Source organism: Xenopus laevis, chromosome 2L (genome assembly GCF_017654675.1).
Source record: "Xenopus laevis strain J_2021 chromosome 2L, Xenopus_laevis_v10.1, whole genome shotgun sequence".
Lineage (NCBI taxonomy): Eukaryota > Metazoa > Chordata > Amphibia > Anura > Pipidae > Xenopus > Xenopus laevis.
The window spans coordinates 84583814-84648301 of NC_054373.1; the positions used below are offsets into that span (position 1 = coordinate 84583814).

At 38.3% G+C, this 64488-nt stretch overlaps 1 protein-coding gene across 2 annotated transcripts; it reads right to left on the minus strand.

The window, feature by feature from the left end:
* Window positions 1–10036: 10036 nt before the first annotated feature.
* On the minus strand, window positions 10037–60643 carry LOC108708211 (protein argonaute-3). 2 transcript variants are annotated; one of them, XM_018246682.2, is made up of 19 exons: window positions 58962–60643; window positions 42866–43037; window positions 41848–41968; window positions 40902–41110; window positions 39696–39832; window positions 31107–31241; window positions 30291–30378; window positions 25984–26131; window positions 24126–24245; window positions 23150–23272; window positions 22648–22781; window positions 21516–21700; window positions 20780–20939; window positions 16890–16980; window positions 16226–16420; window positions 14569–14706; window positions 13727–13828; window positions 12533–12732; window positions 10037–10949 (listed from the first exon to the last, which is right to left on the minus strand). In XM_018246682.2, the coding sequence occupies exons 1-19, from the start codon at window positions 58978–58980 to the stop codon at window positions 10841–10843; spliced, it is 2586 nt and encodes an 861-aa protein (XP_018102171.1). In that variant the 5' UTR covers window positions 58981–60643; the 3' UTR covers window positions 10037–10840. The 2 variants fall into 2 exon arrangements, with proteins under 2 accessions (XP_018102171.1, XP_018102172.1); XM_018246683.2 differs by having other exon boundaries at window positions 10038–10949; window positions 14569–14703; window positions 58962–60641.
* Window positions 60644–64488: the final 3845 nt, after the last annotated feature.

The window sequence follows — 64488 nt, forward strand, 5'->3', positions numbered from 1 at the left end:
GAAATGAAGCAATAAATGTACAGCTAAAATGTCCAAATTTGGGCATATGGTCACTTATACATGTGCCCATACAGTAGCAAAAATATTCGCCTTATATATCTGAAGAGCCTTCTCTTTAGTTTCTTCTGAATTACATTGTTTACTCCCTGCCCAGGCATGTTAATCTCAACATTAATAACAGTACACAGTAACCAAGCTGCTTTACTCCTAATGTTGAAAATACTCTCTGCTACAGCACCATATCTGGAAAGGCACTTCACTGTTTTATGTACATTGCTATAAATAACCTTTTAGGATACTCCTTTGGGCAATCTGAAATTGTGCAGTTAGCAACCCAGTACTCACATTAGCACCAATTTTAGCAGGATTATTTATTTTGGTTATGTTATGCAGTACTGTTAAATTCAGTTATGCTGTTTGTCTTTTACCTCAGTTATTAAAGGAAAACTATACCCACAAAAGAATGCTTAAGCAACAGATCTTACTCATGTATTTCTCTACTTGCACTGCATTGTGTAAAATCTAATAAAATATTTTAACAACAAAAAAATCTTACTAAACTGCTATATACACTTGAGTAAATATTGCCCTTTCACATCTCTTGCCTTGAACCACAGTTTTGTGATGGTCTACGCGCTGTTTCAGAAATCATCTGACCAGAAATTCCACAACTCTAACAGGAAGAAGCGTGGAAGCAAAATACATATTTCTGTCTGTTAATTAGCTCATGTGACCTACATGTGAGCTACTGGGGCATCTTCAGAAACACCAATCTTTACTGCTAAAGGGCTGTGGTTGCCTTGGGCTGGTATACAAATCCAAAACATAATGTACAACATTTCTGCCATATTGCTTATGTTACTCTTTAGTTTTCTTTTAAGCAGTAACCATCATTACCTCGCAAAAGAAAAAAGCGATAGTAAATCTTCCCTTAGTGTTACTGTCCAAAACCAATTTGTAATACATTTGCAAACGCCATGCAATCTTAGGTCATTAAAAGTGGATCAGGGCTGTTACTTTCTAGTTAATGACAAAGAAAAAAAAACTCCAAGGTTTCCTTAAGTGCACAAATATAATAAAATCTTAACATTAATTATGAAATATGCTGATGCCTGGTAAAATTATTAAGGTGTTATAGTCTGTTAATAAAGGGCAAGTCAAGCCAAAAATATAAGAAACTTTCACAAATACATTTATTACACATTTTCAGTGCTTTTAAAGTTATTTGTAAACACAATAGGTATTGAAAGCAGTGTTTGGGTATCTCCTGGTTGTTACTTTTTAAACAATGTTGCAAAAGTCTTCATTCCCCACCAAATACAGGTCTGTTAATCAGCTGCCTTGCCTTACATTGTATCAACAGTCTGACCTATCAGGGCAGGGAATAGAAAGGGACAGACAAACACTGCTTTCAATAACAATACATACACAAATAACTTAATAACCATAGAAATGTGTAATAAATGTATGTTTGCAAAGTTGCTTAGGCAAAAATAACCAAACCCCAAATTATTAAAACTTATATTTAATCTGAAGCCTCTTGGCACCTAACAGACCCAGATCCTAGCCTATATGCCAGCTGATTTACCCAAAGAATTACAGCACATTTAAACCTCAATAACATGCACATACTTTTACATTTTTTTATTCAACACAGTCCACAGTACTGTACAAAGGAATAGAATAAATCAGACTTGGTCTTATGGGGTATAAAATATACTTTAATGAATAATGCCCTTGTATATTAGCTAATTGTGTATGTTTCTGCAGAGAGCAGCATGGTGTTAAATAATACAAATATATATATTTACTCTGCTGTTTTATGTTTAAAAATAGATTATGTCTCAATATTCATTTTCTATTACAGCACTAGAATTTGCCAATACACCTTAAAGGCCATACTATAAAAATAAAACTTGCTCCTTAAGTTGAATGAATGAATGAAACTATGAAGGAACTAACTGTACCTTTAGTTAATACTTACTTAATATTTATGCAATGGAGGTAGCAACAAAAAAAAAATTCTGCTTTATGATTCCCCACAGCGAGTACACCCATATATATATATATATATATATATATATATATATATATATATATATATATATATATATATATATATATATATATATATATATATATATATGATGTTTAACCTTTCTAAAGTGACAGTGACACATTTGAATTAATAATGTCAAGTAGATGTACAAGAGCCAATGGGGCAAATTCACTAAACGACGAAGCGCCTAACGCTAGCGTTAATTCGCTAGCGTAGCGCATTTTCGTTAATTCGCCGATTCACTAACGGACGCTGGCGTAAATTCGCTAGTGTTACTTCGCACCCTTACGCCTGCCAAATTTGTGCAACGGACGTAACTACGCAAATTCACTGACGCGGAAATTATTTTGAACGCTACCTTTTACGCCAGACTTCCTTTGCCACCTCAGACCAGGTGAAGTGCAATAGAGTAGATAGGGATTGCTTCAAAAAAAGTTAAAAAATTTTAAGTCCCAAAAAACGCTGGTGTTTTTTCTTTTTTTATGGGTGATAGGCTGAAAAAGATCGAAAATTTTTGGGGCTACCCTCCTTCCCCCCTACATTTCCTAACTCATGGCACCTTAACTATACAGTGGGCACATGTGTAGGGGAAAATAAAAATCTTAATTGCTGTTTTTAAGGTTTCCCAGGCTTGTGTAGTGCTGCTACATAAACCTCCATTGTAACTTCAATTTGGCGCCGTATGCAAATTAAGCCTAACTTTGCTTTGCTTGGCGAATTAATGCTAGCGCAACTTCGCAACCTTACGCTTCCCCTGAGCGCAACTTCGGATTTTAGTGAATTTGCGCAGCGCTGGCGAAAATATGCCTGGCGAAGTGTGGCAAATCGGACGCTGGCGCAACTACGAAGCTTAGTGGATTTGCCCCAATGTGCGTTGGGGCACATTTTTGTGTAGATATTGAAGTTGCACCTACAGAACCAAGGCACAATATACAGAGGGACAACAAATTCTTTAAAAGAAAGTGCCACTCCTACCCAAGCCCATGTGTTACAGAAATATGTGATAACTATATATATTCATATCAGAAGACCATTAAGTTTCCAGAAGTCTCCAGTAGATAAAATGGAAAGAAATATACTCTGATTTAATTGAAATGCTATGTTCCTGTAGCGTGTATTTGGCAAGTAATTTACCTTTATAAAGGTGCTATAGTCAGCCATTATGGAGTCAGAATATATGTTGTCCTTCTATATAAAAATAGTACAGCTTAGCAAGTATTCCACCATTTTCATAGGGGCTGTTGTTTTGGAGGTCATAGTTTGTAAGGCAGCTTTCACCCTAATGAAACAGACATAAGCAAATAAATAAGGCTCCCTAAGCCATGCACTTCTATGGTTATAATGGACATTTCCAAAAAAAAGAAAAAGAAAACAAAATTTCAACATGATGTGCATTGAAAAAGAGAAAAAGGGAAAAAGAACACACAAGCATTTTGAATGTGTGTTAATGGGCAATGCTGTGGCAGAAATGGCTACAAATAACTTACTTTTTGGAAATATGAAAAAAAATGTGTGATTAACATGCCACAACAGCCTCAAATCAGTTTCTTATGAAAATTAGATTATTACTTATTTAATAAAGTATATGATATATCCTGATATTAGGATAAGTGAAAGGAAGAGATTGCTTGTATCAACATCTGAAATTAGGAAATGTTGGAGTGTTATGGTCATAATTAATAGCAAATGGAGGGCACACCATTTGGAGGGCACACCAAAATCCCTTTGACAAAGGCCTTGGTGCCGAAATGTTGGGGCCATTCTCATTTTGCTGGTAGGTGTATCCACTCCTTGTTGATGTCTTGCTTGCTATGTATAATTAATGGGTGGTAGACATTGTATATTGTTTTTGATGTTATACAAATTATGCCATTTTGTTCTATGGCGTTGTTTATGTGAATTTTTTCTGCATAAAAGTAAAACAAAACTTTTTTAAACCCACTCGTGTTCTCTAAATTGTGTTTTTTTGAGTGTGCGAACATATGGACAAATTGTGGAGTGTTATGGTCAGCTAAGATCTATCAACCACCACTATGTGTTTGGGACCGACTGCAAACTTTTCTGACCCACATGGTCTAATCCAAATCAGACGTATTTCTGTTGGGAAACCATCAGCCAAAATTACGTAAGCAGTCACCAGTATTGCCATATTATACATGATTGGACTAAACAGGCCTCATTCACTCTAGCACCAGCTTTAGTCTTCAGGACCAATGGAACCACTAGATTTTCGTACTTGTGTATATAATAACATGCTATAACAAACAACAGAACATCTTGTAAGCAGTAGGGATGGGCGATTTTTTTCACCTTGTTTCGCCGTGGAAATGAGGACCATAGACTCAATTTTTTTGATGCCCATAGACTTTAATGGACGTTGGCGACATTTCGCCGGCTGATATTTTTTGGCAAAACGTAACGGGTCAAATTCGCCCAAGCCTAGTAAGCAGCAAACCAACAACTGCAGAACATCATTTACCCACTTCCATTCTTCCACATGCAATGTCCAAAATGTTAGCACCCATCTTTTTTTGTAAATGATTTCCTTCTCCACTAATGCACTGTGATGCCGTGTATGCTTAGTGATGCTTTGCTAACTAGAAGACCGTTACCAAAAAACAACTGTAATAAAAAATAAAATGGAATAAATGTGATAATGAAGGTTTAATGCTGTTTTAACAAGCTAATTTCGTACACTAAATGCTATGAGGTGCAACACTTGAGGCTCCTCGTGGAATACGAAATCAAAGGGAAGTTTTTTACTGTAGTTCCATTAAAGAAACTATCAATAAAAGCTCCTCTCTCTCTCTCCTGTGTAGGCTCTCTATATATGCTAAACAGCAAATATACTATAGTGGGTCTTACAGATTGCCCCCCTTATCTGGAATGCTAAAGATCTTTGGCCCGCCTCTACTCAACCATTGATTTACAGGACCACATAAACAGCGCCGGATTTCTTTTCCGGCCGCCCCTAGGCCACGCGGTCTGACCAGCAGCCGCGCGGTCCTAGCGCCCGCCTTCCCAGCGCGCCGGCGAAAAAACGCCGGCGCAGCTGGTGTAGTTGAATGGGGACGCGAACGTCCCCATAATGCGGCTGGGCGGCATGCCGCCCCTATTTTTTGCCGCCCTAGGCCCGGGCCTATGCGGCCTTGCCGCAAATCCGGGCCTGCACATAAATAAAGACCACCTTCAATTGTACCTCCTACAACCTTTCCTGGCTGTCCCATGTGTGTGGATTTATTATGTATGTGTATTTATTGCGTGTGTGAATTTATTATGTGTGTTTATAATAATGTACCCCCTGTTGAAATAATATATATAATATGTGGCCATATTAATGCACAAGGCCATAGGACAAAAGCTTTTAAACAGGTCATAGAATTTCAAGTAATTTCTAATCCTACATATTTTGCAACAGATGGTACAGGTACATGTGTTTTCACACTGCTCTGGTCTGGTCCCTTTTAAGTAAGCATGGAAAGGCATGATATCCAACTGTCATTTCTCAAACCTAAAAATGCGCACTTGCATGTTTTTGGAACAAAATCTACCATCATGTGAACACAATATACATTGTGCCCACTGGCCCCCATCATTTTAAAGGAGGAGTTGAATACACTGGAATTATTAAGAAAGAAAAAATGTGAATGTTGTGTAAACTACATGACAAGACCTTTGGTTAAGGCAACTGGTTTAATGTAGGGGAGCTGCTACTAAATCTAATAATACTTTGTGCATAAAATAAAATCCCAATAAAATTTTTTTATTTGATTAGAGCCATCACTAAATCAGGTTCAGCAATTCAAAAACTCTCTAGAAAGGTCAACAATTGCAATGCAGTTGGTGGATTTGAGTTTCTAATTAGGATTGTTTTTACTATAGAAAAGGCACTTTGAAAACACTATGATTAGTTATACCAATATAAAGGAGGTACCAGTATACAGAAGTCTCTTTTATCCATGCAAGAGATTCTTTGCGACTGGAGGAAAGGCCATATAATTATCATAAGATGAAAAGATTCTTTATAGTACAGGTATAGGGTCCGTTATCTGGAAGCAGATTATCCAGAAATCTCCAAATTAATGGAAGATCATCTCTAATAGACTTGATTATATATCCAGAAATCTCCAAATTAATGGAAGATCATCTCTAATAGACTTGATTATAATCAAATATTTCACATTTTTAAAAATGATTTCCTTATTCTCTGTAATAATAAAACAGTACCTTGTACTTGATCTAAACTAAGATATAGTTAACCCATATTGGAGGCAAAACAATCCTATTTGGTTTATTTAATGTTAAATCATTTTTAGTACACACAGGGGCACATTTACTAAGGGTCAAAGTGAATTTTCGAATTTCAAAAACGTCGACTTTTTGGATACTTTGACCATCGAATAGGCCAAATTCGACTTTGACTTCAATTCGAAGTGAAAAACTTTGAAAATCGAAGTACTGTCAAATTAAAAAAGTTCGACTTAAACCTGCCGAATTGCTGTTTAGCCTATGGGGGACCTCCTATGACCTATCTTGAGTGTTTGGGCAAGTTTTCAAATATCGAAGGATTTTTGGTAAAATCGTACAATAGTTCGATTCGAAGGATTTCATCGTACGATTTTAAAAATCCTTCGACTTCGAATGCCGAACTACCCTATTCGATGGTCGAATTTCGAAGTTTTTTGCACTTTGAAATTCAACCCTTGATAAATCTGCCCCTTAAGGTATAGTGATCTAAATTACAGAAAGATCCCTCATCCAGAAAGCACCATTCTCAATGACAGGTCCAATACCTGTGTCAGCAAATCTGTAAATTCACAAACTTCCATTGATCCAATCTGGCTGATATTTATGGCTAAACGCCAACGTGCTCTGGCCCAAGGCACATGTGCAGTCTCTGTATTATAAAGGGGAGTATAAAGAATGCCAGAAAGCAGGAATTTATCTTGCAATGGGTGGTTGACAGAAACATGTAATGGCAAACGTTTCTGCTTTCTGGCATTGTTTCCATATTTCCATGTATAATACTGAGTACTAGAAAATCAAGGTATATTGGCCTAGCAGGCTGTAATGCCTGATTTGAAATGCAAATATAAGAAGGATTTATTGAATGTTATGGACTAGTAGTGTTCAGCAATTAATCCATCTTGAAATCTGATTTAGGGTTCAGATTATAAACCATGAAAATAATTTTTTTTCTTAAAACTGAAGAGAGCAATAACATTTTAACCTTTTTTAGTTCTGGCTGTTTGCTCTTTGCAACATAGGCATTGTTAGGGCACAGATTCTATGTCTCTAAATTAAAATACTGTTATCAGGAGGCTCTAATACACTTTGCCAAATACATCTGAAGTAGTGTACAAATAAACTGCACTGTATAGCCTACACTAAAATAGACCACAAGACAATTCATATTTTTTTTTTATTGCTGACTTGTGTCATATGTTGTCACGGTACTAATTCTGCAGGCTGATACATGGCATTACAGTGAGTCAAGATGTACGTATATACATTTTGGGGGTTATTTACTAAACTCGGTCGGGCTTTTTGGGACAAAATTCGAATTTTTCGAGATTTATTAAAGCCTGATGCAACAAAATGCCTGAATCCGAAAATACACCCTCTCATACCTGCAGAGGTTGTGTATAAGCCAATGGCAGAGGTCCCTATACTACTTTGACGTTTCTGTGGTCTGCGTTGGAATTTCTGACTTTAGGCGAAAAAGCCCTAAAATCGTGAGAATCGGGAAAAAATACTCAGAAAAAATTGTACAATAAGGGTTTTCGCTCAATTTTATTGAATTTTTATACAGAACGGATTAAATAGAGCTTTTTTAATAATAAATACTATAAAACTGGGTATGGTAGTGTTTTTTTTTATCTAACTAATGAGAGAAATTTGGATTTTAGTAATAATCCTCTGTGTCATTTTCACGTGGCAACATTTAAGCTCTGCTTTAAAACATATTTCAGTTAATAAAAACATTAATATAATTTACAAAGTAGAACCTTTTTTATACCGATTTTTTTTTTCTCAATTGCTACTGCCATTACTGTGAAATGAAAGACAGACGCAGGCTCTAACAAAACCTGTTCCATTTTATTGAGGCTCTCTCTCCCCAACATCTTTACAAGTTCCATACATATACAGTCAAAAGTGCACTGCAGAGATGACTGTATTTTAATGGACTGTAAAAAATTGATTCATTTCAGTTTTTTCATCCAATTAATCAGACATTCATTAGACTAAAGTACAATCTAGTAGCTGCATTGGTCCTGGAAACAGAAATAAACTTGATGAGAAAGCATTAAAATGAGGCAATGTCATAATTCAGATGGCGAGTCTCCCACATCTCACTTTACGGTCATTAAATTATGTAAATCTGATAATGTTTATGGTTTTCAGAAAACTATAATGTACATGCGTTGGTCTGTGAAAAAACAAAAATTGTGCACAAGTATGTAAAGCAAAAGTACCAAACATTGAACAACTGACACACACTGGGAAACAGTATTTTTCTACTACAGGATTCTACTGAGTGTGGACAGGACATCTTGACAAAACAGGTCACATGTATATTGAATACTATGATATACTGCCAGGACGTTTGACACTTCCTTTTTTATAATTAAGGCTTTGATTCATATTGATTCATATTTAACCCCTCAAGCATCCTGGGAGGATTGCAAAGACACTAAATGCAATGCTCCCCTTCCCCTAAAGAAGTTTAAGGGTTAAAATTATTTTTGCTTATTGCACTAAAAAAAATAAGAGCAGAATAAAACAGTAAGCAGTCAGTTACAGACATTTCACCAATGAAGCAACAATACTTATACATGGGCTGCTAATAATATGTTCTGAAATAATTAAATTAAGTGTTATTCATCTAATAAATATTAAAAATGTAAAAGGCTACACATTGATGCCCAGCCATTTAAATGGATGAAAATACATTAGCAACTGTAACAAACAATATAAAATGGGTAAGGATAGTCATAAAAACACTTATTTGTTTTGTAGGGACCTCCCAAACTGCATTCTTTTCAGGATGATTTTTCCTTCACCAGCTGGTGGAATGTTAAAGAGGATCCCATAAAGGGGTAGTGGAGACCTATCTCAGTACTTTAATGGATTCCTTTACAATGCAACAGGGTTTTTGGTCTGATCTTAGCAAATGATGTGGAGGAGGGAACACAAAGAGATGTGAGGAAGTGACAAAAAAAGTACTAAACAGCAACAATGTGGCTTGCAGGGAAATAAGGCCATTTCCAACGAACAGACCATTCCACATCTTGTGTTAAACAACAGACAACCCTATTCCAGGTATAAGGATTCCACTGCTTAAAAGCGGTAAAGAGTTAATAGCAGCACAGGGAACAGGCTTAGATGAATACTAAAGGCCCTATGCCCTGCTTTGTTCATTCCTTCCTGAGAAGGTTTGAGATGATCCCAATTGGCAGCACGCTTCATTGCTGGCCACATGTAGTGCGTTTGCTTGAGTCTTGCAAACAGTAGTATCTTACAGTTGGACAGAATGAAGGGAAGAGGACTGCGAAAGTGCATGTGGCTATTACAAACCCTAGAGTTTCAAAAAGATTAAAAAAAAAAAGAGAGAGAGAAAACAATATTTGTATGGACAAGAGTGCCTCAAAATGCATAGAGGAAACCCCTTTTAAAACTTTGATTCTCTCATATTTCTGACAAACACATTTATATATCATTTAAAAACACACATATAAATATATGTATGTATGTATATATAAATATATATATAAGTATATAATTGTTCTATAAGTACCTGCACTCTTTCTTTCACAATCCAAGATGGGTGCTCTGGTCAAACGTAGTATGTAGTTTTCAAAATGGACCAGCACTCCAGAAGCTTTTATCAAAATTTTTTATTCAAACATCACTCTTGTGTCCAAAGTTTCGGCCCATATTGGGACCTTTAGATAAAGGCCCCAATGTGGGCCGAAACGTTGGACACAAGAGTGATGTTTGAATAAAAAAATTTGATAAAGCTTCTGGAGTGCTGGTCCATTTTGAAAACTATATAAGTATATATATATATACATACATTCATATTTAAAGACATATGTATGAGTATTCATACAGACACAAATAAATGACTGCTTCTGGTCCCCTTCCCTGTTGGAGTGTTGATATTAATTCTATGCCAGCAAATAAAGATCAATGGTAGGTGTGGCCAACCCCTTTACATTACCACTGTAAACAATCCTTATTTACTTGCTGCGGCCTGCAATATACTAACTGCATTTTATAAGGATTACAGCAGATGGGCCAAAACACTTATTACAATGTAGGTATTACACCCAATGCTCGTTAAAGGCTGTCCTGGTGTGTACACGCTAGCACATGTACTCGCCCCTCTAAATATCACTATTTTTTTTGTTGTTGTTTTGTTTGTTGCAAAGACAGCTAATGCTGCAGAGCAATTTGAGGTAAAGGCATACAGGGTTAAAATATTTAAAGTAAGATAAAAAAGACAAAATATAAGCAGTGCATCCAAGTGGAGGCTCCATTGCAGTTGGCTGGTTTCATATTGCATAATAGTGCTGTGTTCCTCAATGATCTTCTATTCCCAGGACTAGCTCTCCCCTCAATCACTGTGCCTGGGCGTCAGTGCAAGCAGAAGGGAGTGTGGGGAAGGGATGGTAGGGGATGCCAGTTATAGAACAATCCCCTTTTGCCCTGGAAACCCACACAGCAGATTCTTTTCTGTAAGTCAAACCTGTGTGTATTTGGGGGCTGCAGTTGTTCTCACGCAAAATACATGGTGCGTAAGGTGTCCTGGTGAATCTGCACAGCCTTGGCAAGGGCTTGTGGGTCACGACCATTGCTTTGCCCAGATACATGGCTTCCTTCAGCACTGTAACACAGAAGGGACATTTGATATAGGCATTTGTAATTCACAAAAGGCAAATATTGCTTGTTGACTAAAGAACCAACATTAAGGGACAGATTTATTAAGGGTCAAAGTGAAAATGTTTTTTTGGTCAAAACTCTCAAATTGAAATTGTGAATTATCTAAACTCGATTCGAGTTTTAATTTGAATTTTGAGATTTATCATACTCTGGCCGTTTAAGAACTCAGATTTGACTATTTGCCACCTAAAACATGCAGAACTGCTTTTAAAAGTCAATAGGAGAGGTCCAGGGATCAATTTTGAGTTGTTTGTAGCCTTCCTGACATTTGAGTTTTTTTCAGAGAAAAAAAACTCGAATTGAGGTTTTTTAAATTTGATTCAAGTTTTTCGAACTCAAATCGAATTCGATTCGAGTTTTCGGGTCGATTCAATTCATCCGAGCTGAGAAAATTTGATTTTAATAATAAATTTCGATTGAAGTTCCACCCTTTATAAATGTGCCTCCCAGACTGAGAGTATTAACTTTTAAAGGATATAAATAATGTTATGTGAAACAAATATAATTCAAATTTGCCACCTAAAGTATACATGACTGCAAGCCAGACACATAATAACAATGCATACCTTGAAACAAATATTTAGCAGGTTTTCTTTGTGGATTAAATTGTACATTAGTGGGGATGATGCACTCAATGGGGCAAATTTACTAACAGGCGGAGTGGCTAACCCTAGCGAAAATTCTCCAGTGTGACGTAATTTTGCCACTTCGTCGATTTACTAACGGGTGCTGGCGTAAATTCTCTAGCGAAGTAAACCAACTCTAGCGCTACTTTGCACCCTTACGCCAGACGAAGTTGTGCTCTGGCAAAGGGTCGTAACTACGCTTATTCACTAAGTTGCGGACAGAGTAGATAGGGATTGGTCCAAAAAAAGTTTACATTTTTTCTAAGTCCCAAAAAAAGATTGGCGTCTTTTACTTTTTATAGGCTGAAAAAGATCGAATTTTTTTTAGGGTACCCTCCTTCCCCCCTACATTTGATAACATATGGCACCTAAACTATTCTGTTGGCACATGTGTAGGGCATTAGAACACATTTATTAAGGTTCCCTGGCCTTGTGTAGTGTAATGTGTTTGCTGCTGCATATACGGCCTTTGTACTTTAACTGCACGCCGTATGCAAATTTGCCATCGCTAGCGAACCGATGATCGTAATATCGCTAGCACAATTTCGCAAACGATCGATAACTTGTGCGCAACTTCGGATCTTCGTGAATTTGCGAAGCCCTGGCGAAGGTAAGTAAATTTGCCCCAATGACTCATCCCCAAAACCTCTACATGACGTGGCAAGTGGCATGATGTTCATACTGATAACCACTAGATGGTGCTGTTTTTTTGCACTTTGGCAAAATGTACATGTTTACATCAGTGAAGTTGTGTAATTAAACAACTATCATTCCAACGTATTGTATATATATGTGTGTCAAGAAGGTAAAGTCTGTTCAGACACTGCTTATATTTTCCTTAGACGGATGCAAGACTAATAAGGACAGTGTAAATGTTGATTACTTGTGACAATATAATTACCTGTCATGTTCTTTGTCCACAAGATGATACCGAGCTCTAAATGCCACAAGGTGGGCATAATAAGCAGGTGCAGGAATGGAGACTGAACGTGTGCAGCGCACATACGTGTGGCACAGCTGGTAAGTCAGCAGCTGGAGTTCATCAGCAGTAAAGCAGTTATCATCCCACAAGACATGATAGTGAGAGGGCCTGCTGGTACCCTAAGAAAGAGAAAGCACAGCATACATTGTGGGATTTTCTATGCTCAGCACAGCAGCATGCCTTTTAACATACAGGAAATTGTTGTTTTTTTATGAGTATTTGACTTGATTTTCCCACTAATAAAGGGGAATAAAGCAACCAGCTGTATATTTGGTGATGTCTAGTATTGTTCTAAATGGCCTTGGTGAAAAAGGAGCACTTATTTCCTATTTAGAAGTAGTAGTAAGATACTAAGAAAGGTTGCTTCACAAAATTGGCCATAATTTAGGGTGGATCTGCACAAACAGACCAACTCCTTAGGGGAGATTCTCTTTGTAAGTATTTGCCTTGATTTTCTCACTAATAAAGGGGAATAAAGCAACCAGCTGTATATTTGGTGATGTCTAGTATTGTTCTAAATGTTTATCCCACTGGCCTTGGTGAAAAAGGAGCATTTATTTCCTATTTAGAATTGGTAGTAAGATAATAAAGAGAGGTTGCTTCACAGAATTGGCCATAATTTAGAGTGGATCTGCACAAACAGACCTACTCCTTACGGGAGATTCTCTTTGTAAGTAACGATGCCTCTGGCTCTATTTTCCATATTTAATTGCTTTTGTTTTTAATTATTGAGGTCCACTAGGTCAAAATGGCAAGCACTCTGTTGTTTTATGGAAAATAACACACCAGCTGGTGTCAAGGATTTACTTAAGAGGTGCCATCCCCCTACCCGAGTAAGGGGTAGAAGTAGCATACAGCTGGGCTGTTACTATAACTGTCTTCATATATACAGTTATATGTCATTTAGAATGCACTAGAAGTGATGCATAGCAGCAATATTTTACACCAAAATAGAAAATGAGGAAGGTGCATTATTAATTTGGATTTCCAACGGACTATGAAATTCACACAAACATTTACCAGGTATCTGTGTTTGGTTGTCACCCAGAAGTCAGTAAGACATTTGCATTTTCAGTATAAGAAGGCCAGTGTGTATTTTGTAGATCTCTTTACCTGTATTCCAGCGTGGCTGCAGAGGTAAAAATCAAACTCATATGGGTGTGTGATATCTGTATCCACGGTCGTCCCAGCTGGGATATTTCCACTTCTACCGACCTGAAGCAAAGATACAATGTAATCCACTGCCATGGATACATGCAAAGCAAGTGACTACATTGATTCTGTATATAGGAAGATTCATTATGGTAAGGGTAATACGTTCAAGTTAACGGAGTAAACTATTTATTTCCATTCCCTTTAGCGAGTAATGCACTTTCACATACCTATTAACCAATAACATAGCAATAGTAAATAAATTAGTAAATAATTGCCATTTTCAATAAAATGATTTATTACATGGCTGCCCAACTGGAGGCTAAGAGGTCAGATAAGGGACAATAGACTTTAATGGTTCAAACTTAGAGGCACATTTATCAAGGGTCAAATTTCGAATTCATGTTATGTAAAACTCCCATAAACTCCCATAAATTCGAAATTCAACCAATCAAATTTACTAATAAAAAACTTGTATGTCAGAAAGGCTGCAAACATCACCAAATCCCTGGACATCTCCCATTGACGTATACAGTAATTTGGCAGGTTTTAGGTGGCAAATAGTCGAATTAGAGTTCTTAAAGGGCCAGAGTGTGATAAATCTCGAAATTCGAATTTGAATTAAAACTTGAACTTGAATCGAGTTTAGATAATTCACAATTCGAATTTGAGAGTGTTGACTAAAAAACTTTGACCCTTGATAAATCTGCCCCTTACTGTCCAATGTCTTCCTAATGTAGTTTTGTAAATATTTAACACAACACACACACAATAGTTAGAGATGATTTATAACACATATTTACCCGTTCTGTTCGGTCTGCACAGAAAAGCCGTGTATGGTGGCGCTTCTGTACCACAATGTAAGTAATCCCAGGCTGGTAATCCTTCTCCAGACTAATACAGGCTTCTCGGATGGCTAGCAGCTCATAATATAAAACCTGCTTAAAACACAGATTCATGAAAATGAATGTAAAAGCCACAAGCAACCAATAACTTTTAATTTGGAAGCACGTGTATAAAAGAAACATCTACAACCCAATCACAATTTTTTTTTTTAAATAAAACTTGTCTTTCCATACCCTATCTTGTAAACTCTGCAATGGAAAAGTACACAAACTTCCTTCTCACTTGAAAGGTGGTGCTCAAACATCCCCCAGTCAATTTAACGCCTGTTAAAGGGGTAGTACACCTATACATTAACTTTTAGTATGATGCAGACAGTGATATTCTATGACAATATGCAAATTGTCTTAATTTTGTATTTGCTTTTCAATTATTTAGTTTTTGGTTCAGCAGCTACCTCGTTGCAAGGGTCCAATTTACTGTAGCAACCAGACAGTGGTGTGAATTAGAGACTGGAATTTGAATAAGAGAGGCCTGAATAGAAAGGCGAGTGATAAATATTAACAATATCAGTAACATTGTAGGCTCACAGAGCAAAGGTTTTTTGAATACCGGGTCAGTGACCCACATTTGAAAGCTTAAAATAATTAAAAACTTATAACAAATGAAGCAACAATGAAAACGTAGACCAACTGAAATGTTGCTAAGAACGGATTTTGCTATACCATGCTAAAAATTAACCTGAAGATGAACTACTCATTTAAAGCCTGGATACTGCCTTTAGAAAATTGAATTTTGGAATTTCACCAGGTAAGCCATACCCCAAACCTGAACAGAATGCAATCACTGTATTGCTCTGCTGGATTGAGGAACATACCTGAACCTGCTTAGGACACTGGTGTACATGAAAATTAAAGTTAAAGAGTGTGTAGCAAGCAAAATTAATGTTTATGCCAGCTTTCAGAACCAGCTTTCAGAACCAGATATATGTAGTTTTCTAGAACTAGTTTGACAGTACCTTATTAAACCTATAACTGGATAACCTTTAACCCTTGCCCTGCTAGAATGCAACAATGTATATTCTACATTGTATGCAGGTTTACCCCTTTGCTAACAGTGCAGAATTTAAATCATTGAAAGGGAAAGGGTTAACGCAACAGTTTTATTACATTTTGCACCGCCCACCATGGAACCTCACAATACATGATGTTATGTGGTGCAAAAGTCAATGTTTGCCTTTGTTCTGCTACCATTAGCAACAATATTTAGCTTTTGCTGGTCTTGTGATGTTATAAAAAGAACTGGCTTGGAGCAATTTTTTACTTCGTTACTACATAGCACTTTTTCTTCTAAACTGTGCTATCTCCAGCCAACTATCCAAGAAGACCAATTAATTAAAATGGTGTTTTCCTCAAATCTAGGTATTTTTGTATTTACTAAATCTCAGTCAGATCTTAATTTCAACAAGACATATAAGTAGGTTAAGGCCTGTTTTTTTTTTGTTTTTTTTTAAATCATTCAAAAATTATTGATCACAACAGGTAATTTAAGACATGGTTCCCATTAGAAGAAACCCTTTTCGATTTCTACTGGCAGAAGAAAAGCTCTGAAACTGACCTGTCTAAACTGACCCTCGGAGACTCCATCTCGGTAGAAGAGAATCCGTGTGGGTTTGAAGCGTGTGGACTTGTAGAACTGTATCAGAAGCTCCCTTACCATGGATGCCAAATCGTGAATGATCTCCTGCCGAGGGCGCTGTACTCTCACAGTGGCACAGTAACGGCTTGGGTGGGCATCCATGCTGCCTACAACCTAGATACAGGCAAAGAGCTAATAAATTATGGTGATATTCAATGTTGGGCACACAAGTTATTACATATTGTGCCACCAGATGGTTGACAGTATATGGGCAAATTAACTACACTGACTGAAGGCAAGACTGCAATGATCCAATTGATTGGCATGTGAGCATTTAATGACACAGATATTGTCAGCCAATAGGGTCAGATGTGCTAGTTTTTGTTTTTTCTTTTCTACCGGTACAAAATGTTTACCAAAGCAAAATTCCCCTTTTTTCCTACCGGATCTGCTATGATCAGCCATCTTTTATCTCATCTAAGAAATAAATAACACTCTGGGAAGCTCCAACATACCATACTAGTGTCATTTCTTGAAAAGGTGCACAGCTTTTATATATACATAAAGGCATTTTCCTTGCTTCGTATTACTAGCAAATACGTGGATAAACAGTAATGTATTTTGCAGTTTGATAAGTACGTACAGCAGCAATTGAAGGCTTTTTGCCATCCCCGGCTGGTGGGTGAGTGACATCTGCTCCCAAGAAAATCACAGGCTGTTGGAAAATAGATGGTCTGGAAGGAACGAAATAGAAAATAAGAAAAAAGAATGAAAGGACATACCAAGAGTTAAATTTCTGCAAGTAAGAGCTTTAAATTAATAGAGGACCCTCTGGGAAAGTGTAGTGAGCTTCCGAGATATTTGACATCCAGTTTACATTGCATTCGTTTTTGAGCAGAAGATCAGCTACAGTTTCCTACTGTTCAGAACATAGATATACAATCCAAACTTAATTAACTAATGCCTGGGTGCTCAGTAATACAGATACATAGCTCATAATTCTATATTATATAGTGTTGGTGGTTGCTAAGGCTTTACATATATATATATATATATATATATATGTAGAGCTTTTTATAGATAAAAATGCCTTAATTAGAACATTAGCAGGACCTGGATAAGCGACGTTTCAGGCTACACAGAGCCTTTTTTCAAGCTTACTAGACACTTCAACAACACAGCTTTTTATAGAAAAACATATTGCGCCATCTACTGGCTAAATTAGTTAAAATTTTCAACAGGTTTGCTAAAATGTCACCAGTAGATATCCAGTTAACTCTTAAATGGATGAATTATCCCAAGTTTGCCCAAGTTTTAAACATCTGTAAGACATAAATTTTAAAAACATTTTTAAAAACAATTATACCCGGAAAATAGCTTGTAGATCGTATTCCCTGTTTAGTCCCTGGGGCGTGAGGGTTTCTAATCTCCGAATCCACATGGCTTCTTTCTTGAGTAGCCTTTTGGTCCGGTCCCCCCCTCGTCACCTTTTAGGTACATGATCAATGACTTGATATTTTAACTGCTGCACTCCATGGCCCTTCTCTAGAAAGTGTGAAGCCACTGCCTGCTCTACTTTCTTAGTGCGTATAGCTAACTTATGTTCCCTAATACGTTCCCTCACTGTGCGGCTAGTCTGCCCTACATACATAAGTCCGCATGGGCATTTTATCACATAAATAGCAAACATGGTTTCACAAGTATAATATCCCCGAATTTTTATGGGGGGTGCCCATGCGTGGATGGTAAATTGTATCACCTTTCTGGCAATTCGAGCAGCAATTGCAGCTCAAACACGGGAAGGTACCACATTTAACCGGACCCAAAAATCTCTGTTTTGGCTTACCTTCTCCCAAATCCGACTTGGTTAACATAGTTCCAATTGTTCTACTCTTTTTATATGACATCATTGGTGGCAGCTCAAACCAAGTAACCCCAGGGATGCCATCCCTCAAAACACCCCAATGTCTCCTTATGATGTTGGCCACCTGGTGGCTCAATACATTGTATTTTGAGACAAAGGGAATACGATCAGTGTGTCCCTGCTGTCAGCCTTTCCTTGCATTATTTCTCTCTAAATGCTCTATCTCCTCCTGTTGCTTTAGTAAAAGGTTACTGGGGTAACCTCTCTCCCTAAACTTTTCTTGCATTTCGTCCAATCTATCATCCAGCAGTTTTTCATCGCTCACAATTCATTTGACTCTACTAAATTGGGATTTAGGTAGCGAATTTTTAACCTGCAATGGGTGGAAGGAATCGAAATGCAATAAAGTGTTCCTGTCTGTGGGTTTCACATACAGGTCAGTTAACAACACCTTACCACGTTTAGAAACCCTGGTGTCCAGGGAGGAGATATCTTCCTGACTATCATGAGCCGTAAATTTTATACAAGCCAATGTGGAGTTCATATCATGTACAAACTCCTCAAGGGTCCAATGTGGCCCCGTCCACAAGGCGAACACGTCATCGATGAAACGGAACCATCTTAAACAATATTGCATAAACCACCTGTTGGTGTAGACATACTGTTCCTCGAATCAATTCATAAAGACGTTTGCGTAGGACGGGGCCACATTCGACCCCATGGCTGTACCACGCAATTGTAGGTACCACTTATCCTGAAAGACAAAATGATTATTATAGAGGACCATTTCCAAACATTGTATAACAAAATTTTTTTGGCCACCATCTAATGACGGATCCCGGTCCAGCTCGATGCGGACCACCTCCACACCCCCATCATGTGGGATGGACGTGTAGAGGCTCTCCACATCAAGCGTGACCAAAATCAGCTCCTGTGATAGTTCTCCCAGCTCCTGTATTTTAGATAAAAAATAACTACTATCTTTTATATAAGACTTATGTAAAGAACATAGGTGTTAATAATCCGATCAACAAAAATCGAAAGAGGTGTTAATGCTGAACCCATACAGGAGACGATTGGTCGCCCAGGGGGTTTTTCCAAATTTTTATGTATTTTAGGCAAAACATAAAAAACAGGCATTACTGGATGCTCAACACGCAGATAGTTTGCCAAAACTACATCAATTACTAATTCAATTCAAATGCGACGAGGGGGGGACCGGACCAAAAGGCTACTCAAGAAAGAAGCCATGTGGATTCGGAAATTAGAAACCCTCACGCCCCAGGGACTAAACAGGGAATACGATCTACAAGCTATTTTCCGGGTGTAATTGTTTTTAAAAATGTTTTTAAAATGTATGTCTTACAGATGTTTAAAACTTGGGCAAACTTGGGATGATTCATCCATTTAAGAGTTAACTGGATATCTACTAGTGACATTGCAACAAACCTGTTGAAAATTGTAACTAATTTAGCCAGTAGATTATGTTTTTCTATAAAAAGCTGTGTTGTTGAAGTGTCTGGTAAGCTTGAAAAAAGGCTCTGTGTAGCCTGAAACGTCACTTATCCAGGTCCTGCTAATGTTCTAATATAGGCATTTTTAGCTATAAAAATCTTTTTGTGGTGCTGTACTTCAATCAATACTTGTGAAAAGGATTGGAAGGTGGCCAGTCAGGGTACGTGCACCAGGACCTACAAATTGACAAAGTTTGGGAGCTGATTCGACTACACAAGCAAATATATATAAGAGCAACAAGCAGGGATCCCCACTCACAGGACTTGAGTATAATACAGCAAGTTCTATAAAGAAAGGTCCCAAAAGGAAACCAAACGTCATGTCGGTTGTACGTGCACCTTTAATATACAGATTAAAAGCAAAGTCCACGTGTTGCTGGTCTTTCTTCTATATATCGCTACTATAGCCTTGCACCTGGGCACAAAGTCCACGTGTTGCTGGTCTTTCTTCTATATATCGCTACTATAACCTTGCACCTGGGCATTAACGAAAGATGGTGTGCTGTCCGTTGGAACATCAGATATATGTATGTGTATGTTTATATCTATATAAACTCACTGCAGAACATCTCTATATGATAAAATAAGTCACTAAAGTAATAGCACGTCTGAAGTTTACCAAAAACCTGAGGGCAACCCAGTTGGGATGTGGACAATAAAGAACTGAGTAGGCATCATACACCAGGCTGTTTATCAGCAAGAAACTGACATGTAAGAAGAAATAATGGATGACGCAAAATACAGGGAAATACTGCAAAAGAACCTGTTTCAGTTAGCTAAAAACAGAATCTTTGGGGTTCATAATTGAATGGGACAATGACACTAGTAACATTAGTGACTCAAGTCATTTGACTAACCTAAATAACTGGGAAAATGATGCCTAGAAGTGTGCAAAACTGCTACATACTTACCCCAAAAATGTTGTTATTGCTGAATAGTTTCAGTGCAAGCTACTGTATATATGGGCAATATATTTTTATTTACAACAGATCAAGCTATGGACAACCATGTGTACATATATGAATACTATTAGTTCATTTGGCATTGAACAAACCCACTGTGTTCTTTGTTACTGAAACTAAGCCCTCACACATGCAGGTTTATTCAAGTGACCCTTCATATAAAATGAGTAAAGATGAAAAATTCCTTACTTACCGTTGGTGGGGGACTAAAATATTGTTAATCCCTCCAAGTTTGACATTAATCTTTAGGCACAGATTGGAGAGGGTCTGAGGAGATGTTTTTATTACATTCTTGACTTGGACACACTGTGTGGCCATACCCAGCAAAGTGTCCCCAACTCTCTTGACCTCAGCTGAAAAAAAGAGAAACACTTAAAGGATTGCTTAAATCACCCATGCATATCTGAATTACAAACAAGAATTCCCCATAAAAAAATTGCTAAAGCACAGTTTTTCTCCTTCAGACTTTTAAAGGAGTCAAAATGACCTAAGCTTAACTGATGCCGGTCAACTATATGTTCAACTTTTATTGGAAGAAATTTTTAGCAAATAAAATATACATACAGTCACATATAAAACCCATGGTTCAATTATTGCTAAATGAAAAGTGAAGTTGGGAGAAATTTAGAGAACTTGTAAAAGAACGTGTATGAGCATATAGTGTATTGTAGATGACACATTTCTAAATATTAGCATATGGAAATGATTTAGAGAATAAATATATATTATGGTGTGAAAATCTTGCTCATTCCTGCTGTTTAGCACACCTGGGGAACAATTGGTATTAATAGTTCTCACATTTGGTATCATTTCAACTATGTCAGCCCAGTATCAAAGTTGAGCAATGTAGATTTTCAATAAACTAGTTCTCGGAACAGAGATGTAGTAACATTTTATAGTAACATGTATACGTGGCACTGTTTGCATACCATATACAGGTGTTTTTCCTGGCAGGATAACTATGATGAGCTGGAGGCCAGAATACGTGTTTTTCAGGTGTCTAAACATGGGTTCCACACTGTCTGCTCCCTGCGCATATTTACAGAAGCATGGCTGGCCCTGGATTGGCATTCCTGCATCTTTAGAGATCTTTCGTAGCTGGTCTGTGAATCCCCTGTATGATACAAAGAAGACTTATTAGGAGGTGAAAATAACAAGGAAGAAATGCTTCCTCAGCCTGCAGAAACACAACTTACACAGTACCCCATACTCTTTTCTTTAACCGAATACAGGTATGGGATCCCATATTGGGAAACAGGATATCCAGAAAGCTCTGAATTACAGGATGGCCCATAGAATCTATTATAAGCCAGAAATTCTAATTTAAAAAAAAACTATTTCAATTTTCCCTGTACTAATAAAACATTACCTTGTACTTGATGATAACTTGGCAAAAAAATAACTCTATTGGGCTTTATTTAATGTTTTAATGACTGATGTAAAGTATGGTGATCCACATTACAAAAAGGTCCCTTTTCAAAAAACCCAGGTCCTGAGAATTCTGGATAATAGAACCAAATACATGTACTACTTACAGGTTTTGTTGTTTTTCTGTTGCTTTTAACAATACATTTGAAGAGCAATATCAAAATTACTTCGTAACTAATTTTAAAGGGTTCTTCAAACAAAAGACTGTTTTCTTTTTTTTTTTTTTAAATAATGAAAAAAAAAATCAATTCTATGTAAAGTCATTTGTACATGTAATTGCAGTATCACTTTCTGTTCTCCGGGTCTGACCCGTAAAACGGGTATCCGGTCTGGTACCAGGTCTGTTAATCAGCTTCAATCAGCTTGCAACATACTCTCAGGGGTGAGACCTGGGAGAGCATAGAATGCAAACAACCAGATAATGCTTTTAGCAATTACATTTACAAATAACATTAACAGAATGGAAAGTCTGTACTTAATGTATATTTAAAGGTTCATTGAATTACATCTTTCCAAAAAAAAAAAAAATATAAAACTATTGGGTGAAAGACGCCTTTATTATAAATATACACCCACACGTTCAATTTTTAAAAGGCTGCTACTGATTCTGCCCTTAACGAATAACTGACTTACTTTAAAATCTCTTCTCTGCACTGCCTTTGTGTTGCAAAGCATGCAATCGCCCACATCTTGATTTCCACACCAGTATGGAACTGCTTTCCACGCATGTCCCAAACCCCGTGACTTGGAGTTGCCACTGTCCGATTCTGTTTGAGAGAGGAAAAATAACAAAAATATTAAAAGCAATAATCACATGTGACGAATTATATAATAAAAAGCCAAACTCGTTTAAGTAAAACAAATCGTAAAATTATAGTTTTATTATTTGTGACAAAGATATACCCAGTGTGCTAGGCATATGATTAAAGGGGTAGTTCACATTTGAAATTAATTTTTAGTATAATTCATTATTTCGCATTTTGTTTAACAGTTCTCCAGTTTGGCATTAGAGACACAGGAGGAAGGCAAAAACTATGATAAATGAAATCCAATAGAAAAGTTTAACCTAAAAGATGAACACCTCTTTAAGAGAAAACACTCAGTGTACATGGAAAATAATGCAAGTGCCACATACTCTTCCTCCATACTGTAACATTGGTGCAGGAAGCACTCTCCCAGTCACGTGGGCCATCTCATCACGAACTTTAAACTGAAATTCTTGAACGAAGGGGTCTGCATCATAATTTGCACTTCTAACCTGGAAGGACGATGGTTGAAAGGATACAAGAAATAACTGGTTAGACCCTGAAACCTTAAAGGGATACTGTCATAGGAAAAACATTTTTTTTTAAAATGCATCAGTTAATAGTGCTGCTCCAGCAGACTTCTGCACAGAAATCCATTTCTCAAAAGAGCAAACAGATTTTTTTTATTTAATTTGAAATCTGACATGGGGCTAATCATATTGTCAGTTTCTCAGCTACCCCAAGTCTTGTGACTTGTGCTCTGATAAACTTCAGTCCCTCCCCCCCCCCCTCAGCAGCCTATCAACAAAACAATGGGAAGTTAATGAAATAGCAGCTCCCTAACACAAGATAACAGCTGCCTGGTAGATCTTATGGTGGCCATACATGGGCCAATAAAAGCTGCCGACAGACCGAGTCGGCAGCTTATTGGCCCCTGTAAGGGGCCTTCCGACAGGCATCCCCCATCGATATCTGGCCGAAAGTCGGATCGCGGCCGCATCTGTCCGTTGATGTGGTCAGTCGTTCCGACCGCCCGTTACCCATCTTTAGGGCCCACGATCGGATCAGCCCGATATTGCCCACCTCAAGGTGGGCATATCGGGTAGAGATCCACTCGTTTGGCCAAACGAGCGAATCTCTCCGTGTATGGCCACCTTTAGAATTGCACTCAATGTCACATTCAGTTATATTGAATGAAATTGTATATTGTGTGTGAGTGCGTTATTTGCAGTGTAAACAGAGTAATAAAAAATACATCATAAAAATCATAACAGAATCCCTTTAAATGTCACTTAAAAAGGGGCATTTATATTTGAGCTGAACTTTTAAAAAGAAACAACATTGTAGTCACAGATTCCAACTTACAAGCCTGCTGATCTCCTCCTGTCTGTCTGGAGCAGACCTTGCTGTGGCTTTGATCATAGTGGAGGTCTGATTGTCCGTCAGCTTCTTGATGCATCGCTGGCCGGCAACAATGTTACAAACCTGTTATTTAAAAGTAAAATCATTATACAGTTCAATTTAAGACTGTATTACTGTAAGATTACAAATACACGCATTCACCTGCCATTTGAAATATCCCCTCAGAATACCTAAACAGGTCAAGCAGTTGGACTTCTGTATGCAGGCTTCAGTTTGTGAAAAACCCAGACTGCACCCTAAACGCATAACAACAGCAGTCTCATTCATAAAAACAAGAAGATTAATTGCGGATTTAGATACAGTTCATTAAAGTAGTGATATGTCAACATTAATAATCAACACTACAATACAATAACTGACAATATTACCTGCAACCCTCTTGAAAAGCTTTCAAAGTTACTCCAAAGCATAAGCTGCATGTGGGGCTTAGCTCTGGCAGACAGGAGACACTGCTTAAAGAAGAACTAAACCCCAATAATGTGAAAAGCCACTCCCACTACCCTCCATAGTGCACCCTCCCGGTTTCTGCCCTGCATAGTTCATTAGTGAAAAATGTGCCCCTAATTGAGAAACACACGTATCTTCCGCATCTTGGTTTTCTTCTGAAAGGGAGCACCGACTCGAGGAAGAGGATCCGAAGAAAACCAAAGATGTGGAAGATTGTACCCTTGAGCTCTGCTGCGCTACCTGCACAGATATGCAAGATTCACATTTAGGGGCACTATTCGGGACAGAAGCAGGAAGGGGACACTATGAAGGGTAGTGGAAGGGGCTTTTCACATGAGGGGGGATTTAGTTCTCCTTTAATTGCCCATAAAAGGTGAGAATCGCTTATAAGATCTGTGGAGGACGCACATTTAAAAGGAGCAGTAATACAAACTATAGTCACTCACTCATGTCCTTCTATCCAACTACTAGGTTCTGAAGAGAGGCGCTGCTGCCTTGTATTAGACATTCTAAGGCAGGGCAGCCATCGGGGAGGACAGGGGGGAGAGTTGTAGGGGGCCCGAGGGTAAAGGGGGCCCGGCCACGACACACTTACTTGATTTGCCGGGCCCCCCATCTTTCTGAGAGCTGCTGACTTCGGGAAGGCATGGACGTTTAAGGGGCCCTGGCCACCAATTTTCTCATAATGTGGGAGAGGGCCTGGCCACCAATTTTTTTTTCTCATGTGGGGTCCTAGCCACCAATATTTTTTAATGGGGGGGGCCCTGGCCACAAATGTTTTTTTATGGGGGGCCCTGACCACCAATATCTTTTTATTTTTTATTCACATGTGGGAAGCCTAACCACCAATATTTTTTTTTTGTTTTTTTTTACTGTGTGGTGGGGGGTGGACCTGTGGGGTGGGCGGTCCTGTAGGTGGGGCTTGCGGTGGGTGCAGCCCAGGGGGCCCAGGGAATTTTGTCGTATGGGGCCCTGCGATTTCTGATGGCGGTCCTGTTCTAAGGCACCTGAAGCGTGAACCAAGTTTAAAAGAAAAAAATAAATAAATAAAAGAGTTTATCCAATTCTCACCACACAAACACACTTTTAAAAAATCTGCAAAACACAGGAGCAATGATCCTGTTAGTTTAAAAAAACCATGCATGCATCAATAGTGATAAGATTGTTTTCCACTATGGTGAGATTTAATTAAAATTTGTTGATAACTAAATGTTAATGGCCACAATAACCACATATGGACTTACTTCTAGAGGCAGGTATGTGTGTTTCTGCTCCTGTCCAACTTGCAGACAGGGGAATTAAAATTTGTTGATAACTAAATGTTAATGGCCACAGTAACCACATATGGACTTACTTCTAGAGGCAGGTATGTGTGTTTCTGCTCCTGTCCAACTTGCAGACAGGGGAGATGAGGGTACTTCAGCTGGAGGTTATACTTTTCCCTAAAGTATTGAGCTACTGTCCTTTCTACAGTCTGCCCATTTTCCAACTGTAAAGGAAACCTGGGAAAAGTAAATAGATTACAAGTTACTGTCACGGGAATAGTGCTGTTCCAGCAGAATTCTGCACTGAAATTCGTTTTTTAAAAGAGCAAACAGATTTTTTTTTATATTTAATTTTGAAATCTGACATGTGGCTAGACATATTGTCAGTTTCCCAGGGGCCTTCAGGTCATGTGACTTTTGCCCTGATAAACTTCAGTCACTCTTTAATGCTACACAAAAAAAAGAGAAAATTTGCCAGTGCTCGGTTTTAAAAAATAATTACAAAAAATATTGTGTTAGTACCACACTTTGGCCAAAATATGCTCACGTGCCACGTCAAGACCACTCATTGTACATGAGTCCTACACTGTTTGTGAGCATTATAAATTTGTAGCGCATTTAAAATAAAGTCCCCCAGCAACCAGTGTGACCAGAGTAGTAAGACCATTGTGCACTTAAAGGGCATGTGAAGGCAAAAAAATAAAATCCCTTTTTTACTTTCTTTAATGAAAAAGAAACCTATCTCCAATATACGTTATTTAAAAAATGTGTACCGTTTTTATAAGGAACCTGATGGTATGCAGTGAAATTCTCCCTTCATTTACTGCTGTGGATAGGAATTGTCAGATGGTCCCTAACTGCTGAGCAGGGAAACAATCATACTTATGAACAGCAGGGGGAGCCCTCGCCTCACTTCCCAGCCATGCAGAACTCAAGCAGCTTTGTTTATGACAACCCCTAAGCAGCCCAGACCACACTGAGCATGTGCACAGTCTTAGTCTTGCAAAGATGTTTAACAAAGTTACAAGATGGTGACCCCCTGTAGCCAACTTTGAAAGCATAAATAATTTGTTTGATTAGGCTTGAGGTGCAGTAAGTTCATATTTATATTTAGGATACAAAATACAGTATTTCTAGCCGTATTCTATTTTAGACTTTACATGCCCTTTAAGATGGCCATACACGGGCAGATAAAGATGCAGATATCGGTTCTTTAGACCAATTCGGCAATTATCTGCCTGTGTTTGGGGGCTTCAGACGGGACTTCTCGGTCGATATCTGGCCACGATGTCGATCGGGAAGGTTTAATTTTTCCGCCGACCGACCCGTTGCCCCTAGGGTTGAATGTTTGGATTACACCGATATAGCCCTGCCGTTGGTGGGCATATCGGTGAAAGTTCCACTCATTTGGCAATGTCGCCAGACGAGCGGATCTCTTCATGTATGGCCAGCTTTACCTTTAGCTCAAGAGCTCTAGTGGGAAAGCTGGGAGCTTTTTAGCCCAAGCCAACAAACAAACACCTGTGAATAATGTCCAGTGCATTTAAAATCAAGTCCCCCAGTAAACATGTGACTGAGTAATAAGAGCATGGTGCACTTCCCCTTAACTTTGGGGCTATAGTGAAAAAGCAAGGAGCTTTCTAGCCCCAGCCAATTAACATACATCTATAAGTGATTTCCTGTTTAAACGAGAATTCAACCTGTGGGGAAAAAAACCCGTACCCCCCCCCCCCCGCCACCATAGGTAGAACCCCCTCCCCCCAGGCTAACTACCCCCCGGGGAAATGCCCCATACTCCACTTACTTACCCCTCGCCGCAGATTCTTCCAGTGGAGTTTCACGCATCCATCTTCTGCGTCCTCTGTAAACTGACTGGGAGATCGGTATTTATGCGCATGAGCAGGTATGAGACAACTGCGCATGCGTGGAATTACATGGAAATTGACGATCTCTCAGTCAGCTTCAGAGAACGCAGAAGATGGATGCATGCAACTCCACTGGAAGAGTCTGTAGTGAGGGGTAAGTATGGAGTATGAGGCATTTTTCCGGGGGGAGGGGGGTCTACCTGGGGTGGGGGGTACGTGTTTTTTTCTCCACAGGTTGAATTCTCCTTTAAAGTCTAAATGACAGCCATAGGCAATATTTGGCTACAATTTGTACACAAAACACAGAAAGAACCAGAGCGATGGGACAACGGTGTCTACGGCAGCTGGTCAACGCCACAGCGTGAGTTAGACTGAGCACGGATGATTTCTTTCTGTGTTTCGTGTACTCTTTGATTAGGGTTGCCACCTTTTAAAAAAAGAATTACCGGCCAGTAGTGGGGGCGGAAAATAAAGGGGCGGGACGTGACACAAAAAGGGGCAGGATCGACGGGGGCATCACAAAAAGGGGCGGAGCCACATGTTTGCACCACAAAAGGGGCGGGGCCACCGCCCGAAGCAACTGTAAATTTTCATCGGTGGGCAAGGGATTAAGTAAATGGTATATCAAATTACCGGCATCTACATTTCCGGTAAATTTGTAATACCAGCCCCGGCAGGTGTTTTACCAGCTAGGTCGGTAAAATACCGGCCGGGTGGCAACCCTATCTTTAATGCTACACTGCAAGTTGGAATGATATCATCCCCTCACTTCCCCCCACAGCAGCCCATCAACAGAACAATGGGCAGCTAACCAGTTAGCAGTTAACTGACACGGATTTCTTGCATTGCTAAAAGTGAGAATAGCACCAAAGCAGGAAACCCCCTGCTTTTTCGTGCTTGGGTGCTATTTTCATGTCTACCACTAAGTGGGGCTTTTATCAACGCAAACAAGGCCTAGGGTCGTGGTATAATACAATGGGAAGGGAGGAAACAATAGGTGTCTCAAAGCAGTTCCATCCTCAAGTGCTGGCTCCTTCGCAAAGCTCAGAATCAGGCACAAAGCACTGGCTCCATGCCAATATTACAGCTAAAAAAAATACATTTGTTGGTTCAAGAGTAAAATTTTAAATGGTAGAGAGAATTATTTGCAATGTAAACAGTGAAATTAAGAAATAAAAGGTAAACCATGAAAATCGTAACAGAATCCCTTGAATGGACAACTATAATGAAAATCAATTTTTGCTTCATCTCAATAAAATAAAATACTTTCTAAATATAAATCAAGTAAAAGTTCTGTTGATGCTGATACAGACTCTGAAGAAACAAATGTTTGCAATTTTTTTATTCTGTATAACATAGTAAGTTAGGTTGAAAAAAGACACATTTATCAAGTTCAAACTTTTAAGTCTATATATAAACTGCCTAACTGCTAGTTGATCCAGAGGGTAGCAAGAAAAACCCATTTGAAGCCTCTCCAATTTGCCTCAGAGGGTGAAAAATTCCTTCCTGACACCAAGATGGCAATCGGAGTAGTCCCTGGATCAACTTGTACTATGAGCTATCTCCCATAAACCTGTATTCCCTCACTTGCTAAAGAGCCATCCAACCCCTTCTTAAAGCTATCTAATGTATCAGCCTGTACAACTGATTCATGGAGAGAATTACACATCAGCTCTCACTGTAAAAAAACCCTTCCTAATATTTAGACGAACCTCCTTTCTTCTAATCAGAATTTGTGCCCTCGAGTCCGCTGAAAAGTCCTACTGGTATTATTTGTTATATTGACAAGCAATATGATTCATATTATGCAAATGAGCACTAATGGTGCTGCAGATTTCTCCTGCAAGGAAGTAGTGTAAGTAAGGGTCCTCTCCTTCACTCAAGAAAGAGCTAGACCTAACATCTCATAAGCACTAATATAACTTAAAAAAAGTAAAATTATAAAAAGTTCCTACTGCCAGTACTTATTATAGCAACAGGGAAAGAGGGACTTGCTGAAGACAAGATGAAAATCCCCTTTTAAATGTTTTATTTTCATGATAGCTCCCCTTTGATTCATCTACAAAAAAGACAAATCTTTTACAAAATAACAGTGGCCTAGTGGAACCACATACTAGCAAAAGTCAGAGTCAGAAGTGGAATAATATTAAAATCAGTCAATGTCATTCCATTGTCAAATTCCCTGAAACTTTGAGCCTATTGCACAGTTTTAACATAAGTAAAGATATTTCCCTTTGTGAAATCTACACAGTAACACCAATAATACATTATGCAACATATAATGACAAAAAAATAAATAAAAATGAAAGAACGAAATGATGACATTTGACATTAAAAGCAAAATATTCCTTGTGCTCTTATAAATTCTCTCTTTTAATATCTCAAAAAAGAAAGCAAAAAGAACATTGTGCCCTTGGATGGCAGCCTCCTGAATTTCCTTGTAACAATTAATACACAAGCCCATGACCCAAAGCAGTCTCACGCTCCAAATGATAAATATGGGTGGTGAAAATTTGGGGATGACAACTTACGTTTGATGGCTGGCGGGCCGTCTCGTCACATTGCAAACACGATATTTCCTCCTCATTGTTCCACAATGTGTCACTTCAACCTTCAGACCTGTTAAATACAGAAAAGTGTCATAAGCACACAATAAGAGATACAATCTTCTATATAACAGACTGAACGTATATATATATATATATATATATATATATATATATATATATATATATATATATATATATATATATATATATATATATATATATAGTTGGTAAGGACCAGCACTCTCTTGTATTCAATTTTAAACAAAAAACTCTTTATTTCACAAAACAGTTGTGTCCAACATTTCAGTCCACATTAAGTCCGAAATAAGGACCGAAACATTTGACACAAGTAGTATGTGAAATAAAGAGATTTTTGTTTTAAATTACTGTGTGCTGGTCCTTACCAACCATATGCATACTTAAGCGACCATGCACCTCAATAAATTGTTTGCAGATACATTGACTTAAGCTACTAAAATGCCTTACCCTTTAAACAAAACAGGGATTTGTGAGTTTTAAAAGCAGCAAGTAAGTTGCTGGTAAACTTGAAGATAAACTTGATTATTTCAGAAACGGTACAGAATTTTTAACTGATTATTTTAGACCGTTTCTTATTTTAGTATGATGAAGCTTATATTACATTTTCATTTTTGTGATAGCTCCCCTTTAAACTCTGGGTGGCACAATGCAACAGCCTGCTGTAACAGCTGGTCAGCTGTTTGAAAACACAAATTTCCCTTTGCCCTCAAAAAAAACAGCAACATGCCATCCATTAATTCTAATGCAATCTGTACTTACCCTTTATCTCTTTGGTAAATTTTACCCGGTGAGAATCAGTCAGAGGTCTAGGTTGTTCATCAATGTTATGGATGTCAAGGACTTCACACATGAACTGGATAACTGGTTGTGCTTTGTAAAAGGCAGTGGCAGAAACTTTAGGTGAAGAAAAAAAAAAAAAATTATGTAAAGGTTTTGCATTTGTATGAAGTTAAAAAGCTGTGCTCATGTAAACAGATTTCCAACTCTACACCAGAATACAATTTGCCAAACAATCCAGAGGCCTTTCTTTTGTATGGTTCAGTAGCCTACATCGGTAACCCAACCTTATTCTAACATCTCCCTTTGACTATACTTATGTAACTCCAAGAAAACACCCAACAAAATCCTATTGTTTTTTTTAAATCGTTACCAAGTCATCCAATTTCATTAAACTATAAAATATGGATGATAAACACTAAATACAACAGGACAGATGGGATAATTTTTTCCAAACAATAGACTGCCGCACAAACAAAGGGAATAATGCGGTTTTTTTTTTAAAAAAAATGTCATTAACATTGAACTCACTTGATAATCTTACCTACATTCAGCCCTTTTGGGTAAACCACAACCTTGTCATTACACTTTCCACATTCCAGGTAGCAGGAATGCAACATTAAGTAAACAGGATACCAGAAAAATAAGCATTTATTTGTAAGGTATTTGATGCAAATACCTAACAAAAGCTAAATAAAAGGGTTGGTTCACCTTTAAGTTAACTTTTAGTATAATAGAATGGCTAATTCTACGCAACTTTTGAATTGGCCTTAATTTTTTATTTTCTATAATTTTTTAAATATTTCCCTTCTTCTTCTGACTCTTTCCAGCTTTCAAATGGGTGGGTGACTGACCCCATCTAAAAATAAATGTTCTATACAAATGTATAGTTAGTGCTACTTTTTAGTTCTCATCTTTCCATTCAGGCCCTCTCCTATTCATATTCCTCTTCAAATCAGTGCATGGTTGCTAGGGTAATTTGGACTTTAGCAACCAGATTGCGGATACTGCAAAAAGCGAAATAACTCAACGACTGCAAATAATAACAAACGAAAAGCAATTGCAAATTGTTAAAATATCACTCTCTACATCATACTAAAAGTTAATTTAAAGGTGAACAGCCCCTTTAAATCTGGCAGGCAATGTGTCATGAAACCTAGTGCTGCTACTCTTGAATGTGGTATAGGCAGAATCTCTTGTGCCTCCATTCTTTAGAATTCTTTCCATAGCATACTTGCATTGTAAGTTAGTGGTTGGGGGGGCGGGGGTACAAAAAGTAATTTACTTTACAACTGTGATAAACATGCTCTAATGCCATGCATATAAAAGTGGGGTTGAGTGCATCCTGAGAAACTGTGCTATAATAATTATTAAGTTCTATAAAGAAATGTAGAAGGTTTATAACCCACATACATACTCTGGCCAGTCTGTAATCATGCAGATTTAGAATAAAAACAGTGGTGCTTTTTACAATGTAAGCAAATGTACATTGTAAAAAGCACCACTATTTTTTATCTTTTTAATTTTGTATATATATATATATATTGTGCTGGCTTGCTTTTCAATAAGAGAGAAGTGCATGGTTTTATTGTTGTATTTTACTTTGTAACCCTGCAGCTCCATGGTGGAACACTAGCATCACACAAGGAATGGTTCATTGGTTTAGTCATGTCCATTAGGCGTGGGTTTGAGTATTGGCTCAACTATCTTTGGTCTTGGGCAACCCACTTATGGGGCAATATTATAAGGGTGTAAGGTTTGCCACATAGCAATCAGCAAGTAAGGTGTATTGGTCGGTAGTTTAAAATCTGATTGACTGTTTTGGGTCACTAGACTTAAACAAATTATATGCCTTTTTCTACATGAATCTACCTAAGCTTAGGTAGCCAAACCTAGATTTAATAAAGAAAAAGTTAATATTATGAAAGTGAAGGATATGATGAACGTTGCTTAAAGGAAAACTATGCCCCCCAAACAATGTAGGTCTCTATAAAAAGATATTGCATAAAACAGCTCATATGTAAAATCCTGCTTCACTTAAATAAACCATTTTCATAATAATATACTTTTCTAGTAGTATGTGAATTGGGTAATCATAAATAGAAAATTGCCATTTTAAAAAATAAGGGCCGCCCCCTGGGATCGTAGGATTCACTGTACTCACAAACATACCAACAAACCATACATGTTAGGTCACATGAGCCAATTAACAGACAGAGTTGTGTCTTTTGCTTCCACACTTCTTACTGTTACAGTTAGAGTTGAAGTATTTCTGGTCAGGTGATCTCTGAGGCAGCACAGAGACCATCACGAAATGGTGGTTCAAGGCAAGAGATGTAAAAGGGCAATATTTACTTAAATATATATTCCAGTTTGGTAAGATTCTTTAATATGCCACTTAATATGATATGAACTATCTGTTGCTTAAGTGTTCATTTTGGGGGTATAGTTTTCCTTTAATACAAAAATCACAGTATTTCTAGAAATGACCACATCACAAAAATACTGTAGTATTAGATCAGCAAGAGAAGTATTTCATAGTACCGTCCACCTAGACTTAATCAACTACTAAGGTTGACTCTCCTACACATACAAAGGCATGCTTTACTGCCATGGATTAGATTATGTAAACAAGAAACATATCATAAGAAGTTATCATGAACCCACAAGGCAGTATATAGTCCAGTCCCTAAATTTATTAAGATGAAATTGCCTGACAAGTGGGTTAAAGGGGTGGTTCACCATTCAGTTAACTTTTACTATATTATATAATGGCCAATTCAAAGCAACTTTTCAATTGGCCTTGATTATTTATTTATATTTTTTGAATTAATTTACCTTTTTCTGCAGATTCTTTCCAGCTTTCAAATGGATGTCACTGACCCCATCTTAAAACAAATGCTCTGTAAAGCTACCAGTTAATTATTATTGCTTCTTTTATTTCTCTTTCTATTCTAGGGATGCACCAAATCCACTATTTTAGGGGTAGGAAGGGGAAAACATTTTTTACTTCCTTGTTTTGTGACAAAAAGTCACGTGATTTCCCTCCCCGCTCCATTTTGTATATGCAAATTAAGATTCGGATTGGAATTCTGCACTGAAATCCATTTCTCAAAAGAGCAAACATATTTCTTTATATTCAATTTTGAAATCTGACATGGGGCTAGACATTTTGTATATGCAAATTAAGATTCGGATTGGTTTGGCCGAATCCGAATACTGCTGAAAAAGACCAAATCCTGGCCAAATCCCAAACCAAATCCTGAATTCGGTGCATCCCTATTCTATTTAGGCTCTCTCCTATTCATATTCCAGTCTCTCATTAAAATCAGTGCATGGCTGCTAGGGTAATCTGGAACCTATCAACCAGTTTACTGAAACTGCAAACTGAAGAGCTGCTGAATAAAAAGCTAAATAACTCAAAAAACACAAATAATAAAAAATGATAAGTTTCAAATTGTCTCAGAATATCACTCTCTAGATCATACTAAAAGTTAATTTAAAGATGAACAACAACCTCTTTAATTATAAAAATAGAAATTAATTGTTGACTGAAATGCAAAACTAGTTGTTTTCTGAACAAGAAACACTAGCTAATAAGATGGCCCTGAAGAAGGTTTTGATTGCTTTTCTCCCTAGCACTGCCTGGGCACATGCAGCAAGCAAACATAGAAGACTGCTGTGGTCATGCTTGGCTGCTGGCGAGAAAGTACTGCATCAGATCGGAACAAACATATTCCCAGGAATGCAGGAGCGTGTAACTGGATGAAGTTAGTTCCAAGAGCAGAGTTTAGAAAAGCAAAACAAAAACACTGGCAGGAAAAAAAGTGAGTCACTGCCACTGGTTTGATTTGTGTAGGCTTTGTATGGCTTCCAAATACTTCCTTTTCTTTGGGACAATTTGTACTTAAAAGCTCAGAAATAGTCTAGTAGGTTTGGGAGCATTGGTTTTAGTAATTTTTTTGTGGTTTCTTTATAAACAAAGATGTTAGCCACTAATTATTTTATTCTTGTATCATGCTGAAATTAATTGTAGGATTTAACTCAGTTATTGAGGCACAGTGAGTCCCATGCACCTTAAAATTTCAGTGTGGTGACTGAAGCACAGGGAGGAAGAAGAAGCTACTGTTTAGAGTATTAAAATGTGTAACTTTTAACCACACAGCATGTGATTGTAGGGCTCCATTATCTGAAAAACCTATTAACCAGAAAATTCCCAAAATATGGATATGACATTTTCCATAGATTTTTATTTACGCAAACATTTTTTTTTTTAAAGAAAACAGTACCTTGTACGTGATGGTAGCTAAGCTAGAATAAGTTCATGTTGGTGACAAACAGTCCTATTACATTATTAATGTATAAATGCAATTTTGTAGACTTATAGTATGTTGAACAAAATTAAGGGAAAATGCTTTATCTGGAAATCCCCTGGACCCAAGCAGAAATTATCCCATATCACAGCACTAAAATTCTGCTAAGCAACACTTAAGACAAGCAAGACATCTTGCATTTTAATTAAAAATAAACAATGGTCATGCATAAAAAGAGCCTATGCAGAGGGGTGATCCCCATCTTTTCTTAAAACTCTCCATGCAGTGTATCGGTATATACCCAAGATGGTCTTTTATATTAATAAGTAAGCGAAACATCCCAGTCACCTTTTATTAGATACTTTGGAAACAGAATATTTGACTTTTAGTTCAAATGCCTATGTTTCTTGGTTGTTCTTTCTTCCCCTTTGTACCTCCCCCTTTTTTTCCTTTTCTTTCCTCTTTCTCTTTTTTTTCTTCCTTGTTGTACCCTATGCAATATGGTGTGACAACAGATAAAGCAGTTATACAATCATTAAAAACTTAATAAAAAGCTCAGTAAAAAAAAAAAAAAGCAATGGTAACCCTTCAATAAATGAGAAACGGTTTATTTTCTATAAATTCTTGAATCATAAATGTTATACTTACCTATAGGTTACTAGACGTAATGTTTTACAATGTAATATGCAGTTAATCCAATCACTCCTTGACCCTTTCATACCCGGGCCACTTCTACTATTTGCCACCTATCAATGCACACCAACATAATGCAGCACCCTTCATTATTTAGGGGTGACTGGAACCATTGAAGCATTTTGTAGCAAATAGAGATCTAGCAGCACTGAAAGATACTTAATTTTCGTTTGCTGAAGTTTTAAGTTAAAGATTCCTTGATTTTAATGTCACTAAATCCTGCTTTCTGTATTTACAGTTGCTTGTCATGCCACACATTTTAGGGAGGGCCAATTAATTTTCACAGGTCTGAACCTATTGTGAACATTTATTAATTACTGAAATTAATTGCAACTGTCAGTCCCATTTGCCTCAAACCCATGTAATATTAACATTTAACTTTAATAAATACTGTATATTTGTTTTAATATTGAAAACCAGGCTAAAAAAGTACTTACTACATTACAATCACTGGTGGGTGCTTTGTGCAAATTTCAATTTGCACAAAGCATACCAAATCACATTCAATACATTTTACACATCTCAGAAATATCAACTGTGGCTACAAAATCTTAAATGTGACTCAATATGTTGTTTGTAAAAGTTCTGCAGTGCTTTGTAGCCACAGTTGATATTTCTGAGCTGTGTAAAATGTATTGAATGTGATTTTGTATGCTTTAATTGGAATGGGAGCGGACCCTCCTATTACCCACCAATGACTTTAAGGAGGGAAGTACTTATTTAGCTTGTTGTTTAACAAGTATGTTTGTTCCAATAGTGATGTTTGGTGTGTTTAAATGTGAATAAAACTTAGCCAGTACATTTTTTTATACATGTTTAAGGCCAATACATTTTGTACAATGTTTTAAAGGGGTTGTTCACATTCCAGCACTGTTTTCAGTTCAGTTGTTTTCAAATTGTCCACTAGAAATAAAGAATTTTTCCAGTTACTTTCTATTGCAAACTGTTATAAATTGATAAATGTAGTTAATACATTGCTTATCTGTGCCTTCTGAACAGAATCCCTGAGTTTCATAAAAGGCAACTGTTAGAATTGTTACAATAGCTGCTAAAATTCAAAACACACTGCTGAAAAATGTTTCAACTAAATGTAACAAATTGTAAAAGTTCTAATTCTAAACCTGGATTTCCGAGGTACCAGACAAACACCAGAGACAGGAACATTCAACATTTCATAAAACATGGAAGTAATTGAAAAAAGCCTTTACTTCTGGTGAACAACATGAAAACAACTGAATTAAAAAATGGTTAGAAGGTGAACACCCCCTTTAAGTAGATCATACTGGTCACCACAGGAAATGATTTCATTTCCACCCATGTAGACTAAAGAAAAGACCCATGGATGCTTTGCTTAAAGGGAAAGTAAAGTCTAAAATAGAATAAGGCTTGATATGCTGTATTTTGTATATACGAAATTTACTGCACCACAAGCCTAATCAAACAAATTATTTTTTTGCTTTCAAAGTTGGAAAGGGGGTTCAACATCTTGTAACTTTGTTAAACATTTTTGCAAGACCAAGACTGTCCACATGCTCAGTGTGGTCCAGGCTGCTTAGGGATCATCATAAATTATTAAAACAGCAGAAGTCAAATAATATCTGCCAGAAGCTAATACAGCAAGACTGATTAATAATCAGAATATGCAGACTGCACTGGGTCCTGTGTTGTCATGTAATCTAATGTGGATTTTATAGTTTTTGTATTGTTTAATACAAACTTTCTCCAAATCTGCAGAACCAGTGGCTGCAACAAAATAATCCTGCAAACAGAATACCAAGCTATCTGTTAAAATCTGTCTCCATGATCTTTGCTCCTGCAGCTGAAGTTGGAAACAGTAAAGGGGATGCAAAGGCAAAAATAAAATCCAAAACAAATCTCTACACAGTCCAGGAGTCACAGTCCCCATTTGTATTCTGAAAGGAGGCAGGATAGAATTCTACTCTAGGCTTGGTGCAAGTGTCCTGCATCTACTGCAGACCCCGACTGCTCTACAGAGAAATAAAGAAATCTGCTTGAGTTCTGCATGGCTGGGAAGTAAGATGGGACGCCTCCTGCTGTTCATAAGTATGATTGTTTCCCTGCAGAGCAGTTAGGGACCATCTGACAATTGCTATCCACAGCAGTTAATGAAGGGAGAATTTTACTGCATACAGTCAGGTTTATAATAAAAACTATACACATTTTTTAATTAAAGTATATTGGAGATAGGTTTCTTTTTCATTAAAGAAAGTAAAAATTGGATTTTATTTTTTTTCCTTTACATGCCCTTTAAACTTTATTGTATTGTACTGTGTCCTATCTTCACTGGAGCAAAACATACTATAAGCTATATTATCTATTGGTCTTTGTTAGTGGCTGCACAATGCTCTCAGGCAAATATTCCCAGAAGCCTTTCTCTTCACATACAAGACAAGACACTAGAGCCATGACTATGCTGTGAATTATAAGATTATAAACTAGGGATGCATGGATTCCACTACTTTGGGATTCGGCAAAATTCAGGAGGTGCTTAGTGATGTCCTTTCTGTCACCTGACTCTATGAAGCTGTGTATTATAAAAAATAATATACCCCTGTTGTAAAGAAGACTATGTGTTAATACAACACTAAACGTGTAAGGCTGCCTGTGTTTGTATAAATACAGCTGTGGCTTTTACACACCTATGTGGAGGATTGTTCATCGAGTCTGCTCCAATACAATCAGTTGATCATTCTAGCGTGTCTTGGTTCGATAGCTGATTTACAGATTATGTTATTGGAAGAGTAATATAATAGCACAGTGGAATTTATGTATCAATAAACAAAGCAACCTAGTATCATACCCCACCCATTCCAGTTTTGCTGGACAGTCCCACTTCCTGCAACCAAAATAAGAAGTGGCATCCTGGAAGAATATTGACTTTGGGAAATGAGATGGATAGGTTCAAGGATGGGAGGATGAAGTATTAAGAGGCATGGGCGAAAATATTGCAATTCTAAATGTCCCAATTTCTAAAATAGGAACATTGAAAGGCATGGTATATTCACACACTATGCAAATTCCGTTTCAGCAGATAGAGAAGCCAAAATATCTTCCATATACACTTCCCTTACTAGAATGTGCCGAAATGCTAGATTACAGGCACTAGCTGAATAGGTCTATGTCAAAAGCTTGAGCAGTCAGCTAGCATGGAATGAAACAACTGCTATAATACTACACCTCCAAAATTTTAGATATATGTCAGAGAAATCAAGCATTCATATAATAGAAGCCATTTTATTTTTCTCATATAGAGAAGATAATGATCTATAGTTTAGATAAAAAGCTGACATTACTAACCGCCTCCTGAGGAGGTGGTTAGTACTGTCAGCTTTTCAGCCAAACTATAACAACATAAGACTTTGTATGGGACCAAAATGATTCATTATCAGGATAAAAAAATATGAAGGTGCTTACTGGTATCGGCACACTCTCTGTATGTAGTGATGTTCTCGGTCTGTTGAGCAAATCGTTCTAAAGCACTCCATGCAAGACTTATTTCTGTCAAAATGACAAGTAAATTGTATAGTTTAAACTGTGTACTTACCATCAATATTTAGCATCATTTTCCACATGGCAGGCCGTACAGATTGATGAAATCCAAACCAGACTTCTCTTCCACCTCCTAGAGGATGGTCATAACCCTCAGGAGCTGAAAAGAAGGAACGTCCTACAGGGGTGTACCTGCAAAAACACAAATGAGAGTAAGAAAAATAAAATAACAGCCATAGAGAAACTTTAGAAAGACTTCCTTAACAGAATTATTCTTTAACTTCCATTTATTTTTCTCCTTAAATAGAGAAGCACAGGGGAACAAAATATATTACAAAATACGAATATATATTGAATGTTCAGATTGATCAAAAGATCTTTCCAAACCCCATATGGCCTCTTAAACACTAAGGGGCAGATTCACTAAGGGTCGAATATCGAAGTAAAAAATACTTCGAAATTCGACCCTCGAATTGAAATCCTTCGACTTCGAATATCGAAGTCGAAGGATTTAGCGCTAAACGTTCGTTCGATCGATCAAAGGATTTTTCGTTCGATCGAACGATTAAATCCTTCGAATCGAACGATTCGAAGGATTTTAATCCAACGATCGAAGGAAAATCCTTCGATCAAAAAAAGTTTAGCAAGCCTATGGGGACCTTCCCCATAGGCTAACATTGACTTCGGTAGGTTTTATCTGCCGAAGTAGGGGGTCGAAGTTTTTTTTAAAGGGAAAGTACTTCGACTATCGAATGGTCGAATAGTCGAACGATTTTTCGTTCGAAACGTTCGAATCGAAGTCGAAGGTCGTAGTCGAAGGTCGAAGTAGCCCATTCGATGGTCGAAGTACCCAAAAAATACTTCGAAATTCGAAGTATTTTTCATTCGAATCCTTCACTCGAGCTTAGTGAATGGGCCCCTAACACACTACAATCCATTACTTTAATGTTAAGTAAAACCTGGTCCCCTAATATTTTATCAGGCAAGTACCAAATCCCTCTAATGAAAGCAACTGCCACTATTAGCTCTCACAGTACAATGCAAGATAATGTGGATAAATAATAGAGTCTCTGCTCACTTATATGCACGTACATAACAGTGCATCAATTAATACTTGTTACTGTCTGATGTTCCAAGTCCAAGCATAAATGCAATATTGGTAGCATTGGTATAGGCAATTATAGTGCACCATCTAGGGAGTAAGACCTGTACATATTTTTTTTTCAAACCGTGCAATGAGTAAATACAAAGCAATACTTACTTCATGGAGGGAAGGTGTCGTAGCACCACATCAACCGCATGAACCGGGTTAGTGCTTATTGGCTTGTCCAGTTCTAGAGGTTCGGGAAGGGTCCGACCTGTCAGAACTTCATGCAGCAAATGCCAGCTTATCCTTGAGACAAACTTAATTGAAACCTTGAAGGGACGGTCTTTCCCCCCCTCTCCGGGTAACGTTACATCCAAATCCACCTGATAACAAATAAACCCATGAGACTGAAGCTAGTTTTCAGACATCAGCCGCCCCCCTCAGTAAGTTTTTTTGGTGGAGGGGGGCACGCTACCAAGTTACACCACTGCTTACTGCATAAGAACTAATTAAAGCCAACTGTTAACTTGTTGCAAAGGACTAAGGTAAATTAGATAAGCCTTTAACTTTAACTATAAATTTATATCTTATACAACATATAAATTGCCTTAGGTAATTATTAGAACCTAAATGTGCTTGATTAGCTGTGGATTATATCCAGGTCATTCTGCAGTTATGCACACAGTCAGATGTTCTAAAATAAATCTGTTCTTTTTTTCCAAACCTGTGACGCTTAGGGGCCGATTTATCAAGGGTCGAATTTTGAATTCATGGGAGTTTTTTTAAAACACCCATTAACTCCCATGAACTCGAAATGTATTTAAAATATTTAATTTTCAAAACTCGGGTGAGTAGGATCAACCCGAAATCTCAAATCGAATTAGATTAGAATTTTCAAATGTCAAGAAGGCAGCAAACAACTCCAAACTGCCCTTGTACACCTCTGCACCACAGACAGAAGAAGGACTTTTATGACCTTGTCTAGGCTATGTAGGCATGCACAAATGAATTATGTATTAATATTTACATTTTCTCTGACTTAGGAGTAATGTTTGAAAAGTACAACTAATAACATTTCCATATCATTATATCAATGACTATTTGTTTCAACTTTGTTTACCCCAGTAGATGCTACAGGCAGAGGACTGGCAGTATAAAGGCTTCTTTTCCCATCGTAAACAGGTCTGCGGTCCCCAAATATAGTGACTTTGAAATGCTGAACCATGGAATCAACAACCTCCCTAGAGGTAAAATAAACAAACGCATAAAAATAAAGTTAAAATTAATGAATTAACATGAGACTTGTTGAAATGCAGTTTAATTTACTTTCTAAGACAATTTGTTATTGGTTTTCATTTTTATTATTTGTGGTTAGTGAGATTTAGCTTTTTATTGAGCAGATCTCCAGTTTGCAATTTGAACAATCGGGTTGCTTGGGTAAAATTACCCTAGCAACCATGCATTGAATAAGAGACAGGAATATGAATAGAAAAGAACCTGAATAGAAAGATGAATAATAAAAAGTAGACATAAAAATACATTTATAGCGTTACATTTGCTTTTTAATTGGGGTTATCCAATTGAAAGCTGAAAAGTAAAAAATTAAATTTTAAGGTGATCCACTCCCTTAAGCAAATCTTTGAAATGCCTTTCACCCCCTATTTATGCAATTCATGCTGCTTACAGCATATTAAATTCTCTTATATTGGGCAGCTCCTCTGGTAACTCATATTTCTCTCCAGGATAAACACTGGCAAGATTAACAGTAAACTTATTTTTTAACTTACAACCTAATAAAACATGTTTGCAAGAAGCTGTAAATCAAATGGTATGTGTTTCCTCAAACACCACTTGCAAATCATGTATGCCACAATATTTAACAAGTAGAGCAGAACCATGTGTTCAAATTTATGAAAATGTACTTATTTATGAAAATGAAATGCTGTGCACATGAAAATAATAGAAGATATACCGCATTTATAACAATGGTTTATTTTTCTAAGATTACGTCAGAGAATGACTTAGAACTTATTTTTCCAATTTGAACAATTAAATAGGATCCAGGATCATATTCCCCATCCAACAGTGTGGTAAACAATCTATACTCTGAGGAGGTTTATTTATATCATCAGCTGTACCTGTTGACTCTGCGAGGGCATTTATCAGGCTTAATATCCACCTCATAGAGGTAGACATCAATCTTTGGGATCTCCACCTGGAAGCAGTTGGCCAGCAGCTTGATGGGTTTTCCCATGGTGCCATATCCAGGCCGTCTGGGCACCACGAAGAAGGACTGAGCCCCCGCGGGTCCTGTAAGAGATTAAATAAATGTCCAATTTAGATTTTGTTTGCCTTTGTTAGAAAGATAATCCTTTTAATTTATGTTCATTAAGCATTGGAATCATTATTAGGATCTCAAAAGGGCAATCAAGACACATTAACATATACAGTTAACAAACACAGAGAGAGAGAAGACTCTAGTCATTAAAGCTTAGAGTATCAACAGAGACTAATACAGAGTACAGACCGTAAATTAGCTTCTTTTTGTAGCTCCTGTCTAATAAATAGGGCAACCATTTAACAATTTCAACCTTTGAAAATTGCATTACAGGTAAAACTCTTGCACTATAAAAAAAATGCATACTGCAATGTTGGAGTTCTATCAGATGAATCAGGCGAGATCATAAATGACCTTAAGGCAGTTGGACAGTTCAAATATATTGCAATACATGGGCAATCTGTTTTGTTTAAAGGGTTTTTTTTAACTGCTTTTCACACAAGATATACTATCATCCTTTAATACACTAATATGGATAAGAGAATTCGGTGTTCTCTAAACATTTACAATTAACAACATCTAAGAACTGGATGCCATATACCTGCAAGTGAGCACTAAATGGCTAAAGAGAGGAAAAGGAGTTGTTCAGCAGTTTTGCCATTTGTTAAAGGAGCTGCTCATCTTCCAAACACTTTTTGAGGTTGAGTTGTTTTCAGATTGTTCTCCAGAAATAAAGCCTTTTTTCAATCGCTTTCCATTTTTTATGTTTTTTCCAAAATGTAAAGTTTAAGGTTCCTGTCTGGTGTTTCAGTCTGGCAGCTCAGTATTTCCGGTGCAGATTCTGCACTGTTACAATTTGCTACATTAGTTGATACATTTCTGAGCAGCATCTCTGGAGTATTAGCAACTATTGTATCAATTATAACAGCTGCCTGTAATGAAACTCAGCAGGGACAAAGATAAGAAATGTATCAACTAAATGTATCAATTTAGAACAATTTAGAGAGTCTACTACCCCCCCTCCCAGAGCTGCTTTAGAAAGGTGAAAAATTAGACTTACACTTCAATGTTAGAAAACCGGTCAAACAAAGAAAATAGAAAGAATTTGTAAAAAGTCAAACAAAGGAAGAAAAAGCCAACCCATGGCACAGAAATAAACTGCTTAGACTTGGGGGGCAAAGCAAGGTTGCTCAGGATTTCATAGTGAAGAATTTGTAGCAGACAATTATGAAAGCCACTGAACATTTAAAGGGATTCTGTCATGATTTATATGGTTTCGTTTTTATTTCTAAATGACGCTGTTTACATTGCAAATAATTCATCAAACATAAATATTTCTGTACTATTGGTGTGAAGGCAGCAGTGTATTGTAGAGTTTTGAGAAGGAGCCAGCACTTCAGAATGGAACTGCTTTGAGACAGCTATTGTTTCTCTCCTTCTCACTGTATTTTACCACTACCTAAGTTGTGCTCCCTTTACCCTAGTGATATACATAAGAATAGCACCCAAGCAGGAAAAAGCAATGCAAACAAATCCTTCAGAAGATATGTCAGGTAGCTGCTATCTGGTTAGCTGCCCATTGTTCTGCTGATAGGCTGCTGATAGGCTGCTGGGGAGGGAAGGGGGGGGTGATAACACTCCAACTTGCAGTATAGCAGTAAAGCATGACTGACGCAGTTTGGGGGCAGACTCTAGCTCCATTCCAAATTTCAAAAACAGATTTCAGTGCAAAATTCTGCTGGTGCAGCACTATTAAGTAATGCTTTTTGAAGAAAAAAAAAACAGTTTTCCCGCAACAGTATCTCTTAAATGACTAATTTCCATTTAAAACATATTTTGGAACACTGTAAGCTCACAAAATGATCAAAATCATATTCTGCAAGTGATCTACATAGAAATAAAATGCAAATTCACTTGATTTCCTGTAAATGTGATGTAAAACAGAAAAAGGCAGTTACATAAATCTTGCTTTAATTGTATTCTTGTTATTTGGGACTGCCCCTGCCCCAAGCAGGCCTCACATTTCTGCATAGGTATTGAAAAATAAGCTCATGAGGGGGGGGGGGGGGCCTTGATGCATTAAAGGCAGACTGGAATTTCCTCTGAATAGACCAAGACTCCTCGTCTAAAATGTTTTTTTTCCACCCACTTCTTTGAGGAACCACTGCATACAAATCACAATACACAAACTTCTGAGCTCTAAAACATCTGTATATCACTAGGTATTTCCTACCCAGCAATGCCTTTTGGTAAAATAACCTTTTAATATAACTAGACAGCAATGTAGCTTGCAGTAACTGCCTCAGAAACATATGATATTTACTATAACACCGAATTTCATCTTAGTACCTTTGATGCTATATAATCACACATGAATCAATTTGTGGGTTTCAAATACAAATGAAACCAGGAAGAAATACATACTTTTGTGGTACAAATAGCAAGTGAAGTATAGGTGGTGATGACAAAGGCCAAGCACATTACAAGCCATTAAACCACTATAAGGCATTTATTTTTTTGTAACAAAAATGCTTATTTCTGCTTTTTTAATAAAAAATTTTCAAACAAACACACACATTTGTCACTTAACCATAAAGCACATAGCAGCAAAGATGATAAGCTAACTGTACTTTAATCACACAACTGTGTAATAAACGAATGTATTTACAGCATCTACCACCTTCTAGAGAATATTTATTCTGTATATTACAGAATGTCCTATTCTTAGAAACTTGTCAATTGGTCTTGATTTATTATAGTTTAAATTATTTGTTGCCTCTTTCCAGCTGTCAATAGAATGTCCACTGACAACCCCATCCAAAAAAGAAAAAACCTTTTGTTGTGCGAGTCTAAAAGGATCATTTTTATGTTCTATTACTTATCTTTACTATTTAGGCCCTAATTCAGTCACTCGGTCAAACCACTGCCTGGTTGCTATTGTAACTGGGACCTAGCGACTAGAACTCCAAACAGTTTGTAAACAATAAAACAAACACAAATAAAACATGCACAAAAAAAAGCATGTCTACAAATATCCCTGTACATTTACTGTAAAACAAAAAATCAGTTTATATTGGCAGTATACTGTATATTTTTCTCTGAAAATAACCCCTTTGTTGCTGCTGGTAAGGCTGTACTAGTAAGTTCTCCTGCTTTCTCCCATCCCCCCTACCCTCCTACCACACACAAACAAACACATAGTTCACTTCCCTTTCATAAGCAAAATGAACTTTCCCTGATCTTGGCCTCAAATGCCTTCTGTTCAGAAAGGGGAATGGGTGAACCATACTGAAGCAAGTGTGCTGGATCCCATGCTTTGCCAGAGCATGCTAACATACAACTGTATCAGAGCCTCAAACCTGCCCGGCAGCAAGGTCAACGGTGATGAACTGGGGGCTCTCTCGTTCAGGAGGAGTTGCATTCGGTCCAGTCAAGGTTTTACGTTTTTACATGTAATTGATTTGTTTTTTTAAAAAAATTAATATAAAAGAAAATGTTTCAAAATCAATACAAGTGGGAGATATATCACTACAACAATGTAGAACACATACACATAATGAAAGGAACATTTATCCAGCCATAAAAATGCGGCTCGTGTATTCATCTGAAGTACAATTTCTTGCAACCATTCTCCTCGCTAGTGTGAATGACAAGCAGTAACTGAAAGATAAAACTTCTTTGTGGCACCTTGTTGCTTTGCAGTTTAAGTCAAAGAAATAAGAATTCATATATATAAATGCTCTGTCTGTAGATCAGAACTTGATTTTATCACCGTTGTTTTATTTTGTACCAGGCAACATGCCTCCTATTGCAAATGGGAATCATATCTGACAGATATGACGTAAGAACCCTAATCTAAACAAGAAGGAAGCATGAGAGAAGTAGGATATTCAGCACTTTACAGGGATCATTCAAAGCCCCAGTGGACTTCACAATTTCATTTCAAACCAATGAAAACTTAGGAGCACATATACTAAGGGTCGAATATCGAGGGTTAATAAACCCTCTAATTCGACCCTTTTGCGCAAATCCTATGATCGAACGATCAAAGTAAAAACCGTTCGATCGAAAGATAAAATCCTTCCATTCGAACGATTTTAATCAAATCGATTGAAGGATTTTAATCGATCGATCGAAGGATTTTACTTCGATCAAAAAAAGCTTAGAAAACTGATGGGGAAGGTCCCCATAGGCTAACGTACCTCAGTAGGTTTAAACTGCTGAAGTATGTAGTCAAAGTTTTTTTTAAAGAGCAAGCTCAGTTTGCTCTTCTCCTCTTCCCTTTTCCCCCCTCCCTCCTGCCTGCTGTAATATGAGCTTAGAGCTATGAGTGAGCAGGGAGAGACTCAGTCCGGAAGTGACGTCACATCAAGCTAATATGGCAGCTATTATCCTTCTAGAGCTGTTTACTCAGGTATGGTAAAGCATTCTGCAGATACATATAGTGTTATAGCTTGCACTATTGTGGCTAATCTATTAGCAATAAACTGCTTCGGTAGCTTTCCTTCTCCTAAGAATCCCTTTCACCATAATATAATATAATACAAGGCATAATGCTGCTTATAGAAAGAAAAGTATTGCACTCGGACACTTTTTAGACCTCTGTGGACTTAAATAGTGATAAATAACTGCGACAAGGCTACATCTGACTCATTTTTCAACTATTTGTTAGTCAATCATGTTCTTCCCAAGTAAATCATGCTGGTAAATATGGTCTGGAAGAAATGCACCTGTTTTTACAAGCAAGCATTCACACAATCAGCTTTTTCAGGTGTTTAGGAATGAGAGAAGGAAAGAGCAACCTCTATCCCTGAATATGCTTCTCACACTCACTGATGGACAGCAGGTAGTGAATGTTCTTGTCATTGATAAAATCACAGAGGGCTTTGTGAGCACCCTGCCTGCATATATTACTCTCTAGGAGTAAAACAGAATTTAGGCAGGAACAAGCAAGCGGCTACACACCAGCAGCTGAGAAACTATCTACTTTAGGGTGTAGCATACAAGGAAATTTAGCCCTGAACAGCTGGAGAGAGAAAAAAAAAACACCATAGCTGGGAAAAAAGAAAGTCATTAAACTACAATGTCGGGCATCCCCTATTCATCTTCTAGGCTCTCATTTAAACCAATGCCTGGTTAACAGGATAAACTGGACCCTAGCAACCAAATAGCAAAATTATAAAACTGTTTTTACCAAAAGAGCTGTTGAACCAAAAGCTAATGTTTATGTTAATGTTTACATGATTTTCTAGCAGACTTAGGGCTATTCCACACGGGGAGATAGCGACGCGTTTGCGGTCGCGGCGACAAAGCGCCGCGACAGTCGCCGCGACCGGCGCAGGCGACAGTTTTGTATGGGCGCCTATGTAAAAACGCCTGTGCTAACCACACGAGGCGATGCGCTTTTCAACAGTCGCCTGAAAATGCCTCGCCAGGCCGGTCGCGGCGACTGTCGCGGCGCTTTGTCGCGGCGACTGTCGCGGCGCTTTGTCGCCGCGACCGCAAACGCGTCGCTATCTCCCCGTGTGGACTAGCCCTTAGGGCTAGTTCACACGAGGAGATTTGAGATTTTGTCGCCTGGCGACTAAGTGCCTCATCTTTTGAGTGACTATCTCCCCGAACTGCCTCAGCGTTTTTCCCCATAGGCTACAATGAAAAGTCGCCTGCGCTAATGCACACGCGGCGAGGCGTTTTCTACAGTCGCCCGAAGTTGCCTCACTTAAATCTATTTAAGCTACCTCAAGTAGATTTTTTTTTAAAAAATCCTATTTTATTTGTCCCAGGTTTAACACTCTATATCAGAATAATACACCTCATTTACAGATAGGTTTACATTCAAAGTCTTATTTCTCAGCATATTAATGTATATCGATATGACTTGTAATCCTCGAATGAAACAGAACTCTCAAGGGACCAAACCAATAGAGAAAACAAAGCCCATTCAGACTCAGAGAGAAGCCTTGTTTTATTCAGTAGGAAATGCTCAAAAACAACAAAAGCTTTGTTTAAATCCATAACAGGTCATTATAATTGTACAAACACACACATCTCTGACTCACCAGGCAAGAGCATTGTAGCTGTATGTATAGGGTTGTGGGTTCAAGCCTGAGCTGGTAGAATTTTAAACTCTTATTTAAAGCACTTATTTATTTATTCTCACTGCCTAATTTATAGTATGTATGTACACACACACACACACCTTTATAAATAAAACTGATTATTTTACTGCCATTAGTCCTCTCCTTTAAGCTGGCCATAGACGCAACAATCCGACATACGATTTTTGGACCGTGTGTGGAGAGTCCCGATATTTTTAGTCCAGCGGAGATCGGTCGTTTGGTCGATCGGACAGGTTAGAAAATTTCTGTCGGCTGCCCATAATATCTCCGCGTGTATTGCCGATCGTATGATTTTCAGTGGGAGAATGTCACTAGCTTTGTCTATCGTACGATTGCTGTCAGGGGCAGAACATCGGCTGATCTGTTCTTTAACTATTTTATTTGATCTGAATGGTAAGACTTTGATCTGAATGGTTAGTGGCTGGTCGGGAGATGGGAAAGTCCGATCATACATTGATTCATAAGATCAGATCTTTGCGTCTATGGCCAGCTTTAGACTAGGGCTACTCACAGGACAATTTCAGCCCCCTATCCTCCTTCTCTTTCACTTGGAACCAGGCCCGGACTGGCAATCTGTGGGTTCTGGCAAATGCCATAGGGGCTGCTATAAGGTCCCACAGAAAGTCAGTATTTAGTGGGCTGGTGGGGCTGTTTGGGCCTGTATGTGGGCTGATTGGGCCTCTGTGTACCTGAAATGCCAGGGCCTATTTTAATTCTCAGTCTGGACCTGCATGGAACCCTTGTGCCAGATCTGGGGCTCACACACTGGGGGATTTCAACTCGAAATGCAAAGTCTCGCATTTCTTCGCCCAAATGTGCGCAGAAATGCGGAGCTGACACAATGGTTCCAGATGAGAACAGAAGAGGGATGCGGAAAAAGCAAATGCTCTCTGTAGGGCTACAAATGTATTGTTATTGCCACTTTTATTACTTGTCTTTCTATTCAGGGCCTCTCCTTTTCATATTCCAGACACTTATTCAAATTAATGCATGGTTGCTTGGGAAATTTTGAGCGTAGCAACCAGAAACTGCAAACTGGAGACATACAGAATAAAAAGTATAATAAAAAATGAAAACCAATAGCAAATTGTCTCAGAATATCACTCTCTACATCATACCAAAAGTTAATTTAAAGCTGAACAAACTCTTTAAAACCTCGGAGATGGTCTTTCTGGATAACTAGTTTCCGGACAAAGAATCCAATACCTGTACTGGCTTTTTTTTTTTTACACTAGATGGGTCATAAAAATACTTACTGCAAACACATGCATCCTATATATGGGTTGCACAAATACCCTGTAACCACACAATTGGCAGGGTACACAAAGAAACCACTCATACAATCACAATAGGGATAATCCAGAGGTTTCCAGAGATGTATCCCTCTGAGGGAAGGGGACAAAAAAAAAAAAGCAACTCTCCTCTATTGAACGTGAATAAGCAATGCTGCAATCACAACTTTGTCTTATATAGTAACAGTCCATAATTCCCTTAAAAATTATATGTTTTCTGTTTCAAGGACAAAGACACATATTGAAAAGTAATACCTGCCCAGACTATATATAGTCAGACATTTGTGATTATACAAAAATGTGACTGTAGCAACAGGAGAGAAAAGGAGGACAAGTGTAAGTATCTATAATAAACAAGAGCCATGAATATCCTGTAAATTATATCCTTATAAACGGTGCTTAGTGATGTCATAAATTATAATCTGAGCTTTTTAGAAAATATAATCTGAGTTTAGTGATGTCAATTCTGTCACATGACTCACTGAAACTTGTGTATTATAATAAATAAAGTACTCCCTAATGCAAAATATGAGGGTATCACCTATGTGTCATGTGTCTATAAGTCACCTATGAGTTCTATGACCTGTTCAGCCCACAGCCTCGTGTTTTTATATGGTCATGGAACTTCTTGGTAACTTGTAACATCCTTGTATTTTACAAGAGGGGGTACTTTATTTACTATATTATCTAAAAACTTTGGCATTTGGGTTTTCCCAGATAAGAGGTCTTTCTGCAACATAGACTATAAAAACCTTATTTGCCACCAATATGAATGTGTGCAGTTTAATTACATTACAGATACTGTTTTGCTTTCTGAAAAATAGATTCCATACCTGTACTTTACATCAGTTACCATGATAAACCAGTGAAGACATTGCCCAAAAGCAAGAAGAAAGTTTCAGACATAAGAGGGAAATTAGTTGTGTAACATCGTGGGAACTCTAAGCAATACTATAAATAAGTTATCTCGTCTTCATCATGTGGTTCCCCAGCAATGGCTGACCTTAGGATGCTGGACGTTGTATTTAACCAACAGCTAAGGAAAGCTACAGGCTTCTTTGCTTGATGATCAGAGGCTTTAGTCATTATTTTTGTATCGCTGTGCTGTCTTCCCCTGTACGCTAGGATATTTCACGTACAAAAGATGGATTCGCAGAGTTTGGCATTTAAGAAATTAAAGCTACATATTAAAACATATTTCCCTGGTTACTATGGCAGCACTCACACTTTTGGGTATTCCCCGCCCCCGCTTTCAATAGGACAGAACTATCAATTAACTAATTAATTAACCATGCTTATATATACCCCTCCTTACCCTCAGACTGGTGTCTTTTTTCTGTCCTCGCTTTCTTGGAGCCCTTTTTAGGGATAAGGATTTTTCTTTTGTGGCTCACGTGGACCCAGTTTTGGGACCTTTACCTTGGAAGTTTTGCCTCTCTTCCTGGTTGGGCTGTGCAGAGTGTTTCCTCCCAGAGGAGATCAGCCAGCCAAATCCCCGTTATTAGGCAGCCCGGGGATTTAGGGTGTATTATTGCCTGTGTCCCAGACCAGGTTATGGGCGGCACTATTAGGATTCCTTTCTGTGAGCGTAAGTTGCGGCTTGCGTTCCAAAAGACGGAAGTGACGTTTCAGAAGGGAACTAGGTGCGCACAGTTGCGAAGGCGCACTTCCGCATGTGACGTCATTGTGTTGCGACGCGGATGCGGTTGGCGCTGGTTTGGCGCAGAAAATTCGTTTCTTTGAATCAGATCGTTTTCTTTGAAAGTGGATAAAGAATAATCGTATTGTTTCTTCTATTCAGGTAGTTTAAAAGGAGTTTATTGTGCATGAGAATTGTTTTTTTTTTTTCTTTTTTTTTTTTCTATGCTTAGTTAATCTAGATTTTTGTTTTAGAAATGACTTCTTTACCGCAAGTGCCTAGTAGCCCAGAAAATGCTGCCAGTGATATTAGGAGGTGAGCCACTATTTGGTAAGTGTTTGGGTAAAAGAGTGCTTATGGGTTATTAACATAATTATTATGTTATTTTTCAGTGTGCCTATCCCCAGAAAAGCGATCTCTAAAGAGAAGCATAGAGTCTGTGTGGCTTGCAACAATCCAGCACTTAAACACTCAAAATTGTGTGATCGCTGTACCAGAAGATTGGCAGGAGACGCTGCGGCGGATACGGCAGATGTGATGAAATGGATTAGAGAGGCTGTGACAGAGGGAGTCAAACTGGCCACTAGAAGAGTCAGAGAAGAAGATACTTTTGGGCATTCTTCACAGTTGCCAACTACAAGCTTTTCTTCAGGCTTCCAATCACCAATAGATTCAGATGATGAAGAGCTTATGGAAGGTGGGAGTAGTTCAGCTTTTGAGTTTACGCTGGTAGAACCTTTAATAAGAGCAGTGAGGGAACAATTGGAACTTCCCGAAACGACAGAAAAACAGCCAGTTTCTTCAAATCCCTTTAAATTTTTGAAGAAAGACAAAGCAACTTTTCCTCTTCATGAAGTAATTAAGGAAGTTATAGTGAAAGAATGGAGTAAGACAGATGCAAGAATTCCGATTCCACAAAAAGTACAGAAATTATATCCTTTTGCAGCAGAAGAAGAACTAATTTGGAACAAGCCACCTAAGGTTGATGCAGCTGTGTCGCGACTATCGAGAAAGACTTTATTACCTGTAGAAGACGTAGTTTCATTTATGAATCCCATGGATAAAAAGATGGAAGCCTCATTAAAGAAGACTCATTTGGCCTTGGGAGCTACTTGTAGACCAGCTCTTGCTTTGACTTCGGTGTCAAGAGCTATGAAATTATGGTTACATAATATCGAGACGGCTTTAAAGGAAGGTGTTGATAGAAGAAGTATTATTGATGCACTAGATGAATTGAAGCTATCTACAGATTTTGTCACGGAGGCTTCGGTGGATCTAGTTAGATCCTCTTCTAGAGCTATGGCTTTATCAGTGGCCGCAAGAAGGGCTTTATGGCTGAGATCCTGGAATGCAGACAAAGCGTCAAAGGTGAATTTGTGTAATTTGCCTTTTGAAGGGCAGATGCTTTTTGGGTCAAAGCTGGATGAAATTATAAAGTCTGTAACAGGGGGAAAGAGTGTGTTCTTGCCACAGGAAAATAGATCTTTTCGACATTCAGATTTTAGATCAAGTAGATCTTCCTTTCGAGATAAAGCTTCCAGTAGAGAACACATTCAATCAAGATCGACAAGAGGAAATGAACAAAGTAGCCATTGGAGAGGAGGGCAATACTCTCTATTTAAGGCGCAGAGAGGTAGAGGAGTCGTTTCCAAACCAGCTAGGAAATTTTGAAGGTTTGACAGCCCAAAACTCAAAAATACCCAGAAGATTAAATCAATTTGCAGAAGTTTGGGCGAAGTCGATAAAAGATCAGTGGGTGTTGCAGGTCATAAGTCAAGGATATTATCTAGAATTCGAAAAGACTCCAATTCACAATCATTTTGTAATGTCAAGGATTCCCAGGCACAGGGAACAAAGGGAGATGATGAACAATTATATACTCCAGCTATTACAGGACGGAGCTATTCGACCAGTCCCACAACAATTTCAGGGAGAAGGAATTTATTCAACTCTATTTATGCTACGCAAAAAGACGGGGGATTTCCGACCAGTACTGGACCTAAGGCCGGTAAATGTATTTTTGAGAATAAGAAGATTCAGAATGGAATCAATTTTTTCAATTGTGAAGGAAATTCAAGTCGGAGATTGGCTACTATCCTTAGACTTAAAGGATGCGTATTTCCATGTCCCCATAGTAACTTCACATCAGAAATTTCTGAGGTTTGCGATACACCAAGAAAATCATTATCAATTCACATGCCTCCCGTTTGGATTAGCGACTTCACCTCGAGTTTTTTCAAAGATTCTTCAGTCCCTCATTGCAGAAATCAGAAAACTGGGAATACAAATATTCCATTATTTAGACGATATCCTAATGAAGTCTCGAGATCCCGAAATGTTACTTCTGCAGAGGGATTATGTCATACAATTTTTACAGACACATGGCTGGATTCTCAATCTAGAAAAAAGCCAGTTGACACCTACTCAGGATTTGGTATATCTGGGAGCCAGGTTTCTGACAAACCAAGCATTAGTAGTTCTTCCAGAGGAAAAGAAAGAGAAGATCAAGTTAGCTATTTGGAATCTAATAAGAAAATCATCCTGTTCAGCCAGAGAGATAACAAGCGTTTTGGGTCTTCTGACCTCAACTTTTCCAATGTTGAAATGGGCGAGATGGCATGTCAGACCCCTACAGAAAATGTTTTTGAACCAGTGGAATACAAGATTACAGGATTGGAATCAGAAGATACTGGTTCAGACTCAAGTAAAAGAAGAAATGAAGTGGTGGTTAAGCGAAAAGAAGTTAGCACAAGGTCAAGTGCTAAAAGAAATCAAATGGAAAATTCTAACTACAGATTCCAGCCCTTGGGGCTGGGGGGCGCATATAGAGGATACATATCTGCAAGATCGATGGTCGAACAGAGAGAAGACACTGCCTGCCAATGTGTTAGAATTGAGAGCAGTGTGGAGAGCGATTCGGAGGTGCAAACACCTATTGAGAGGAACATCGCTGTTAGTGAAAATAGACAACAGGGCAGCTGTTGCTTATATAAAGAGACAAGGAAGAACACACAGCAAGAGTCTCATGGCAGAGCTGCATCCCATAATGTGTTGGGCAGAGGAGAATTTGCAAGATATAACAGCTCTATATCTCCCGGGGAAGGAGAATGTGATTGCGGACTTCCTCAGCCGCTCGAGGATAGACAGACACGAGTGGGAACTACACCAACAAGTTTTCTCTCAAATTGTGAAGAGATGGGGCAAACCGATGGTAGATTTAATGGCAAGTCCAATCAATCGGAAAGTCGAGAAATTCTTTTCCAGGTATCAATGTCCCCAGGCAGTAGCAACAGATGCTTTCCAACAATCATGGAGCAAGGATCTTCTTTACATATTTCCTCCCATACCGTTAATTCCTCAAGTATTGAGGAAAATCAGGGCGGACAGGGCAAATGTTATAGCCATCATCCCAGACTGGCCAAGGAGATTTTGGTACCCGTTACTGAAGTCGATGTCAGTAGAGAAACCTTTTCAACTGCAGCAGAGAGCAGATCTGTTGATGCAGGGGCCATTGAGGCATCCTTGCCCAAGAAAATTGTGCCTCAAAGCTTGGAGGTTGAAAGGAAGAGGTTGAGTAAAGAAGGATTTTCAGATTTGGTGATAAGTACCATGATGTCAGCTAGAAAATTCTCAACAAATAGAACTTACGATAGAGTCTGGCAAGTATTCTCACAATGGCTATTATCAAAGGGTTATGATGCCGAACAGTTGACGACGGCCCAAATCCTGGATTTCTTACAAGCAGGTTTCGATAAGGGACTCGGTTTAAGGACACTAAAACTACAGGTGTCAGCAATCTCAGCCTTAACTGGAGTGCAATGGTCCAAGGAAGATAGTATAACGAAATTTATGGCAGGAGTAATGCATTTAAGACCTCCAGTAAGAGTATTGTCGGCCACATGGGATTTGCCTTTAGTTTTACAGGCTCTTACAACGAAACCGTTTGAACCAATAGAAGAGATTTCAGAAGTAAATCTTACATTGAAAACTCTTTTTCTTACGGCGATAACCTCTTCAAGGAGGGTGAGTGATTTACAAGCACTATCAGCAGAACCGCCCTTCACACTCATTCAACCACATCAAGTGGTTTTAAGGCCGGTTCCAGAATATCTTCCCAAAGTGGTTTCGACTTTTCATTTGAATCATGAGTCAATTTTACCAAGCTTCTTTTCGCAGCCTACTTCAAGTCAAGAGGAAATATGGAGTACTCTAGATTTAGTCAGATGTATTTCGACTTATTTGAAGAGATCGAAGGAATGGAGAAAATCTAACAAATTATTTGTAGTCCCAGAAGGGAACAGAAGAGGACAAGCAGCTTCCGTGTCTACGTTAAGTAGATGGATAGTTAAATGTATTCACATGGCCTACGAGGCAGTAGGTCATAAAGCTCCAAAAGGGGTGAAGGCACTGAGTTCTTCTTGGGCCTTTCAGGCAGAAATCACTTTGGAGCAAATATGCAAGTCTGCATCATGGTCTTCAGCTAATACGTTTTTGAAGCATTATCATGTTGATTTATTTTCTCCAAATGATTCTTTATTTGGTAAAAAAGTATTGGAAGCAGTAAAAACTGCAAAATAAAAACCGATACTCTGCCTTGACTGTTGGTATCATGTAATTTCCCACCCTGTCTGACTGCTAAGGTACTGACCCAAAAGTGTGAGTGCTGCCATAGTAACCAGGGAAAACAAAAAATTCATTTCATACTTACCGTAATTTTTGTTTCCTGGTTACTATGGGCAGCACTCATGCTGAACCCTCCCAAAGAAATTCCTAAAGCTCGGACTTAAAAGACACCAGTCTGAGGGTAAGGAGGGGTATATATAAGCATGGTTAATTAATTAGTTAATTGATAGTTCTGTCCTATTGAAAGCGGGGGCGGGGAATACCCAAAAGTGTGAGTGCTGCCCATAGTAACCAGGAAACAAAAATTACGGTAAGTATGAAATGAATTTTTTGTTATGAATCTTAGGCACCATCTGAAATAAAATACTATGTAATAGACACCTTACTGTACTTCAGTTTCCTCCCACACTTCAATAACTACAGGGACTCCTGATAAAATTGACCATATTGTGTGTGAATGTGAATGTGAATAGGGACTAATGTGATTGATGAATAATCTCTGTAAAGCGCTGCGTCTCTGGGCTGTATAAATAATATAATATACTAATAATGATCCCCCTTATTGTAAAATATCAGGATATTATACATCTTTAAAGAGTTTCATGACCATATAGAGATAAAAGTCTGAAGGCGAAGTGCTTTGATACAGGTCATGGAGCGGACTTCTAATATCTTCATTTTTAGGCATAGAGGAGGGGCAGGCAATATTTGATTGACAGCTGAGATTTTTAAATGAGCTTACAACAGCTATGAATACTTTAATAAAAAATAGATTGGAGTTCATGTTTAATAAATACAGCAACTTTAAATATGAAATATTTCCAATGTTGTAAGGCTATTTTTTTTGAGAATGTCATTTCTATATTGAAGCAACTTTAAAAAAAATGTAGCATGGGTCAATTCTCCTCCCTGTCTATTAATCAACCATCTTCTGCTACATTGTTTTAGGCGTCAAAACCGATAGTGCAGAGCATACAGCCAGACTCTGTTTCCAAAGTCAACTGCAAACAATTTTCTCTCAGCAGCATGAATGTGAAGGAAATTGGATGCAGGTGACTAGAGCAACTATGGTGTATCTTTGGCAATCAGCTGGTATCCAAGACAATTCCAGTCACTAAACAATTACTATTATGGGAGGCGCTAAACTGTTACAGGCTGACTATTATTGGACTGCTGACAATTAGAGATACACTGGATCCACTATTTTAGATTCAACCGAACCCCTGAATCCTTTGCGAAAGATCTGGCTGAATACCGGACCAAATCCTAATTTGCATATGCAAATTAGGGGTGGGAAGTGGAAAACATTTTTTAGTTCCTTGTTTTGTGACAAAAAGTCACGCAATTTCCTTCCCTGTCACTCGTTTGCATATGCAAATTAGGATTCGGATTCGGTTAGGCCTGGGCAGAAGGATTCGGCCGAATCCCGAACCAAATCCTGGATTCTGTGCATCCCTACTGACAATTACTGACAAGGAAACGAAATACTTATTTGTGCTAGTTATCACACATGTACCACCATGTCCAACTTGTTTTCTATTTTGATGTTTACAAAAAGGTTTTTCTAAAGAAGATACATGTAATCTTTCTACAGTTTGAACAGTCTATAGTCAAACTACTAAAAGCAACTGAGGCCTCTCTGTTAAAGGGGTTGTTCACCTTTGAGTTAATCTGTAGTGTGATGTAGAGAATGGAATATTCTGAGACAATTTGCAATTGGTTTTCATTTTATTTAGTTATCCGGCTTTTCATTTAGCAGCTCTCCAATTTGCAATTTTAGCAATCTTGCTGCTAGGGTCCAAATTACCCTAGCAACCATGTTCTGATTTGAATAAGAGACTGGAATGTGAATAGAAGAAGGCCTGAATAGTAAGCTGGTAGCAATAACAATACATCTGTAGCCTTACAAAGTATTTGTTTTTTAGATGGGGTCAGCGACCCCCATTTGAAAGCTGGAAAGTGAAGAGAAGAAGGCAAATAATTAAAAATTCTTAAGAAAATTAAAAAGTTGCTTAGAAATGACCATTCTAAAACATACTAAAAGTTAACATAAAGGTGAACCACCCTTTAAATGTGTTTGCAGTGCAGGCTTGTGCACTGAAGTATAATAGAATCACTAAAAAAAGTAATCTGTCGTTGGAGTACTACTTTAATCTACATCATCTTAATACAGTTGTTCAGCAACAGTTGAAACATTACATTGTCAAATCATTTCCAGAGATGACAACATTCTAGAATCAACAGTGCCGATGGCAGAATGTAGAACAGTAAACTATTCCTCACCTGCGGTTCCGATTTCCATTCATGGAGGTCGATGGAAGCTTCACTGAATCTGTAGCCCCCAACTTGGGAGTGTTGAAGGGAGATGGTAATGGGTGCCACTTGCCCCCTGCAGTTCTCAAAGCCCTGGGGCCTACTGCCCCCAAAGGCAAGACCCTTTTGATCCACCAACAAGCAATGGCACTGAGCTTTTGCAGTGAGATACAGGCAAGCTAGTTGGCAGTGCAAAGTGCAGTAGTCACTCAGAGAGTGGGGCTCTCTCTTCTCTTCTCCTGCTGGCTCTCCAAACAACTTCACAGCTGGGGGGGAATAAGTCACCCGGCTGCCTGCTTTGACAACAGTAGTTTGTGATATGAGCTTGACAGCTGAGCAGCAATTGGCTGGAATGAACAAGTGGGAGGGGAGAGTGGATAGCACCTCAATGGCGGTTGCCTTGGTGATTGGCAGAGTCACCTCCAAGTCCTCATCGCTCACTTCCACCCCACTGGCCTGAGTGGGGAACCGCAAAAGCTGGTTGGCTGACTCATACTCCAGCGATCAGGGTGAGGTCTTCTCGTGTGCCATCCCTGATTGGCTACCTTTTTGCCAGAGTGTGATTCCCAATGAAAGCTAAGAAGCGATTGGCTGACTTCTTCCAACACCTCAGCGAAGTAGGAATACTTGGTCGCTATTGGCTGTCGAGGAGTATGGGGGGGTCCTCCTGTGAAGAGGGCAAGAGCTAGGAGTTTATTGGTGAAGCTTTCTGTCCACGTCAGCCAAAACAAATTATGTTATCTGCCGCTAATGGAGTAGAAGCAGCAGCAGCCACTGACTTTGTCCTCCGCTACTGAGAAGGAGTGAGACTCTGAGCTTGTACCCTCATTTGCTGTTAGTTCCAAGTGGCAATTCGTCCTCTCGCGATGTTAAGCACACGTGTGACTTCTCGTACGTGGTGCACGACGTCATCGTTGCTCGGTTTAAAGGAGGAGGGTTTGCGGTTCTGAATCGTAGTGTGTGTTGGTTTGATTCGCTGGTGTTAGTTTTTTGGGGTGGTGGGGCAGTTTGTTGTGTGCTGTCATGTCCGCGTTAACTGCTGAGAGTTGCATCGGGCTTGCTGACTGTTGCTTAGGGGGGCTTGTTGAAGGCTGTATAAAAGTTGCTGAGAGCTCTTTTGGGGTGTTTGTTGCACTGTTGTTTTTTCTGTAACTCCCTGCATCCAAGCATGACGTGTCTCTGCATATCATTACGTCCATAACAGCAGTGGTGCTTCATGTTATACTTCACTGTACCTTCTCCAGTTCCATAACAATAGCTGTTGTGTGCTTTTGTTTCTGTAACTCTTTGCATACAATCATATAAAGGCCTATTTATTAAAGGTTCCATTTTTGAGGTTTTTGAAACCACGACTGCCATCCAGGGGGACACAGGGGGTATTGTTTACCGGGACTAGAGGAGGGGGGCAGCTGTGCTCCACTTTTAGAAATAGTTGGACCCCCATTGACGACGCCAAAGTCACGCTGAACCACTGAAGTCCCAAATTGCAGAAGCCGTGAAAAGACCCAAAGTTGAAGTCCTGAAGCCGCAAAAAGACCCGAAGCCACCAAAAGAGCCAAAGTTGAAGCACTGCCACCAAAACAGTCAGGGGTGCTTCGACAATGAGGCAAGTTAAGGCTGTCACCTCAGGCAGCAGCGCCCCACTAGGTACCAGGGGCGGCAAAAATGCTGCTCCTGGTACTTTAAGAGTGAATTTCCAGGGGAGGGGAGGGGAGGGGGGGAGCAGCAGCAGGCGGCAGAGGGGCCAGGATCTCCCCTGAAAACAGTCCTCAGCTTGAAAGAAGATGTAGTAAGGCTAGGGTTATGCCCTTGTTAGCTTTATTTTACATTTGTTTGCTTATGCATTTAAAAGTGGTGTCGAACCGTATAGGCACTACACAGCTAAACCGCTTCCATTCTTGGTTTTTGCAGTGTGAACAGCGTAGATATGCTATAGAACCAGTGTTATCATGCATTGGCATGTGTTCCACGCTTACAGTATATTTATTACTTGGTCTCTTTCAGATTGTACTCACATGTAATAATGTTCTACCATGTAAACCCTGTGGAACCAGTTGTCCAAATGAACATGCATAGAACATTAGATGTGACCACAGAAGCATTTTTACTTAGCATTGTTGAGGTGGGTCCATATGATAAGTTAGTGTAAATTCAACAGAGGTACACAACCAGGCAAAAAACAATATAGCTTGTTGGCCCAAGTCCATATGCAATTATTCTCTTGCTTGCAGCTATGGAAATCTTTAAACTGACCAGCAAATGCTGGATGTGATGCTTCATTCATTTTTAGGGTCAATTTAAAGCATTACAACAAGGCAAGGTAATCTTCTAATGAACCAAAGAGAGAAGGGCAAGGAGCACAGTTGCAGAGGAAATTACCTCTGTTGTTTGGGTGTACAAATCCAGGTCAGGAAAAACCCGCTCTCCGGCTGTACATGTTCTTTTGAAAGGAAGACACCACCCACAAAGAAATACCAGTTAAAAGACTCCTACAAGGTTGTTCATCAACACCTAAATTGATGCATACATTTAGCACTGTTTATCTATAATGCAAATATATTGCAGTGCTGTATAGAAAGGGGAAACACAGGGGACAGAAAATACTAGAACGAAACAGACCCAAATTAAAATCCATCCACTAGTAATGTGTCGGCTCGCTGACACCCTTGGGTCGGGCAGGGTTGGGCTGACCTCAGCACTTAATTTTTGACCTTACACTGCTGGCTTCCTGCTTCTGTTTTTATAGGTGCACACTCACCACACCCCTTACGTGACATCATTGGCATGGGCCTATAAATAGAGGGGAGGAGGCGAGTTCGGGTTGGGTGCTGGTCAAGAAAAACCCGACCCGCACATCACTACTGTCTACCCTGCTAATAGCAGCTCAATATAGTTGGGAAGAACAAAAAACATGAGAGAGATTTTTGGTGCTTTTGGCATGCTAGAACAAGGAGACATGGTTCTTTCTGATTCCCTTGATTCATATGCATGCCTTCTGGATGAGAATGGGAAGGTGCTAGCGTATAATAACCTGGGGTATTCCAGATAACAGATCTTTTCCTAACTTGAATCTTCATAAATTAAGGGGCAGATTTATTAAAGGTTGAGTTGTTTTTTCCATGAAAATTCAAGATTTCGAGGGTATTTTTCAGTCAAAACTAAAATTTTCAGTTTTTTTCAAAGGATAAGTAAACCTTAAAAATAAGGGCATGTAAAACTGACGCGGGGGCTATTCTTAGCACTTTTGCAATTTACATTCATTATTTTTTCTTTTTAAATTCCAAGATATGGGATTCATGTAATGTTAATATGAATGGAATGTGTTACAACAGCGCCACTTGCTGGTCATTTCCCCACCAGTCTGACCACCAAGTAGTCAAGGAAGTTGTCCGGAGAAAGAAAGAGGCTGCTCTGATGTTCTTCTGCTTAGGAAAACAATTAGAAACCTTTCTCACATCTTTCCTAAGCAGAAGAACATTAGAGCATCAGACAACTTCCTTGACTACTTGGTGGTCAGACTGGTGGGAAAATGACCAGCAGGTGGCGCTGTTGTAACAAAATTCATTCATATTAACAGTACATGTATCCCTTAATATCTTGGAATAAAAAGAAAATAAAAAATGAATGTAAATTGCAAAAGTGCTTAGAATAGCCCCCTCATCAATTTTACATTCACTTATTTTTAAGGTTTACTTATCCTTTAACAAAAAAAACGCGAAAGTTTTAAAGATTTATTCTACCCTGAGGCTGGAAATCACTTGAATCCTAAAATACACCATCTAAAACCTGTTGAGGTCATATAGAAGTAAATGGCAGAGGTAGTTTGATATTCAACTTTATGATCAAATATTAAGTTCACCTTGAAACAATGTGCATAGTTTAGTAATGAAACTTTTTACTTTAAAAGATATGGCTGCTTTTCTGATACACAGGGACCGATGTTTTCTGTAAGTTCAGTCTCTCTGTGAGTTCATGCACGCGCACAAATTTTGAGGCAAGCACACAAAGGAAGAGTTTTGTATGAAAGCATAACATTTTGTAATAATTCTGCCTTGAGCACACAATTTTTAAAAGCTGCACACACAAGTTTAAAATTTGCACACATAGCCGAGAACAAAGAAGAGGGAACATTGACAGGGACAGGATTTGTTTCAGATGAGCTGTAACACTTTGGGGAGGACGCCATGGATTTCACAACATTCAGTGCAACACTCAGTACCAGAGTCTGGATCTGCCGCTAAGGGAAGTAACAAATCAAAGATAATTTATGAATACAGTGTAGTCTTTAATTCATAACCAGGTTATAAACAGTTTGCAGATGATGGACAAGCAGCAATGTTTTCATAATTTGTTATTTTTTAATCTGTGTGAAGAATCTGTATTGTAACAATACATTACAAAAAAATATCAGTTTTAAAATAGAAGCCATTAATCTGTTAAAAAAAAACCTTTGTGCTGCTATGTTTCAGCAAGAGCCGCTGGCACATAATTTTATTACTTTTCAAAAAATACAACACTGCTACATCTAGACACAAAAGAAGCTAGTGGAAGAGAGTAACTAAAATAAGGTAGCCTGTGTGAATGGGATTCTAAGCAGCCTAATACAAGTTGGTATCCAGAGGTATAAAATGGTCTATCACAAGTTTACCCAAAAGCAAGCAAAATAAGTATATGTGTTTATGTGTTTATTGCTGTGCTTAAGTCAGTCAAAATTTCCCACCTAGACTATACGATGCCTTGTCCATACAAGGCAAATTGAAATCATTTACTGTAGGCAAAAGCAGTTTGAGCAGTCCAAAGTCTTGAAAACATTATCTCTTATACTTTTAAAAAAGAATTTGGTACATACAACCCTTTACATGAAATACTTACAGGGACAGTAACACTTAATGCAAACCTTTTAACATTTAATAAAAACCATTGCTGTTAAATCCTCTGCCCCACTGCATGGTTTTGGTACCACCCACCAAACAACCCCTCCTCATGAGACATTGTGCTTTGGAGGGGTCAACATGGCCATATAAAGCCTTAATCCCACTTCGGCTTTGCTTGTATCCAGCATAAAGAAAAAACTAGGTGATGGGGGGGGGGTTGGCACATAAATACAGTAGCACCGCTAATGAAAACAGGATTATTATAATATTGAACTATACATGTAAATACTTTGATAACTTTCTACAGGCTGAATTATATTACATTTTCTGTGCTTCTTCACAGCAGAGTAGCACCCTGTCTTCTAACTTTAGTTCAGGATGTAAACCTTTCAAATGCTTTCATTTGTAGTATTCATACAGAATGTAGAGACCATCACATATTTTAGTGGTACTGCCCCTTTGAATGTTGATACTACCATTTTTGCTGTTTTATATTAAAGCTCTTACATATGGATATTTTTACATTGCATTCCCAAAAATGAACAAAAGCCCATTCCTTTCTATTGTCATTGTACCCATTGTACTGAACCACTACAAGCAGTGTCCAGAGTTCAGTGGTTTGG

Coding starts and splice junctions, on each gene's coding strand:
- LOC108708211 (XM_018246682.2), bottom strand. Junction 23,273..24,125: donor AGGAGGAGATCAGCAGGCTT/GTAAGTTGGAAT, acceptor TCGTCCTTCCAG/GTTAGAAGTGCAAATTATGA. Junction 12,733..13,726: donor GCAGCCACGCTGGAATACAG/GTAAAGAGATCT, acceptor TCTCTTTCTTAG/GGTACCAGCAGGCCCTCTCA.